Source organism: Protopterus annectens, chromosome 8.part0 (assembly GCF_019279795.1).
Source record: "Protopterus annectens isolate FY-2018-M chromosome 8.part0, PAN1.0, whole genome shotgun sequence".
In the NCBI taxonomy this organism is placed as follows: Eukaryota; Metazoa; Chordata; order Ceratodontiformes; family Protopteridae; genus Protopterus; species Protopterus annectens.
The window spans coordinates 508,063,335-508,135,423 of NC_056741.1; the positions used below are offsets into that span (position 1 = coordinate 508,063,335).

The 72,089-nt window shown below is 37.9% G+C and overlaps 1 protein-coding gene across 1 annotated transcript; it reads left to right on the forward strand.

Annotated features, from left to right (window-relative positions):
- Positions 1-23,418: 23,418 nt before the first annotated feature.
- Positions 23,419-50,809, forward strand: LOC122808294 (melatonin receptor type 1C-like). Its single transcript, XM_044079259.1, has 3 exons — positions 23,419-23,479; positions 46,893-47,081; positions 50,031-50,809. Exons 1-3 carry the CDS (start codon positions 23,419-23,421, stop codon positions 50,807-50,809), a joined length of 1,029 nt encoding a protein of 342 aa, XP_043935194.1.
- The last annotated feature ends 21,280 nt before the right edge of the window (positions 50,810-72,089 follow it).

The window sequence follows — 72,089 nt, forward strand, 5'->3', positions numbered from 1 at the left end:
AAGACAATATTGGCCAAAAAGAAATAGAACAATTCCTGAAGTAAGACAGCTTGTGTCACTGAATTAAAAAATCAACTCAGGCACCAAGTTAAATCCACCTAAGCCATGTTTGAAGTGAAGATAGCTACTCAAGATCATGATGATTACATGGCCTATTCTGGACATGATTGAAATCTCAGGAGCTCTATGCACCAGACTTATTGCTGATGATATTACCTTCACTGACCTTGACGATTTGTCTAACCCATCGGCTCATAATTTAAACTCAAACTTTACCCCACTGCCCCTCCAGTCTAACCAACAAGAAATACCTGAAACTGATGCACCCCCAGCTGTCACACATATCAAGTCAGAAAAGCACTTTCAAAAGCTAACAATACTGCATCTGTGAGTACTGATGATATCCCTGGCTGCATCCCAAATAGCATGAAATATGATTTATCTATGTTCCCTAACAACACTCTATGACCTCAGACTCAACAAAAACTTTGCAGAAAATGATTGGAAAACAACAACAGTCATCACTCTGTACACTGGAGGACCTTCCACTGATGCAGGCAATTACAGTCCCATAAGTCTGATGACCAGCCACTTATGTAAAGCCATGGAAACTATTAGCACAGACTTAATCAATAAGGACATAGAGAAACTCCAAACACTGTATTCATTGCAATTCAGATTCATCAAATACAGGTCATGCTTACTCATTCTGCTGAATTTGTTTGAAAGAATAATCAAGGCAATGGATGAAGGTAAAACAGTGCATGTTACCCACTTTAATCTGACCAAGGCCTTTGCCACAATCCTCCAGTTGGTCATAGCAAAAAATTAAACAAATTAGAAATGATCCCCTACATCACCAATTTTGGATCACCAGCAACCTCATGTATAGAATACAAGAGATCAAAATATGGGGAGCTACCTCCATAAAAATACATCTCACCAGTGGAATCCTCCAGGACTTGGTGCTGAGACCTGTCCTCTTTTACATCTACCTTTTTAGAAGTCAAAGCATATAAAGGCTCTAAGTTAGTGGATGACTGCAAGTTGGTTGTAGTCATACAATCTCTAAAAGACTTAGCCATTTTGCAGGAAAGATTGTCCCAAAGAAATAACTGGTACCAGAATGATGAACTAAAGCTAAATGCCAAAAAAAACATTACAGTATTCTTTGCTATGTCACCTCCTTTAAGGAATGACCATATTGAAAATATACACACCCCCCCAAAAGGTGAACCAGCTATTTGGGATGTGGGAACTTATGTGGACAGCAACCTACATTCTGACCAACATGTGTCCGCTATGGAGAGGATGTCCTTCTATATTGGGCAGCATATAAAAAGGAGTGTATAATGTGTAATATTAATCTAGTCCATGAAAAGGTAAAGGTAATTGAAATGCCATAGGGGATGGATAATTTCACTATAATTAAAAATGTTCTACAAGTGCAGATTGCCTATTACAAACCTATGAACATATAAACCTATAAAGGATGGCATGCATCTCTTGTTCAAGGGCTTCTGTATACTTGCTAAAGTTTTTATTGCCTCAAAGTACCTATTTTATGCTAAGCTTAGTTAAAGAACATTGTGATGCAGCGAATGTATGAATTTTGGATCAAATTAAGAAAACCATACTCAGGGCTAAAAGTCCATTCATCAGGCTGCCTGGTCTTGAGGAAGTCCTGTAATTGGAAGGCATCTGTATATGTGTAATCATTGAAACTTATATATATGCTCAAAGAGCCCTCTCTTTCTCTCTCTGCCTCTCTCTCCATACTTTGGTTTAGTTTCTACTTGCCTTCAGACTCAATACTGTGGTGTTTTAACTATATTTGTAGGAGACTAAATCACATCCAGGCGGATTACAAGGAATCCATAAACTGAATGTATTAAACTCCAAATCACATCAAACAAAATTAGCTGTCAGCTTATCACCTGTTACATGACCCCTTCCCTGACCATGGAAGTTCAGTTAAAGTTATTAAATGTCACTGATGAGCTTCACATAGACAAGAACTTATCATTCTTTAAGACTTGGAGCGCCTACATCACCCATGTAGGAAATTCTCAATTTTTAGATCTAATAAATAAAAGTACACACTGAGCACGATTGCTACTAGCCAAACTAGAAGACAAAATATTGTTGATGTGGTACTTATAGTATCATTGTGCACAAATCACCAGTAATTTCATCTCTGACTGAGTCACAACACAAGCTAGTAGCATTTTCATTCAAACTATTTAAACCCCCTGAAACCAATATATCAGAATTTATTGACTTAAGCAGAAAAATCTTCTCATCTTCTATGATGAAGTCTCAAAATTCACTTAAACCAACATTGTTCCTAGTATCACACCAGCAGATTGACTCACCAAGCAATTTTTATACCTATATAAATAAATGTACAATTATCTGCAGACCATATAATGGGAAATTTCAAAGCAAATCATTAAGTTGTCCCACTGACACAAATTAAATCTGCATTAAAAGGATGGGACTCATTAGATTATACAGCCCATCTAATTATCCCCAAGTCAAGGAAAGTGCTATGAATTTGATTAATAATTTAAAAAAAGGCAATTGGATCTATTAAAGCAGCCTGAGAACTCAAGTTAGCATCTTATGCCAAGGGCAATTACAATTCTCTCTCTTTAGTTATGTGAATCAACACTCAACAATGCATAAAATTAATTTCAAATAATAAATCCTACTCAGGCTTATAGATGTTGTCAATATTCTAGCAAAAAAGTTAGTGCAAATTGCACTCATGAGCCCTATAAACTGCATAGCTCTCAACCCCCCCATAATCACTAAAGAACATGAGCTGAACATGCTGTCCAAGGCTAACAGCACTTCCTCCATGGGACCAGATAACATACATGGTTGCTTGAAAAATAGTACTAGACACACCTTGGTGGGACCCTGCCTAAGCTGTTTAACTTGAGGCTAGTTACAGGCTCAGTTTTGGAAGTACTGCTGATGCCACTCCATAAAAGCAGCCCTGCGGACAAACCCAGAAACTGTACACCTATCAGCCTGACAAGTCTTATTTATAAAACCATGGAACACAATAAAAAAGACTTGATTAACACCAACATTAAAAATCTGATAAGCCCAGATCTATAGCAATTTAGTAGGCCACGGTGGTACGACAGTAGTGTTGTTACCTCACAGCAAGAGGTTCTCCCGTTCGATTTTCGGCTTGGCTTGGGAGTGCCTTCTTTGTGGAGTCTGCATGTCCTCCCCGCGGTTGGGTAGCATTTGAAAGACATGCGTAAATGGGTGTGCCTTTGTTGAACATTGGGCATCGAGCTGACACCTCGGCCTTTCGGAAAAATCTACTGCCAATCATTAGCAGACCGGAGTTCCGCTGTGGCGACCCCTTACCGGGAAAAAGCCGAAAGACAAACAACAACAAAGTATAAATTCTGTTTAATGAACCTGATTCATTTCTTTGCGAAGGTAACACAAGCTGTTGACAGCTTGCCTTGATCTGGCCAAGGCATTTTATCTCATACTCCTTGATAACATAATTAATAAAGTAAGTGCTTTACAAATAGATCCCCATGTGGTAAGATGGGTAGGAAATGAACTAAAAGATGAAACTCACATGGTGTGTGCAGCAAGTTCAGGGACAGAGAACATGAAACTGACCAGTTGTGTTCCCCAAGGCTCAGTGCTGGGACTGCATTTGTTCTTTACTTATGTGACTTACAGATTAACACACAAGACCTGTGGATAACCATGTCTGGAAATTACTGCAAAATAGGAGCCATTGTGAAATCCCCCCTCAGACACAAAGCCTACAGCAGGGACTTCCACTTATAATTGCATGGTAAATTGAAAATAGGCTTAAATTAAATGTAGCAAAAATGCGGTATTGTCACATTTGGAAGATTAACCTCCCCCTCAGCATATATCACTGACAATACTCTATTTGAAAATGAATACTTATTTAAAGGTCTGTGAATCTGAGTTGATAATTCCTCCTTCTTTGACAGCCATATAGCAACAGCATTACGAAATCCTTTAACTTGTTACTGCTGATCACAATGGGAATATCATCAAGATTTAAAGAGGGCATTGACCTCTTGTATTCAGCACTGTTCGGACCAATTATAGAGCACAATGGCCCTTTTGAGATGGACATCACCAGACATACCAAGCATCTGACCCCAGAGGTTCCCATCGATGAGGATAATGTGTTTAAAATACATAAGTTGTCTGAAAAAACTTGAAGCACTGGCCTCTTTTCTGTGTCTTATACAGATTTTGTGGAGAATTATGCCTTGTCTTGCCTTCTGAGCTATCAAGGACTCAATAGTCTAGGATATCTTGTACCTTTGCAAAGGAAACAATCCAGAAAATACAAGAACAAGGGATCTAAACCTGATTCACTAGATTAGTACAACAAGATGGAGATACAGATTCTTTCCTCAGTATAACTCGCACCTCTGTAAAAGATTCACCTGTAGAGAAACTAGTGAGATATACTGTCTTCCATCTAACAGTCTAGGGGGGTCATTGGTTATGCATAATGGTCACAGGACACAATAGTTTTGAACTTCCTGTGATTCTTATGAATGAAGAAGTATTATAACAGACTCAGAGGAATAGGGCAGAACAGTCAGTTGAATAATGTTGGTGAAGGGATGGCAACATTATATGAACACATTTCTGAAGCACAGTCCCAAAGGTGTTCAGCACCAATGTTTGAGCAGAGTGTTAGGTATTGCAGAGAATAAAATTATAACTACTGTGACTAAGTATTAGATTTATGGAACTTATGCGCATCTACATGATATTACTAGTATAAGCTGATATGTCAAACAAATGCAATAAATTACTTCTTGGCATTAACAATTCCCTGCAAGTTGTGAGCACAAGTGATTGGATGCCGAGTATTGAATACACGGCATTAATGACATTTTGCAAAAACATATTTCATTATTTGAAGGCTTAGACTGCCAAAAAGGTGAAGTTTATATAAATGCTTTCACTATTCCATTACTAGTAATTTATGCTACAACAAGAGCTCCAGTTGCACTCAAAGCTGGTACTGAACCAGAATTGAAATAAAGGAAACTATTACAATCATAGTCAAACAAAGTGAATAATTATATGGGAGTATATCATGGTGCCAATTGTGAAGCATAGCAAGTTAAGGACTTGAACACCTGATTAGATGGACCAGCACATTGCCCACTTCAGACCATTGAACAGGCTGCAGGAAACTGCAGCAATGTAAAATACAAAGGTCTTTTGTGTGCTTTATGAATTTCTAGGGTGACATGTGAAAATGAATTGACAGTGTATGCACATGCGCATGTGCAATTACACACATACACAAACACAAACACACACACGCACAGACTGTTTTTGTGCTCCCCTTTGTAATATGTTCTGACCCTTCTCCATATGAACAGAAGTCAGTCGATAACTCATATCATTTAGCAGTGATAAACACTAATGCATTTATAATGAAGTTCATCTTTACGAGATCAATACTAAAATCATCAACCGCAAAAGTTTAATGAAAAAAAAAATAGATTGACTCCCTAATGCACATGCACACAGGCAAAACCTCAGACAATACTAAAGAAAACTACTGTTTTTTGCAGAGGCAAATACCGCTGCACAGCTCATGTGGAGAGCTGTGCACACACATCCCCTGCTAAATATGCATGCTAACTCCGAGATCACACAATCCCTGGGGAAGGGCCATATTCCCCTACACTGGAGGTTGTCGATTTTTGCATACCTCTCAACCATTTGTTTTGCTTCCCAAAGCATGTCCACACATACACACACACACACACACACACACACACACACACACACACAGTGAATAATATTTACTTAGTAAATGTGTGAGTTACCTTAAACTGTGTGTTGGACAAATGGGATCATAGAATCATAGGAAGTTACTAGGCTATTGGCCCTGAGGCCCTTACAAGCCTAGCCAAGAATCTAGCCCATGTTCCAACACGTCACCACACTATCCCACTGTCCAGTAGGGACACAGGTGGTCACCTGCTTGAAGAGATAGAAGCATAACAAAGGTAGGCTGAAAGGAGCAGCCACCCCAAGCCAAGCTTTGTGAATGTGGTTGGAATGTGCAGTTCCTACATTCTTTTTTCTGTACCAGCATTTCTGAATGTCAGTACAGAAATGTAATTTAGGGCTTCAACATTTCATTAATTGTAAGGTATGCTGCAGCAAGCTGCCTTCCTGTTTTTTTTTTTCTTTCCTACTGGAGAGCTGATGGGAGTGTGGCAGCAATTTAAGGACTGGCTATGGCTATGGAGAGGGCAGTGGTGGTTTAATTGTACCTTGGCTCTAGACTGATTTTAAATAATGGGTTCCCTGCATGCATTTCAAGGACCGTGCATAAATGCAGATATCCCTTTGGAGTTATCTTCATAGTTGCTTTAATTTATATTTCTTGTATAGTACAGCAAAATTTATTATAGTGCATTTAACTTTGGTTTTGAATGTTTTTTCGAGTGAGAAGTGAAACAAAATGTATTAACCAATAATGTCAAAAGTACCTATTTATGACCATTTCAACCACAAAATGCCACTCAAATTGTTGTCATTATAATCCACCAATATCTGTTATTGATCAGCGATTTATGCGACTCCCCACTTTTCATCATTCTTGAGAAGCTAATTCTTTGTTTTCTGTAAGTACTGCTCAGTTTGTTCTAACTTCAGAATATCTGCCTATATACTTTATCCATAAATCATCAGGATCTACTTATTAGTTTCCCATCTAGTGCTTGGCAATGCCCAGTATAGACACAAACACCTTGAGTGATATTTTTCCTGTAAAAGCATGATTGAAATTTCACCAGTATCTAGTTGCATACAGTACAACTAGTTTGCATTGAAAAGCATTACCCCCACAGTTGCAAACCAGATACTCCTAACCTATTATTATATTCTCACTCCAACTGTCTAATCAATAAAATAGGGTCTTTTGCAATGGATATGAACTTTCTCACTATCTCCATTACCAGCTTGGTGGATATGAGTATCTTGAGGCAATGCAGAAATTGCCTGAAGTTTACAGACAATCAGTTAATTCTCAAACAAACTGATATGATATGTGAGAGATGTATTTATACAATATCATTGGAGAAAAGGCTCTTATATAAAAGTACTCCTAATGGCAATAATGTTGTCAGTAATAGACACACTGCACCCATCACACACAATTCAAAGCAGACATATGGACCCAAATATGCTGAGACACTAAAATGCATAATGTGACAGATCCTATCCCCTGATAAGCAACTACCCATGAGCCCAAAAACCTCCTAGATGAAGTACACATAACTAAATACCCTCAGCAGCTCAGAATGAACTCTTTCAAACCAAAATCCATATAAACACATACAGCCACATCTCATGGAGCCTCTACTTCTAAGCCCATAAGGCAAGCCACCCTACAATCTAACATTCTACTCATTGGAGACTGCATTGTGTGACACATTAATGTCTCTCTCACCAAGATTAGTAAGGAGAAAGTCACGGTCAGTTGCTTATCAGGGGGTTAGGATCTGCCACATTATGCACATGCTGAGGTCACTGGACCAGAAGTTTCAAGTATGACTCAGTCATAGTCCATGTGGGTGTAAATGAACTGAGATGTATGAGATGTACCTGCCTAGATGATATGAAGAGAGACTTCATGGAGCTTTCAGAATATGTGCCCCAGGGTGTTATGAGCCTAGCACTGAGCACCATTTTACCTTCTCTAAGGATGATGTCACAATATGAACAAAAGATGACTGACTTTAACAATTGGCTTAGTTTCTGATGTCATTCTAAGGGGGTGCAATAATTGTCTGCATGGAAGGAGATAGTCAATAAACCACTCTGCTTTGCCAGGGATGGTCTGCACCTCTCCCCCCTAAGCTATCGAATATTAGCTAAAATATTGTCTTCTCTTATAGTGCTTTTTTTAGGCAATGTCAAACTGAAAGAACTTCTGACATAGCAAATCAAAGCCAAGAAAATCTAAAGGTATTTACTGCTTAATGCCAGGAGCCTAAACATAAAACTCCACTCCCTAGAAGCTTTCTTCAACCTAGAGAATGCTGATGTCTGTGTGGTCATTGAGACATGGTTTAAAGCTGCAGACAGCACACCGACAGTGCAAGGTTATAATGCCTTCCACACATTTAGACCAGCTACTACACAGACAGGGACTAAAGGTGGAGGTGTCTTGATTTACATCAAAAATAAATATAGCTCAAGGCTGGTCAAACAGGACAATGCACTTGAGCTGCTCCATGTTCAAATCATCATAGGCAAAATCCAATACCACTTTCTTGCAAGCTATAGGTCCCCCTCTATGACCCAAGAAACCCATATCATGTATTTACACTTACTGGAAACACTTACCATGCAACTTTAATTGCCCCACTACTAACTGTGAATCCTATGCAATACCAAACATACAGGCACAGAGATTCCTGCATTTTGTAAACACAAACTCCCTTGACCAGATTGTCAATACATCAACCAGGAGTGCAACCATACTGGATCTGGTCCTAACTAACTTGGGAGAGTGCTGCACATCCCCTAGTGTAATGTCTTCCCTGATAAGGTCAGACCACAGAATGGTCTCCTTTGTAGTAGCAATAAAACTTGAACCCCCCGACTAACCATGGAATATACAGGAACTAGTTTAAAGCTAACTTCCTGCTATAAAGTGCTTAATGTCCTTAATGTTCTCTCTATGGCCAAGAACACTGCATCAATGGGCCGAGACAATATCCCAGGATGCCTTCTAACTAGTATGAAATATAATCTATCAGGCCCTTTGGAATTGCTATTTAACTCTAGCCTCAAATCAGGTTTTGTGCCTCATGAATGGAGAACAGCAACAGTCATTCCTCAGCATAAAGGTGGGCCATCTACAGACAGTGGAAACTACAGACTCATAAGTCTTAGTAGTCTCATATGGAAAGCCATAGAAATGATTAATAATGATATAATAGACCTCCAGACACCAAACCCAACGCAATTTGGCTTTGTCAAGGGCAGGGCATGCCTATTCAACCTAGTCGATTTCTTTGAGAAGGTCACCGAAGCAATGGATGAGGGCATAATGGTTCACACTGCCTACCTTGACCTGGCCAAGACATTTGGCACAATACCCTACTTGGGCATTGTTGACAAATTCAAGAGGTTATGTACAAACCCTTAAGGTCACCAAGTGGATAGCCAAATGGCTCACAGACAGGACTCAGGAAATTAGAACTGGGGAGTCCACCTTTACAAAGAGATCTGTCACAAGTGTAGTCCCTTAGGGATCAGTTCTGGGACTGCTTCTTTTTTGTATTTACTTTTCTGAATTCAAGGCCAATTTCAAGGCCAGTTTCAACTGCCTCTGGCTGACTAAATGTGCAGATGCTTGCAAATTAGGAACTGTCATAGAATCACACTCTGACACAAATATTCTCCAAGAAGGGCTGACACAGACAAACAACTGGTGTCAGAACCTTGGACTAAAACTAAATGCCAAGAAATGCATAATAGTATTCTTTGGGATGTCATCCATCCAACTATCATATTCACAACACACACATTAGAGTTGATCCAGTATTCAGGGACTTAGGGACACACATAGACAGTAATTGAGCCTTTGACCATTACGTGTCTACAGTAGTGAGGAAATCATTCTGTGTTGCACAACTTATAAACAAAGGTATGGCATCTAGGTTCAAAGAAGTCATTGTTCCACTGTATTTGGCATTGACCAGACATATCACTGAGTGATATAAATAGAACCTGGAGGAGAGACAGGTATGTATCCCAGAGAAAACCCTGTCTCTAGAATAGGCTCCCGGTCCATGTGAATCAGAGTTCCTCCCTAACTCAATTTAAGTATAACTTGGACATTTGGATGGGGAATAGGAAATTCATCCCTGCTTTGGCACCTATGACTTTAATGGACATAGCAGCCTGTAACTGATTAATCTCCCAGACCCCTGCTTGTAAATGTTTAATTTCAGAAGCCTCTGCTTACATTTATCAAGGGTAGAAGAACTTGTCAGAGATTTGGGATGTGTGACTAAGCTTAAAAAAGGCCCTTGTGGTCATTAGCCTAGTAAACACCTATGAACCTATGAACATTGTTCCTGCAAAGACTTACTAATGACTTTTTAACTTTATTCTTTTAGCAGGTTCAGTCATTCTTATCAACTGACATCCCTTAAACTCAGTTATTGTAGTTACATTGCTGAATGAAAGCTTTTAAATATGTGCATCATTATTAATAATAATAATAATAATAATAATAATAATAATAACAATAACAAAAATAATGACCAAAATAACATATTCAAATTTGTTTCACACAGACACACAGCAGCCATAATAAAGTATTCCACTTTAATTCACACACAATGTGCTCTAGTCCAGCAAAGCCATATTAAAGACTGTTTAAAAATGATAACAGCATAATGTACTGTCATCCACAGTAGCCCCCATATCCACAGCAGTTATAACAATCGTTTACACCCTCTCTTGTTATGTAGAAATAAATTGCATACATTTTATTGGTATTTTTTAATGAACTACATGGAAATGCATATAAAGACCACTAGCATTACTCATAAGACCCTGCCATATATAGCACAGTTTAAATAGAAAAGTATTTAGGATTCAGGTATAAGAAATATTAACTGCCTGATAACATATGGTAAGTCAAAACGCACAATCCGTAGAAGTAAAAGTCATCTGAATAATTGCACACTTAAGAGAACTATTAGGCTCACTAATAAAATGTTGTCACTTGTAATGCTGTGTGGTGACATGTCCACCCCACCCCCACCCCCCCAAAAATATTTAAAATGCAGGAGAAGAGTGAATATCTAAAACTGAGCTTCTCCTTAAAACTTATTTGCAGGGGGCAAGCTCCTCTGCACCCCTGATATGGGGACAAATGCCACACACCCAAAACTTAAATATACTAACACTGAGATTGCTATACCTCAGAGAAGAGAGAATATTTCCAGAAATGGCCATATCGGATTTAGAATATGTTAGTTCATTTTTTTCCACCATTCAGTCTCATCATTATGGGAGTCACTAAAGTGGGTCCCAACATTTCAAATGGTTTTTAAACTATTACTAATTCAGATGTTGCTGTTGGCAGAATTTTTCATTTCATTGTTTCATGTACAAAGGCAGTGCCTGCAGCCTTTGAAGAGACAATGGCCTATGTGTCATTAACACATTGGTGGGCTGATGATACTGTCATAACTGTTCGTGAACTAGATCAGCCATGCAAAAGGGAATTTCTGTCAAAAACAAACCACAAGTTCATGGTCTGTTATTAGTCATGCAGTCTGGGAGACAATATTCAATTATCCCAAATCACTGACTGGTAAAGTAACTTGCTCAGGCTCACACAAAAGGTAAACAAAGTTGGAAAGATTCAAACTCTGCATCCATGGCACAGGAAGCATATCATTAAAAGTCAAAGATTAATCCTCTGTTCTAACTGCCAGCCAGGATAACAGTTTTAAACTAAATGCAGAAATCCTTTACAATGTGATGTTGCAGAGCAAACCGAACCACCGTAGTATGCAACACTGACTGAAAAATGTATGCTGAAGATCAGATGGTTCTGATCATCACTCCGAATAATGCAGTCTATATGACCTGACAAAACTCTATCCCACTACACAGTTGCTGGTGACTACATAACTAAAATGCAGCATCATATATAGACCATATAACACAATACAGACATATCAATGAATACATTCATTTTTTAGTACAAAGAATAAGACAAGACAATTAAAGACACTATAGATGCTGCAGCAATTTTTTGTTCAAGAAACCATGAGGCATACAAAAATCAGAAATATTAGTGCATACAGCATTCTTTTTTTTTTTTTTGGTGGGGGGGCTTACATGCTTGTGGAGCACATGTAGCTCATTTTTATCTCCCTATGTCTTCCCTGCTATCAAGAATATTTTTTTCCTCTGACATAACTCAGTACAGGTCTGACTTTTTTTAATTTCTCCAAATCTTTTGGGTTTCTAATACTATGGACCGCATTCCTAAGCCAAAGTATGATTAAAGTTCATGAAATTAGTATTGTTTCAATCTTTGATGTCAGCCAAAAGTGCTCTTCGCAGCACTCGTAATGTGCCCAGTAATTACTCCTTCTGTAATTCGTATGGATTGGTAACATATCTAAATATGATTGTAAATTCTTTTTATAAGACCCGTTGCTCAAACTGCTATTGGAACTGCCTGGGTATCTTTCTTCCACATCTCGTTTCTGCCTGCAGATCCTGACATTTTATGACTTTGTGTCTCTCTCTGTACACAAGACACTGTAGTCACTGGGTGAAGCAATTTCAATGTCAATGCTACTTTTGACTTCTTTTCTTGGACCACTATATCCGGTTTTCTAGCATGCATACAGGTCTGACCTATATGAATGTCTGAATGCCTCCAGAGTCAAGAGAGAAGGATTGTGGTCAAATGGGATCCTCTGCATGATAATGAATTAGACACTCACCAGCCATACCAGAATCCTCGTATATGACTGTCTGTCCTCAGTCACCATAAAACACTGTTCAGATCTGTCACCATCCTATTTTCTTCTTTACTTTTAGAATCATCACAGAGATTTGGATTTCATTTAAAATTTGCAGTTTAAAACTTTAAACTAAAAACACTGACAGACATTTTCGAAAAAAAAACATTGCCACATTTAAAACAGACTTAGCATGAGAAGCAATAAACTTCTCTTACCCTGAAACTCACATTTAGACAGAAATCATCTGGCAACCTATTCATCTACAAAAGATGTTTCTGAATTCATAACCAAATAGCATTTAATGAAGCACTAATTAGCAGCTATGGTAGGTTCAAGAATTTAAGACCAATGTGTAATGCATTTGCTAACAGCCTGGGACAGCCCACTGAACACGTGTCCTTTTAAAGGGGAACCCAGGAGTTCTGTCTAGTGAAGTAACTTGTTCTGAGTCACATAAAAGACACACAAACATTAAGGGAATCAAACCCTTTACTATAGGAAGCAGCTCATTAACAGCTTATAGCCTTATTAATCTTAACTGAGTGCTACACAAACTGCTGCATCCCAAGCCCTGTGCATTTCATACCTGTGAAAGTACAACAAAAAAAAGCTAAACAAAAATGTATTCATAGTAAAACTACTACCTTTAAACTCACAGACTTCATGCCATCCAGTTTAATCACAGGTAATAAATGATGCACTGTCAACATTCAACAAAACAAGGAAATCATGGATCATAGCTCATACGATAATGCTCCTACTTGCTACAACTAATTTTATTCCTTCATATTATAACTATTTTGGTTCACAGGTAGTTACTAGGTTTGCAATCCAGGAGACCACTGCCTAACCCAAATTTCCAGTTACCCCAAAGAAGTGTCTGGTTAATACAGCTTTGTCAAGGTCAGGTCATGCCTACTGAGTCTGGTGGATTTCTTTGAGAAAGACACTAGGGTCATGGATGACAGTAAAACAGTATATACTGCCTACCTTCACCTGGCAAAGGCATTTGACACAATTCCCCATTTAGGTTTTTATAAATAAAGTCACAAAACTGTGCATAAATCCCTACATTACCAGATGGATAGAAAGTTTGCTCACAGACAGGATGAATGTGGTTAACATGGGTGAAGTCACATCTAGCAAGAGGTCAACTATTAGTGGTGTGCCATAGGGCACAGTACTTGGACCACTCCTGTTCAGAGTATACTTCCCTGAAGTCAAGGATAAGACAGAAAGCTTCTGGATAAGCAAGCTTATTGATAACTGCAAGCTGGGAGCAAGCAATGATTCCCCCAACAATGTACATATCCTTCAAGGGAGGGGTCTAGATCAGACTAGTGATTAGTGCCATAACTATGGCCTAAAACTAAATGTGAAAAAATGTATTATCATACCCTTTGGGAAGTCAAATGCCACTGCAAATTGTAACATCATTAGCACACCCCTAAGCGTAGACTCAGAGGTAAGACATCTAGGTAAACAGATAGATAGTAACTTGAATTTTGACCATTATGTGCCCACAGTGGTGAGGAAGTCCATTTATGTAGTACAACTTATAAGTAAAGGCATGGCATCCAGACCCAAGGAAATTATAGCTCTACTGTACTCAGCCCTCATTAGACCAATAACTGAGTACAATGCACCATTTGGCATGTACTTGACTAAGCCCTTACAGCAGCTGGAGTGACATTGGAGGTTTCGCATAAAGAAAATACATGGTGTAAGTGACATGAACTATGTAGATAGACTAAAAGTCCTATCCCTTAAGTCTGTCTCCTACTGACTATTAAGGAGTGGCCTATACCCGACGTACAAGACACTTAAAATCCAGCTCTAATGGAGCAACTACACATCTGCAAGTTAAATAGCACAAATGTTACCCAATCAAGGCATCTAAACTTAGTCAGTGTCTAAAATAAAACATGCTGGAGAGACAGGCATGTGTCTCAGAGATTACCCCTTCTTTGGAACAGGCTTCCAATTTACATTAAGCAGAGCCCTTCCCTGGCCATCTTCAAATGCATTTCAGATCAGTGGATGGGGAATCTAAAATTCACACCTGGGGCAGTGCCTATGTCCCTTATAGACAAGGGCAGTCTGTAAAAGACTCAATGCAGAGGCACAGATTTATGCCACCCTCTTGTCCCTAGTAGCTATATGTTGGGTAAAATTGAGTTATGTTTGCTAGGATTGTAAGGGCCCATAAGTCATTAAACTAGTAATCTCATATTAATCTGTTGAACTATAAGCGACTTGCTTAAGGTCACACAGCAGGAAGATCAGGGCTGGGAGTATCAAATACTGTGCCACAAGTCATGGCTTTAACCCTCTGTGCCAACTCCCAGACTAAAATAAAAATGGAGGGGAGGGATTCAAGCCCCGCATTATTGACAAAATAAACAGCATCATTAACCTACCATGTAAATTCATAACTTATGAGTGGAATAGTGAAATGCAGGAACCAAGTATTTATATAGACAACCACAGATGTTACCATCAATTACAGCTTGCTTGGGGTCACACAATAGGCAGATGGAGATGAAAGGTTCAAACCCTGTACTTTTGACTACAAGAAGCAGTACCTTAATATCACACAGGCATAAGTACTAGACAACTGCAGGTCACTTAAAGTGCTAAAAGAACAATAAGTGTTACATGGATATTGCATTTTCTGAACAAGAAAAACTATGAAACTGTAATTGCTATCGTTCCTCATTGATTTACTAGAAAAAGAAGTTAATGAGGGACAGGGCATAAATACGATAACATCATAGGTATCCAGTAAATGGAAAGACACATAAGTGCAGACTTTTATAACTCATTTAAGAAATTAACAAAGCAACATGTTTTTTGTCAACATGTGTTTTGTAAACCACATAATCAATTAAACTCTAATGGCTGGCATTACTGACATACTGTTAAACTTAATGACTATGAATTTAAGTTATTTATTAAAATGATGAAGGCATATGTGAATGTGTGGCAGTTGGTGAAGATGACTGAGGCTCTAAGCTCTAAATGAACAATGTCCCCTAGTCAGGGGTGCAAGGTTTGAATCTTTTGAACTCCATTAGCCTGCTACAAGCCTAGGAACAAGTTACTTAACCAGACAGTGCTCCTGATGCAAAATAAAATCTGTTTTGGAATCTAATGACTGGTATTGATTTTGCAACTCTGGAAAATTACCATCTGGGGAAAATGGGAAAAATTAATTGACAATGCCATATGGGAAGTCAGATTGGACACACACATGAAAAATGCATGGGCTTCTGCTTGTAAATGTGTAGGCACTGGCGTGAGCATGCACACACATACACACACACACACACACACACACACACACACACACACACACACACACACACACACACACACACACACACACACTCCATGTTTATCTTCATCTTACAGGAAAAGCTGAAAATTGTCTATTCTCCAGCACAGTAAAACAAGCATTTCAGATAACTGTTCCACAGCAGCTCATTCATTCAAAGCAGTAACTGCAGTGCTCTTTCAAAACAGCAACCAAGCAGCAATAATATCTCCGGCACAGTAAAGCTAAAGCTCACTGTTCCATTCTGTAACACTCAAAGCACAGCAGAAGTTGTACTGGTACTTTGTGCACTGGGAAGGTTGGGGTAGAAGCTGTACTTGTACATGTTGGAAGAGACAGACATTTTTTTTCAAAGTTTTATCCTGCAGGTCTTGCTAGAGACACAAATGAGATTTTAAAAATCCAATGAATATGTTGGCTGGCTCTAATCCCCGCTGAATATGTAGGCCCTTAACAGCTACCTGTTTATCCCAAATAAAATGTTCTATTGGGAGAGGGGATTCAAAGAGATGCCTGCAGCCTACCAAATTAAAGACTTTTCACTGCAAAGGAGAAATCTTGGAGCTTTTCTTCCTGGGGTTCAACAGAAAATGGGCACCTACCCAGTCAGACTTTCACGGTAATCAAATGTCATGAATACATTTCTGTGCATGAGAAATGTTCTTCTTAGTACCTAGGGAATTTTGTGGAGAAGAAACTGTTACATCTCAGTCTGGAGGCACTATCTTTATAAAAACAGAAATAACTGCTTAGAGAAGACTTGGGCTTCTCAGAACAGAGGAAGAAGTACCTAGAAGTGGCATTTCCCTTGTGGCACAAAATGGCCATTGTATGGAAAAGGCACTTATTTGCCTTTATTTTTTTAAGGAAGAATCATTATGGGAAAAGGGACACCTGCTATTTGCCATGTGAAGACCAGAAACAGAAAACTCTAAGACATTTGCCATTGGCTAATTAATACAGTTTCTTTTCATTTGGTTTTGCTTGATTAATGTCAACTTCAGGAAAATAAGACGTCTGCTTCCACTGTGTTTTGTGTCTTACACTGGTGAATTACTCAGGTGAACAACATTATGCGGGGCAAGGGAAAATGGCCATTGTAGAAGGAGAGAGACAAATGAGTAGAGTGGGTCAAACCATGCATAATCTGAGTTAAAGAATGCAATGCTCTACATGGGTGAATAAAGACAAAGAAGGAAAACTACACAAAGTGTCAGTCCTGAAATCTTTTAGAAAACTTTGGATGAAACTGGCATTGAAGAACCAAAATGCTGCCAGCTTAGCTAGCTGGAATTTTGTAAATAATTATATGTCACTTGAACATATTAATTTGATTAATATAAAAATGTGAACCTGCCAGCCCAGCTATCTGGCATTTTGTAAATAATCATATGCCATTTGTGAATATTCATATGCTCCATATGCTTGCCTTACAAATGTAAGAAATATATGTTATATGTATATTAAACTACTGGTGCAGAAGTGTGTGTTGAACTGCATGTTATGTACTGAGCTTCAAAAATGTAACCACAGTGTACCCTGCTGGAAAAGAGCAGAAATGTGTATAAACTATATACCTGTGCAGATGTGTGTTTTAATGGTAGAAGTTGGAACATACAGAGTTAACTTGCAAAACCTCAAGAAAATAAGTGGAAATTGTTTTATAATTTTTTTATTTCTGTTTCAGCTAAGAGCAGACACAATGTCTAGAGTTGGATGTTTTCCTATTGTTTTGAAACAGAAATAATTACTAGGTTTCAAATGTAAATGTGCTTAACTGCTTTATAACTTCCAGTTCTAGGCAAACAGCTGAGAGATATGTACCTCTGACACAGAGGTCATAAATTCTAAGTTTCTGTTAGCTTGAGAACTGAAGGCAGGTGACAAAGAGTAATGTCATCCCAGCTAACCCAGCAGTAATATGTAATATTAGTTTAAGAATTATCTCAGACAGTGAGTCTGTGCATTTTGTATTTGTCTTTGGACCTAGAAACATCCCACTCATCAGCAGTTCTGCCTGCATCTTGCTAATAGTAAGTAACTAGGGAAAAGTGATTTTTCTTAGATATAGATAGGAATATAGTAAAGATTAGTATAGATGTTTTCTGTATTTATTTCAGACTGTCCTGCACTGTTGTTTTAAAATATTACCTGTGATTCTAAACTCTGTAGTCACTGTGTTGAGTTATTGAATATTGTCTTGTTCTTTTATTATTTATTATTAAATATATTTAAACCATTTAATTGTGACTGGTTTGTTTAGAGATATTTAAGCTCTTAGTGTACTTGCATATGTATTTGGTGACTCTGTATAGGCTACTCCTAAATATCCTTCAAGTCTCAGTCACACTTACCATTTGGATAATAGTAACATTACACAGTAAGACTTGGCACCCTTTGGTAAGGGCCTTAAAGTAGCTGATAAGGGGTTCTGGTGACAATGCTAACTACCTAATGTTCTGGACAGAAGTGGGCATAACTAGTAAACCTGTGCCAGCCCTTCCAAGTTGTGTGTTTGTGTATAAATCAAATCTCAAAGTGTGTGTGTCAGCTACATGGGCAGGGACACGAAGTACTGGTTGGACAAAGAGAGTACTGGGAGGACATGGCTTTGAATCCTGGCTAAGGACTCAGCTCTATAGCTGTGCCAGTGGGGAGTTTTATGGGGGATCTGGAGAAAGGGGGAGAAACCAGCCCCAGACTGACTGTCATCTCTGTGTGCTCTTAAGGAAAATTGTTCTTTACTGTGAGTGTACTTGTCATCCACCCAATGTGCACATCTCTCACTGGTGCTAGTGGTGAGGATTGAGGTTCCTTGATTACTGGCACTAGCCATATTATGGAAGTATACTTAAGGATAGACAGGACTAAAGCTAAAATTTTAGCAAGGCTTTATTGGCAAGTGTAATAAAAGATATTACAAATTTCTGTGCACCATATCCAAAATATCAAGAGTACAATATATCCTAGGTACAGAAGACATATGATGCCCAAACCTACAACTGAGACTGCATACAAGTGCACAACCATGCATCAAGTCCATTAATTGAGTCTAGTACTGGCTGTCATTACATTCTATTAATTTTTGACTATGGAATGACATTTTCTGAATAAATACCACTATGAAAATTAAAATATCCAAAATATCCAAAGAGCTAGTGTTATGCTTCTCCAAGTTAGGGACAATCAAAAAAATTCTTACAAACCAGGGGACCCCATTTATGTCCATTGCGATGCATCAGGCTTGCCAGTATTTTTAAGTAAAACAGTTAAAAACTTCAGTTCATCACCCACAAACCTGTGGGATAATGAAATGCTTTAAGAAAACTCTAATGTCAGTAATAAAGAAGGCAGTAGAATAAGATGCTAAGAATTGGTGCATGCCATTTTCTTACTCCCCGTTTTCTGAAAAACGTACCTCAAGCTTCAAAATTATTTCCCTAATTTGAATTACTGTGTAAGATCCTCCCTGAGGTTTGATGGCCATAGCTAAGGAGATATGGGAGAAAAAGAAATGCCCATGTAAATTTTCAAATAGCATGTTACACAGACTTACGTGATAACTTGAAAACTGTTATGCCAGTAGTGAAGGAAAGTATACAAAGGCATAATAAATGCAACAGATTGCATATAATAAAAATGTCAGATTCAGAGAGATCAAAGCATGTGACAGAATACTAGTGTCAGTCGTCTTATGATAAGGAAGCTGAGGTGATAGAAAAGATGTTAAAAGTGAACTATAAAATATGACAACAGGATATATCAGAGCAGATGTATCACATATCTAAGTTATAACCTAGGAGAGAAGTTGAAGCTTTTGGAATCAGTCTGGAGTCTGGGATCTGATATGGATACAACAGAAAATTGCCAGTGAATGTTTTCCCTGCTGTTCAAGTGGGCAGGCCTTTCTCAACTCAGAAATGAGAAGTGATCAAATTTTTAATGAGAAAAAAAAATAGAACTACGTAAAAGAACAAACGCAATTCAGCATAATATTGTAATTATGACATAGAAGAAGGTAACTCAAAACCATAGATGATAGTTTTGTCACAAAGAAGGGCGATACATGAGAAAATTGAAAAGGTGTCTAAATTAGGAGTCACTGAAAACTTGCAAAATGAATGAATCAGCCTGATTGCCTCGGTTCCTAAATGAGACATGCCTGTAAAATGTTGCAATACCTCCAAGAGAACATTTAATATATATATGGATTCATATCACTTCACTGAAAGACCATTTCACTGAAACCCATTTCAATAAGACCAAATCACCTAAAGTTCATTTCATCTAAAACTCATTTCACTGACAAGTAGTACTCTAAGACAAGTCAAAGGTGTATGTACTTTTCCCCATTGTAGTGCTATCCTGGTGTTAGTCTATATAGTTGGGGGCTGGGGGCATAGCCTCCCTTTTAATTTGGTTTTCTGTTGCCTGGTTTTGTTTTACATTATTTGGTAAAACCGAACTAGGTTGGGGGGGCTACGCCCCCTACATACCCCTAAGTATATATATTAACACAAGGATCACACTACAGTGGGGAAAAGGAGATAGACCTTTGACTTGCCTTAGAGTACTACTTGTCAGTGACATGAGTTTTAGGTGAAAGGAATTTTAGGTGAAATGAAGTTTAGGCGATTTGGTCTCAGTGAAATGAGTGTCAGTGAATGGTCTTTCAGTGAAGTGATACAAATCCATATATATATATATATATATATATATATATATATATATATATATATATATAAATATTTCTAGAAAATAACATAGCGTTTCTCTGGTACATAGTGCATAACTTGTCTGAGGAGCCACCGCTAACCTCTGGGGTGGCTGGGCATATGAAAAATTGTTTTACAGTGCACACTGAAAGAAAATTTTTGAGATAGTTACAGAAATGTGATAGTTATGCAAATATGCATATTGCATTACTAAACAAGTTTAAATATCTGCAAATCAGTGACAAGCAGACCAGAGATTATTTACAATGTTTGCATCATTTGTTCATGTTTTCATTTGATGCCATGGAGTAACATATAAACATATTATGTTTTATGTTATTAATATACTAATTAACTTATGACCACTATTCATAATATGTCTAGAAAATAACACAGATTTTCTTTGGTACAGAGTATATCACATGTCTGAGGAGCCATCCTTACCCAAATACATACTTCATTTTATAATACAGACACATGCACTTCCCTTTATAAATATGCATGCACACAGTTTCATTTATAAATACACACACACTTTCATGAGGGACAAAGTAAAGAATAATGAGGAATTAAAAAAAAACAGAAGATACCTGATGGACAATTTATTTGAAAGAGTTTTTAGAATAGCAGGTTTCACACTAGCATGTGGTTTATTAAGCATACCAATTCCGCAACTCAGATGTGTTTCAGTATTTTGTGAATGTGATCATGCAAACATTTTACAAATTGCACAATATAAAAAAGGATATTCTGATGGACTACTTATTTAGATGAGTTGGTAGAATAGTAAGTTTTGCACTAGCAAGTATTTTACTAATGATATCAGTTTTGCTACTGCTAGAAATCACTCATTTTACAAGCTACACAATAAAAATATAAAGGAAAATCATGGAAATAGAGGTATTAACACTCTACTACACTCACACACACACACATGTACACATAGCATAGCATAGCTTAAGTATAAAACTCTGCCATCTGGATTACTGACCACAATCGTCAGCAATTTATCAGAAATTCTCTTTGAGCCATGCCTCCGCTATAAGCAAGAAAGCGCAACTAGCGGAATGAAAGAGGAATCTGAATAAATGGCAAGTCCGCTAGAACCACAGCGCAGCTGTCTGTTCAGCTGATTGGCGATTCAGCGATGTAAGCAGACATCAGTGTTTTCAGATTTGGACTGCTGTATAAAAAGTGGCTGCAACAGTCGTATAGCATATGCAAACAATAATGCCTGACAGGGATGGAAGGGTGTTAATTACACAATAACACACACCCTGGAAGGCATTATTGAATTTAGAGAATGGGCTTTTTGTAACATTGTTGTGTTTTACTGTTATTTTTTTAAATACAATTGTTTTTTATGCATTTTTGATGTAAAATAATTCCTTCGCCTAATGTTTCAAACTTGCTTTATTATATGTTATTGGTGTTGGAGGAAGCATTTTACATCCAAAATATAGCACTTTAAAAATATCCAGCTATTTTTTTTTTGGTTCCTTTCTCCTAAAACTTTGTCTGTTGCCATTTATTAGAGACTGATATCTGTAAATAATGGCATAAATTTGAAGACTTTTTTTTTGTACAGAAAATTCATTCTAATTTATATCTTGTTATTTAAGAAACTTTTATAAGAACAATAATTAAAATCTGTTCCTATTTTTGAGACTTTGTTGTCCCTTTATTTTATTTGTCCATATTTCTTTAGCCGAGAGTTTGAAAGGTCTCTTTACTACTATTGCCTGTGGTCAGTCTCTCTCATTCCGGCACACATACACACATCTCAGCTTCAGAAAATGCAAGCTGACACAAATACTATTGTTGAAGTAATGTTCTGATATTATAACAGGATCATGTAAAGATATATTGTTATTTTGAGCCTCTGTCCCCCATTTATTTTATACTTATCCAGATATGTTGAGGAAAGAGGTCAAGAGGTATGCAGACCTCTTAACTGCTGCTGTTACCAGGGATAGCTCTCACTCTTCCCTCTCTACCTATCTCTCTCTCTCTCTCTCACAGACACACACACACACACACACACAGTCTCTTCTGCTTTCATGCACACTTGACAAACATACACACACACTTTGTTATTAAGTTTTTTCTTTCTTATTTTACACTCGCTAAACAGCAAATGAGCTGCTTAGCGAGTGTAAAGTAATTGCTCGATCGATCTCACTGTTGACTCTCTCTCTCATGCACATTCTCTTCTGCTTTCACATGCACACACATAAACACAGGATCTTCTGCTTTCATGCACGCATTCACTCACACACGGAGACAGAAATGTAAACACAGTCATATACATACATACACACATACACACACACATTTTTTCTGTTTTTTTACACTCATTAAAAAGCAAAAGCACTGCTTAGCGAGTGTAAAATAATGGATTGATTGATTTCACTTTCACTCACATGCGCACATACACTTACACACAAACAAACATTGACACACATACACACTTTTTTTTTTATTTTCCTTATTTTTTTTTTTTTGTATTTTACACTGCTTAGTGAGAGTGAAATAATGGAAGCCGTTAGTTTTTTTCTGTCTGAGCTGCATGGCGGCTTGATACGCACCTGTGAAATGGCAGACTCGTTTTTTCAGTAGGTATAACATCTTTATTAATACCCTGCTGGAGAGCATTCTTTCTCCAATAAGGATGCGATTTATGGATAGCCCATTCTCTAATGCTTACTAACAATAAGATGAAAACTGTGCACTTTCTGCATATAGCACCCACAAGAGAACAGCTGGAGCAACCAGCTAACCTTGCACAATGACATCACCAACTAGCCGAGGAGAAAACTTGCCAGGATATAGAAATAAGTGGCTGCAAAGTAAGTGGTTCATTTAAAGTCACTAAATGGTGTTTTTTTTCTCTCTGAGGAGCATAACATTTTTTTTTCATTGCTGTATACATACAAAAGCATGTCATCTTGTGCTTTTATATAATTTTGAGTTAGTTTAATTACTTCAATTTAGGTATTTTTTGTAAGAAGGACCAACATGGGCTGTGGACATCCTACACAAGTCAGGAAAAAATGCTTACGAAGAAAGACAAATACAGCACTACAGTTGTATGTGACTTATTAGCATTTGCATTTCATTTGTTTTTTTCTGAATACTATAGATAACCTATATTAAACTGAAACATCTCCCTCAGTGTGTTCTGTATGTTATTAATCTGATACATATATTATTTATTTATTTTATTTTACATTTGTTGACCGGGCTAGTCCAGCTGGATAAATGTCCATTTTCAGTGGAGGCCCGGGGAGAAAAGCTCCATTGGTTAAAACAAGATTAGAGAATACAAATACACATAAAACAAAAGCAATAAGCATAAAGGATAAGAAGATTTTAGTATAGGTAATACACATCTAAGAGTAAAAAATATCCATAACAAGAAAATATTCAAGTAAATGGTTAACGACTTTCAATAAGAAATTTGATAGTATCTAGTCATACAGTGTATCAATACATTGTTTTGAAAAAATGGTAGACATTATAAAATGTTTTTTTTAATACAACATATATGAGATCAGTAATATCTAGAAAGATATTATGTCAGAGGAAGTCAGTCAGGATATCATAGCAGAGAAGGAAGAATTGTGGTAGAGGAAATGAAGAAGGTAGGTTAGTCAGGGTTGGTACAAGAGCAAAGCCAGAATTTATTAAGATGTGTTTGCAGTTGTTTCTTAAAGAGTGGAAGAGTGGCCAAAGAGGAGATATTTGATGGAAGGTTGTTCCATATTTTGCCAACTGAGTTGGAAAAAAGGCAATTACCTGCAGAATTAATAGTTTTGGTATTATTAACTAGTAGTTTGTCTGAAGAACGTAGTTGTTTCAGGTTGTTGTAGGGAGTTAAGAGATTACTGAGTACTGGTGTTTTAGATGGTTGATACAGAATTTTGTGAGCTATTAAGAGTTGTTGATAAATGAGCTTGTTTGGAAGTTCAAGCCAGTCTAGTTGTTTTAAGTTTAGACAGTGGTGAGTTCTAAATTGAGATCCTGTGGCAAATCGAGCAATATTATGGTAAGATGTAGTAAGTTTCTTAAGGTTACTTTTAGAGAGAGATTAGTGAAAATAGGGGAAGCATATAGAAGGGTAGAGATAAGGTGTGATTGGGCTAAGGTGGTCCGGGCTTCAGGTGTAAGGAAGGGTTTAATTCTGTACAGGGGTCCAATCTTTTTATTAACTGCTTTTATAGTGTTGTTGATGTGACAATCATAGTTAAGATTATTCTCAATAGTAACACCTAGAAGTTTTGTTGAAGAATCAGGAGAAATTTGAATATTATCAGTGGAAGTAATAGAGAAGTTTATAGAAGTAGATTTACGGGTAGGTGAAAATAGTAACAATTTGGTTTTCTTAGGGTTAAGGAGTAGACAGCGGTCAGAGAACCACTGTTCAACAGTTGAAAAGGCTTTCTGTGTAAGAGACTGGAGTTCAGTTTGAGAGGAAGCAGTGCAAATTATAGTGGAATCATCTGCATATTGTATGCAGGTAGTGTTAGGGATAGCTGATTGGAGGTCATTAATAAAGATAGAAAATAGAAGTTGGCCTAGGATAGACCCTTGAGGTACTCCTAAAGAGATAGGAAGGAGAGCAGATAGCGAATTTTTCCAGAGTACTGCCTGGTGACGGTTTTCTAGATAAGAAGTAAACCAAGTTAAGGAAGAGGGATCCAGTGCAAGAGATTTTAGTGTGTGCAGAAGAAGTTTATGATTAACCATGTCAAAGGCTTTTGATAGGTTTATGAATAGAGAAGATGTAAGTTTATTATTGTTATGGTTATAGTTGATGGTGTTGGTAAAGGAGAGTAATGCTGTGGTAGTACTGTGGGAAGGTCTAAATCCATGTTGAGTGATAGCAAGTAGGTTATTATGGAGGAGATGGTTAAGTAGTTGTTTGTGGATACATTTTTCCATAATTTTGGCTAAGGGAGATAGAAGTGCTATGGGTCGAAAGTTAGAGAAGTCATTAGACTTGCCTCCTTTGTGTAGGGGAATGATGTGGGATATCTTCCAGATTGCAGGGAAAATACCTTCTTTTATAGATCTATTTATTAGGATAGAGACTGGTAAGCAATTGCTTTTGCTGCTATTTTCAGGAATTCTGCAGGAAGCTTGTCTGCAGATGTGGTGGTAGGTTTAAGTTTTTGGATTAGAGATTGGATATAGGAGGTAGATACAGGTTGTAGGTGAAGGGGAGGAAGAGTGTTTTTTAAAGTAGGTGAGAGTAGTTTAGAAGTGTCAGGAGATAGGTGGTTTGCTAGAGTTTGTATGGAATTGGTGAAGAAAGAATTAAAGTCATTGGCTATTTGTGTGGGATTGTCAGGGTCAGAATCTTGAGGGTTGGGTGTAATTGCTTGGCCTGGGGTTAGAAGATTATTAATACTGTTCCAAAATTTTTTAGGTTCCTTTTTGGTGGTTTTCTGTAGTTGAAAGTAATAGTTCGTTTTATCTGTCAGAATGGCTTTTTTGGTACTGTTTCTAAGCTCTCTAAAGTTTTGGTGATCAGTTTGGTTTTTAGTAGATCGCCATTTATCCCAAGATTTATTTCTGAGGATGATTTTTTGCTTAGTATTCTTGGTTAGCCAGGGCACTGTTTTAGTTTTGGTTCTAATGGTACGACTTGAGGCGTGTTGATCTAGGATAGATAGGAATGATGAAGCATTCCACTGCTTCATTCAGTGAGAGATGTTTTAGTGGGGCCCAATTACATTGTGAAAGTTCAGCTTGAAACTGAACAGGGTTAAATTGTTTTTTTGAATGTAGAGTTCTGAAAGTGGTAGGTAAGGTTAGGTTAGTTTTGCATATAATGATATAGGTTAGAGAGTGATCACTAAGGTCATCAGGAAGGGTGCCTGATTGGTAGGTTTGCAAGGGAGTATTAGTAAGAATCCAGTCTAAGGTGGTTTCCGTATTGCTTGTTTTATTGGTTCTGGTGGGACTATTTATGAGTTGTTTAAAGCCATAAAGATTGATATGGGAAGTGGGGTTAGCACTGTTACAGGAATGCCAATCTATGTTAAAGTCTCCTAAGACTAATGTTTCTTGAGGGAGTGTGGTAGAGAGTTGGTTAAGGATATGTTCAAGGGTGTTGATATTATTTCCAGGAGGGAGATATGCACAAATGAGGTTTATGGATTTAGTAGTATTGACTCGAAGTTTAGAGCTAATTACTTCAGCATTATCGTCTTGAGTAAGAGTCAGGTCTAAAGGAATAATTTGGAGTTTTGTTTTATACAGAATAGCTACCTCTCCTCCCTTTCTGGTAGTGCGATCTAGTCTAATAATGTTATAACCAGGTGGGGTAATTTCAATGGCGTTAATTGAAGTCTTCAGCTAAGTTTCCATTAGGCATAAAATATCAAATTACTGGGTTTCTAAAAGGGCATGGAGTTGACTAATTTTATTACAAATACTACGTATATTGAGATGGGCAATGGAAAGTGAGTTGGAGGGTTTAGAGAATGAGAGATATAAAGGTTTGGTTTGGATTTGTTGTGTTTTGGTTTTATTATGATGTGGGCCTGGATTGGGGTGAATATCTCCATCTAGTAGTAAGTGGAGGAGTGTGAAATGTTTTTGTTGGGTAAGTTTATAGAGAGAGTCAAATGTTTTCTTGGATTTATTTTTTTTAACTTGTAGTGTACTAGTCTATGGTATTTGGCTAGTAGGTAGATGGGTTGTGAGGATGGGTGTAAGAAGGCTGTGGATAAAGATGTTGCAGGTGTAGAGGTGTATTTTGAGGGAAGTGAAAGAGAAACATTCAGGGAGTATTCATAGGAGGTTAGGATGTAAGTAGTTACAAGAGAAGATAATAGTAAAAGGGAGATAAGTATTTTCAGTTGTGGATGGATGGTTGATACGGGCATCTTGGATTGAATGGAGGTTTACAGAGAAGTGAGATATTGTTTGAAGGTGTGGTGTAGGGTAGTAGTACACTGGGAAGGTAGGGGAGAAGGTAGGTCTATGATGTAGTAGGTATAGTGTTAAGATAGGGAAGGAGGTAGTTTTGTTAAATTGGCGGGTGTGGTTTTGACAAAGAGGGTTGGTTAGTTTGAGATGTTAGGGATCTGATTGGAGTGGATTGGAAAGGGGTGTGCCTACATGTGAGATAAATGTAGGGCCCCTGGGGGTGGGTGGGAATTGGGGTTAGGGTAGGGGAGTGGAGTGAGCCCGAAGGGAGAATGGAGTGGGAAGAGCCAAAGAAGAAGAGATTCAGGTGAAACAATCAGTATATAATTGCATACATATATTATGTGAGTGTGTGTATGTATATTTGTATGTGTATGTGTATTTGTGGCATTGTTGGAAGAGGGTACAGAAAAATATATTGTTTTGAACAGGAATACTTGTTTTCCTGTACACACATGTTGGGTTGCTTATTGAGAATTAAACAATAACCAACTCAGTGTTATCTACAAGATAAAAGCAATAAGATGGATTATATATGAAAATCATTATTTAAGAAGTAAAACTCAGAACTACAGATTTGTAGAATCCAGCAATAAAAAACACTCATTGTCATTATCAGTTAATATTTGTCAAGTAATTCAGTATAATTAGTAGGACATAAAAAACATAAGTATAAATGCAGATGTGCACGCACATACATACAGGCACATGCACACATGCAGAGACACGCTCATACATACACTGGCTGGGATTCAATGACAAGCAAACTATAGTTCAGCACTATTAATGACTTATAACATGGGTATGGACCATTCTAAAACAAATCCAGTACATGGTGGCTTATTTGTGAGACACCTCACACCACAAATTCATTGAACATTAACATTCTGCAGGTACCTAACATGTATCTACAAATAAATTGTTTTCATTCTAGTCATTTTAGCTAACAGCCTATTTCAGTTTGCTGTTGCCTATAGAGACAATATTTAAAAAATCAATCAGTCCCTTTATTTTTATTTAACTTCCTTAGCATGCTGATTAAACAATGTTCCTCTGTTTTTTTTTCCTATCACATATACAGTAAACTCTCAGTTAATGGAACTCAAGCAACTGGCAAAAAAAATAAAAAATTGAACTACAGTACAATTTTCATGTGTTGCACTTTCTGTACCCCCCCCCCCCCCGCAGACAAATACCTTATGTTTTTAGAGTTTTAGAGTTTTAAAAAGGAAGACAGAAATAAATTTCCTCTCTCCCCAACCTGACAACAAGGCAAAACAAACAAACAAATAGTATAGGATATAGTATTAGTCAGGCCTATTTTTAATAGTAACACTCAAGCAACCAGAAACTACAGTTATCTGGCATCTACCAAGCCCCATGGGTGCCAGTTAACTGAGAGTTTACTGTATGTTTCTGGAGTATTTTACGTCCGTTCTGCTGAAGCCTCAGTAGCCCCCTTCTTTATTTTCCTCTGCTCATCTTCTTTTCTATTTCCATATCCCTCCTTCTCTGTTACTTCTCATTTCTGTGAATCATGTAGCGACAACCCATGAATAAAACACTATTTGCCCAATTCCCACACCATAGATTTGAAATAAAAATGTGTATGTATATATATATATATATATATATATATATATATATATATATATATATGTATATTTAAGTAAGAGTGCCTCTTACTAATGAGTTCTTGATCTCAGTAATATGATTATCTTACTCTATAATGTATCCTTGCCATACCCACTGCATACCCTGGTCAAGTTATCTCTGAAGGTGACACAGGTGCAAGTCACTTATAGGTTCCTATTTAACAAGGCTAGCTACCCTTGCAGGCTACTTTAAGCCTAGTCAGTTTCCCTTTTTGTGCTTGAAATAACCTATCCCATGTGTTTGTAGATTGGTCTTACCCATCCCATGGTCAATAATTATACATTACCCCTAATGAAAATACCTGGGATCATAACATAGATAATCTGAGGGGACCCATGCATGGGATAAAACATTTAAGAGCTGTATCTGTCCATTAGAAGTACAGAGAGCCATCCTGGGTTAGACTTTATTCCCCATCCACAGATCTAAGCTGTGCTTGAATACAGACAGGGATCAACTTTTTTTTTATGTGGATGGGGAGGCTGTTCCACAGCAAAAGTATCCTCTTCGAGAAAAAAATGACTCTCCAAAGGGTCTGTATTATATCCTCGAATGCTTAAAAAAGCGAGCGCTGATTGATCGAACTTATTTTCGCAAAACTGCAAAATATCGAAGCAGCAGAAACTCGAATTTTTTCCTAGGGAAAGAATTCGGTTGTCCGTTTCTGTTACTTTTGGTATTTTCAATGTTATGGTGGAAAGTTACCGGTCGGATTCAGGTAAGTGTGCGATTGTGTGGATGTGAGTGTTAGGGTGATTTAGGTGAGTTAGGGTTAGGGCTTGGGTTAGGTGTGTGTGCGATTGAGTGGACATGAGGGTTAGGGCGGATTTAAGTGAGTTAGGGTTAGGGAGCGGGTGAGGTGAGTGTGCATTAGTGACGGACCTTAGGGTTAAGGTTTGGGTTAAGGTAAGTGGGTAGTTAGTGGTGTGTGCATAGTTTAGTGTAGGGTTAGGTATCAGATTTTAGGTGTATGTGTGTGGATTTCTGTTTGTTTGGTGTGCTTGTGTTGTGTGTATGTGTTTTGGATCAGCGATTTCTTTCCCTGAGAAAAAAATCGCTGAGCTGACAGTTCGAGATTGTAAGCTTTCGCTTAAATTAGGTCGATCAATCAGCGTTCGCTTTTTTAAGAGTTCGATGATATAATATAGACCCTCTCCAAACCATTCAGTTGATGATGCAGAAGAGATTTAGATCCCTAGACATACTGTTTTTATGCCATTTGACTTGCTGATGTACAGTAAATCAATCAGTAATGGGTTGGAGGATGTCTTTTATGCTAGACATAGGTCACCTCTTAGCAGATTGTAGGATACCAGGTATAGTTACAGAGCTTTAAATTAGTCCATGTAGGACATGATGTTTAGGCCTTATATCCTTTTAGGAAGGTATCTCTGTGGATGTTTGAGTTGTTTCATGTGTCTAGACAGATACATGACAAAGAAGGCATTATATTCAATGACTGGTATTATGAGGACTCAGTAAAGGGGATAGCGACATCCATAGATCTAGACAAAATTCTTTTGTTTATAAGTTGTGCAAAACAGAAGGACTTTTCTACAACAATAGACACACACATTAATCAAAAGTTAGGTCACTGTCCACTTAAGATCCCAAATCCCACACAACTGGGTCAGCTCTTAGGGGTGTATTGTCACTGTGGTAGTTTTCTGGGGTAGATGACTTACAAAAGGATACAATAGTACATTTTATGGCATTCAGTGTCAATCCATGATTTTGGCACCGGTTATTTATTTAGGAAAATTACTGCTCCTAGTTTGCAGATATCTGAAAACATAGTCACCCAGAGCCCTCTGGTATTGGACTTTTCTTCATAAAAGTAGATACCAAATGGGAGAGGTCCCAGTACAGAACCCTGGGGGACTCCACTGGTGACTGATCTCTATGTGGAGGTAACTTCCCCTATTTTGATTATCTGCATCCTATGTGTGAACCAATTGGCAATCCAGCAGGTGACATAGGAGTTTATTACCAGTTTATTTAGCTTTTCTACCGTGCCTGTGTGGGGAAATGTGTCAAAAGTTTTGTCCAAGTCAAGGTTTGGGGTGTGTAACATTTTGCCTTCATCCATTGCTTTGTTGACCTTTTAAAAAAATCCACCAGATTGAGTAAACAATACCTACCCTCGACAAATCCAGACTGTGATGGGTTCCATGTTTGGAGGTTCCCTATGTCCTGACTGTTTAATTCCATGACATGCCTTTCCATGGTTTTGCATACGAGGCTGGTCAGAATGGGCAAGCCTATATTAAAAGAAAAAATATATAATACAACATGCAGATTCAGTCTTTTAGACTGTTTAATCTTTCCAGTAAAACTGCATTGCTCAGTCGCATGCAATACATTACTAGCTGTGCAAATGGCACATTTGACAGTTTTGTAGAAAGTTCTCTTCTGAACAAGTGTTTGTGAACTGCCCTGGTTGGGCCCTTCCAGCACTTGAATGAAATGAACTTATCAGTAGAGACATGATGCACAGTTATTATGGATGGATGAATAATTAAAAGCATATTTATTTGAAATTAGAATCATTATTGAGTAACACCCATGTTACATATTTCAGCTGACAATCTTTATCAAACCCTGGAAGAAAAGACCACAATGACATCTGCAATTGGAGATTCACTAAAATAATTATGAACAGTGAAATATGAAATTGGTTAGGAGGGCTCATAAAAGCAAATTCTGTTTTTTGGGTACTACAGTGTGTTATAAATGCAGTAAAAACTGGCACAGACATAAATCCATTCTGATATGAAATTTCAGCTATATTAATTGAATCTGTCTTCCTCCTACTGAGAGGTAGCATGTCTACTGAGAATATTGGTGTTTTTTTCTCTCAAAAAAGTTTAATTAGCACAAATCAGTTTCTGCACATTGCAAGCAAACTGTAGTGAACAAAATTTAGGAATATACTGATAAAAATAAGAACATGAAAGGAGGATTTGCGACATATTTATGAAACTGCACCACATTTTCAATATACACTTAGTTTTCCTCTTTACACCATGTTGAGGTATATATTGAGGATTAAACAATAATCAACTCAAGGTGCTATATACAAGGCGAAATCAACAAGATAGATTACATATGAAAATCATTATTTGAAAGGTAAATCTCAGAACAACTGCTTTGTAGAACTCAGCAATAAAACCACTCAGTGTCTTTAACAGTCAACCTTTGTCAAGTAATTCCATGAAGGAAATACTTTACAACAAAATCTGTGTTGGTTGTATGTCCCTAAATTCAAACTATACAGCTTTTCTAAATAACCCTTTAGTGGGTAATACTATAATACTAACTAGTGTGATGATTTTTGTAAAAGTTATGGATGTTCTTTGAAATGTCCTGGTTGTTGCATCCATTTTAAGTGCCTTTTTTGTCATTGCAAAACAGATAAACCATCCAACATAACAAAATCTACTCAAGACAACCTAAAGGTGTAACTACTCAATGCTAGGAATCTCAACAAGAAACCATACTCCATGGAAGCTATCCTCACTCTGGAGATTGCTGACATCTGTGCAGTAACTGAAACATGATTCAAAGCCAATGAAAGAACTCCAGCAGTGCATGGCTATAATGCCTATCATACATTCCAACCACCCACTGAACATGAAAGAGCTAAAGCTGGAGATATAACTATCTATATAAAGAATAAATACACCTCAAGGCTGGTCAAACAATATGACATGCTTGAGCTTCTGCATGCCCCCTAACCACGGGAAAATCCATTACCATTCTTGCTAGCTACAGTTCCCTGATCAAGAACCAGGAAACCCACATATCATACCTGAAGTTACTAGACTGTTGTGGTGATGTTGTTATCACTGGGAATCATTCAACATCCAGCCCAATACCATAAGCATGGGAGATTTTATCTACCCCTGCATTAATTCGGAGGCATACATGACCACTAACATGCAGGCTGAAAGATTTCTTGACTTTGTGAATTCAAATGTCCTGGAGCAGACTAGGGGAACACATTTCCCAGATCTGCTACTCTCAAGTATGGAAGAGAGCTGCACCCCCCCCCCCTGCAGTGTGATGTTCTTAGTGGTAAGATCAGATCAAAAAGTGGTCTCCCTTGAAATAAAGGTAAAACTAGTGGCCCCCACCTAATCCAGAAAAGATTAAAAACTTTTCTAAGATAAATTACCTTGTATGAATAGACGGCATAGCTAGTTTCCAAGCTCCCCAAAATAAAGAAAACACAAAAATCTATGCAGAGGCATACACAAAAGCCCTGTGCAACTATTAAACAAATGCATAGAAACTGCAGTACCAGGGCAAAATAAACTCAAGTCAAACTGCAAAAACAAGCCACCCTACTGGACCCCTGATATTAATAGGTTGTTCAATGAGAGAAAGAAAATCCTTTCGAGAAGTAAGAGGGAATGTGCACAACAGTGCAAAACGTTCATCATTAGTCTAAACAAGTGAATCAGGGAACTAGTCAAGTCTCTGAAAGTAGACTTTGAGGTAAAAATAACCTCCAAAGCTAAGGATCACACCATATGGCATTTTTCAGTTATGTCTGCAGTCTTAAGGGCAGCACCCAACAATGTGCAGAATTAGTGGCAGATGTAATCACCTACACTCAGCCAGAAGATATAACAAATCTGTTGGCTGACAAATTCAACTAAAATTTCACCTTCCCATCACCTCCAGTTCTCCCCCAAGAAATACCCTCCACTACTACACCGCTAATTATTACCAAAGAAGAGGTTGCCACTGTGATCTCTAAAGCAAAAAACATGGCATCAGTGGAGCCTGATGATATACCAGGTTGGCTCTTAAGCAGCTTAAAATCAGGAATTATCAAGATCATTACGATCTCTGATTACATATGTCTGTATAGAAAGACAGCTGCATATGCATATCTGTCTCTCCCTGTCCCTCTCACGTTTGATTAGTGTCTCTATCAGTATGTTGCACACACACACATGACACACACACACACACACACACACACGCACGCACGCACACACACACACACACACACACACACACACACACACACGCACACACACACACACACACACACGCACACACACACACACACACACACACACACACACACACACACACACACGATAATATAGGTATAAATAGCTATATAAAGTACAGTGATACATAGACTGCAGACATACATCTACAGAACACATTTACATTACTGACACACAACTACATTTAAGGAGACAGCCCTGGTATACAGATTGAGATAGATATGGGTGAGGATGTACAAATGTTCCCACATACCCCTGACTGCTGGAGTTATCTGCACATGCACATCACAACAGCCATCCAATGTCACCTGACCAAGGCCGCAACAGTACATAATCCACTCACCCACAAACCCCTGAGCCTGCAGACAGACAAAGGTACATAAGTGGTGTAATGTACAATGGTTGCAATGCACTCATAGGACAAGCCATATTGTCCCTGCCCACATGTCTTCCTATCAAACTGCAAACAGCCGCATATGGCCAGACTGGTAGGTGTACACATATAGCAAGAATATGCCCAGGTATCCCATCCCAAGGACACTAGATAGAATAACAGTACCAATCAGTACCACTCTCCAGACCACACATGCTGTCTAACACAAGGCCACTTAGTGTACTCCACAAGTACTGTGCCTGCATCAACATATGCAACAGACATAACCTGTGGAGTGTGTGATAGGTACTGTGAGCTGTATAGTGTAATACTAGTTAGGTAGGAGTTCTAATCTCACATTCTTCAAGTGTGTGTGTGTGTGTGTGTGTGTGTGTGTGTGTGTGTGTGTGTGTGTTTGTGTGTATCAATATATCCCATCACAGCACTATGGACATGCTCATATGTGCTGCCTCTGTGCAATGGTATGAATTTTTGGCCCTGTGACTGGCTGCTGGCCTCTAAATTCCCTACTCTACAGGTCTTGCTGCTGTCATCCCTTTAAAGTGCACTGGCTGAAAATGTAGTAGCAAATAAAGAGTGTGGCACATGTGATAAGTACTGCAAGCTATAATGAGTAATACTGCATAGGTAGGGGTTATAATCTGACAACATCAAAGTGTGTGTGTGTTGTGTGTATATGTGTGTGTGTGTGTGTGTGTGTGTGTGTGTGTGTGTGTGTGTGTGTGTGTGTGTGTGTGTGTGTGTGTGTGTGTGAATATGTCCCCTGACAGCACTAGAGACATGTCCATGTGTCTTACCCCTGGGCATTGGTTATAGATTTTATGGCCTTGTGGCTAGACACTGGCCCTAAATTGCCCTCCAATACATAAGCATAATTGATGTGAGCTACCATCTACAGTTGTACGTGTAGACTATCCAGGTGACATGTACCAAGGATAGCAGAGTGTGTCACAGGGTATAAAAGCATGTTGATGCTGACTAGCCCCATTATCCCTGATATAATGTTCTACACATATGCAGCTAGGGAGACATGCATATGTACTGGCATACCTTGTTGACATCATACCTCTGCTGTGCTGCCTTGCCATCCTGTCTCACTGTACTTCTGCCATGTGTCCATAGTTGCGCCACTGAGACTCCTGGGACAAAAACATGCACAGCTCTGTGACACACCTGTCATGCTGTAACACTAATGCCAGTGTACCATCAGGCAACAAAGATACACAACGTTCGATATGTACTCCTGACACATGTCAACATACAGTACCTGTCGTGTCCCACAACGACTGCCATGGCATAACACTTCTGCACTACACAAAAACATGTAATATTATATGGTCACCCTGAGCATCAGACACATATGTGGGTCCCCTCATCAATGGCATGAATAGCAGGGATGTGGCTCAGGTATCATCACATGCACAGAGTGTGGTGTGGTGGTGCCAAAGGCTTAGGATGTGCCAAACAGTTGACAGCATATGTGTGAGTCAGGAAGGGGTGCTATTGATATGGGACATGGAATGGTGCTGCGTGTTTCTGTAGGTGACCTGCATGTGACAGTGGTGTTGCATTGTCTGAGCGTACACAGTCAAGCTCAGTACTAGCCCTTCACATGCATATGGTGGACAGCTGTGGACTGTACATGATAGAGTGGACAGTTCACCGTCTCCAGTCATGAACATGGGAACTGTGTAGCATGGGCAGCACCATGCCCAAGGTCAGATACAATGCTAGCAACTGATGGTGACTGCTATCTGCTGGGTCTGTGTCCCCAAGGAACCTCTCAGGACCATGTGCCATTGGCTGGCCACTTTGTGGTGTGACAGCACACTTCCCTCTGTAGAACTGGAGGTGCTGCCACTATGGGAACATGAGTGCACACAGCCATGTGGACTCCCAGCAGATGGTGTTGCTGGCCTACATCCATGTGTCCGACACCCAACCCCAACCACATGTTCCAGCACAGACAATGTGTGCTCAAAGACAGACACTCTTTGAGCCCACCATCTGTCCACTACATCAGTGAAATGTTCCATGTCATCACCAATGCAGTAGAGGCAGTCATGGATGTCAGACTGTGCTGCATCCATAACCCAAAGCATCTGTCTAGTGTTGCATTCAGCTCATGCCTGTGCCTCCATGACAGCCCAAAACATGTGGTGAGTGACCAGTGATATGACACCTGCAACAAGAAGTGGATGGGCAGCAATCCTCCTTCGAGCACCCCTGACAATCTTCCTATTTGGGACCTTTCCAGCTGTCTAGCTATGGCCAATGTCTACACTCACTGACACCATAGTTTGCACAATGTCCTGTACTATGTCACCACCCTATGACTGTCCAATAACTGTGGGCTCTGGTGACTGGGTATGTGTGGGCATACTGACTGTGTGCAGGGTAAATGGGGGCAGAAGAGGGCTGTCAATCTCTGGGACACATTCAGTTACCGACAACCCCACCTGTGCCTCACTGTGGCCACCATCATCATCAGAGTCTGATGAGACACTGACATCAGGTTGTGAGGAGGACAGACTCCAATCCCCCATTCACATGTGAGAAGCAAGACAAAAGCAATACATTACCACCTGCACTATTATTTATGGTAATACACAAAGACTCATACAGATGAGGATCCACAGCTGCATCACATGCCCCACATCTTCTCATCTCTGATCCCATGCACAACACATTCACCCCCAACAACATACACAGACAACCCAGGCCCTGTATAATATGCACATCAGCTACATCCAGGTAACATTGCCATTTCAATACACCTGTGAGGTATGCACAGTGTGTATGACAGAAATACACATTAAACCCAGTACAGCTATTTTGACAATGCTATGTTTGTTGTAGTACCACTGCCTCCAGCACGTACCTTCTCCTTATTGTGTCTGAATGGGCATCTTGGAGTAATTGCCTCATGTACAGCAGGCTGCATACTTGCTCATAACTACAAGTGCAAACATGTTAACATTTGTACAAATACACACCTGTTATTCCCTAGGCTATGCACTTTAGTTAACTGCTCAAAAATGGAGCATACAATTATTCTACTCTATCTAAGTAGAACATTTGTGCAAATAGCAAAATGGCAGCCCTTAACATTCATAAGGTATATCTGCTCAGGTAAAACAGCAGTATGACACTTACCATGTACAGGACCATGAACTCTGGCCACACCTGATGTAACTGTGAAAAGGTGAGGGAGAGGTATTGTTAGCAACACCAAATGTTGCAGGGTTTCAAGGTAATATGTGTGTATATCCACATGTACAGTAGCTAATGTGATACTGGATATCTTTCTGCCATTCTGAGTATGTGTACACAACTGTGGTGAAAAGCCAACCTCCCCACCAATACAGATAAACCTGACACCATGTACTCATCTGTAGAGACTGTCACAATGACTGCAAATGTATTATACTGGTGAACAGAGTCAGCTTGCCTGGATGCTCCTCTGATGTGGAAGCTGTGGCACTCACTTCCAGGATGTATGGCATGGTGGTTGGCTGGGAGCTGTGGGTTAATCCTAGGTTCACAAGGAATTCCTCTGTGGCTGAGAGTGGTTGTTGTGTTGCAAGCCCTCCACTGGTGGCATCATGATCCCTGCCCTTTGACATGTGGCATTGACCATGTCTGTGGCCTGGTGTCGAACTTGCTCGTAGGTCCTGTCCTGTTGGCCAATATCATTAACAGCCCTCACAAGGTTGGTCCAAAATGTTGCCCACTATTCTTGATTGTGGCAACCCCTTGACAGCAGGATGTGATAGTTGAGTCTAATGGCATCCACTATAGCATATTTTTTGCAGATGAAAATGGAGGATGTCTCTGTCTATACATCACACCCTCAGGACAATGACAGGGGAATACATTACAGGACCAGACACTTGGATGTCCATGATGTATAGACCCTGCACAACGAAAATGGGCTGCACTACCCTCCAGTCCCTCACACGTCATACCCCACAGTTTGTAAACACACTACATGTGTGGCTGTCACCAAGACAATAACAATACTGGTTATGTTCCTGTGTGCCATGATAGAGTCTGCTGTATGTTTCTACACCCATCACTGCAGTCTACTGTGGTGTGTCCCCTACAGGCAAAGACCCACTTCTATGTTATGCAGCCACTGTCAGACAAATAGCTGTGTACTATTACAACAACTATATGGGCACAATCCGGCAACACCAGTGTGTCACAATGACAGACAACAATGCAAACCTGCTGTAGTATACCTTCCCTGTAGGCATTATCCCTCTCCACTACACCAATGTTTCTGGAATGTGAATGTGTGCCTCATAGATGTGGCCCTTTTGACACACACATGTGGATGTCTAATAAATGGTTGTCCAATCATTGACAGTTGTTGTTAGACTATAGAAAATCTGGCTGTCACATGCCAGACCCCTCAGAAAGCACTTATGCTACAATAATATAATTTACTCTAGTCTTTCTCATACTTTGTATGGTGAATATGTATACTTTGTGGCTGAGTTTGGGCCTGTATCCCCCCCAACTAATTATGACTATGACCTGAACTGCTGCTGTAAGTGGTTGACAAGTATGTAAGCCATAGCTCTCATGCAATGAGGTATGAATGTCAACAAAACACTGAACCAGCCAAAGTATGTTAGGGACAGTCAGGGATACCTTTACAATGTCAGGGCTATTCTGTGTGACATTGACAGACTGAGAGGATGTGAATTACAGTACATTGTTTGATATTATAGCTGTATACACTCTTACTGTCAATATGCCTAACTCATAATCCACTAGCTTTCCTACAACAGACGACCATTGTAGGAGGGAGTAAAAGGGGCAGAGCTGTGATTTCATTCAAAGCAGGGACAGTTGAGTGGCCTGCCTGTAGCTGTTAGACAGCAGAGTATCACCATGTCAATACTATAGATGTACTACTGGCCTACTGTTGTAATCCCTATTCCCCATACCTCCATCCTCCCATCTGTATCCCATTATATGGGGATATGTACTACATACCTGGTAGAGTGAAGTAATCCTATTTTGACCAGAACCTCTGCAAAAACCTTGCAAAACCATTGACTGTCTGAGTAAGGCAACATAAAGACCCATTCCCCATAAGCAGTTGATAGCCTTTTGTAGGAAATGCTCATTAACAGGTGACTGCCCGTCCACCAATCTGTGACTTGCTAATTGCATCCAAAACAGCTGGGTTGCACTTTCATTAGTCAATGACAAAGCACCACAATGCAATATTTAAGGGCTTCATGTAGGCCTTGGCCCTTTTCTTAGTCTTTGATATGGACATTAGTGAGGTGTGGAGACTACAGCATCACAGAGGGTAGGTACACATACTGTCCACTGTTGAGATTTATTAGGTATGTCTACAGTTTTGCAAGATATGTTTGACCATTGCCACATGACATTGTGATTATCTGGCAGTTCAGTGATAAACATTGTGAGTTGTGGTCAGTAAGGAGAGAGAGACGTGTGAGTGTCAGACATCCTACCCATCAGAATATGCAAGCTGCTGCAATAGCTGCTATTCTATCAGCTCACTATCTTTGTAGGGGCAAACTGTGAAACATGTCCACATCTCTGGACCTTTGCCCCCCCCCACCCTTTATGTATGGTTTTGTCTGGATTCCTTGTTCTAGGGAACTGTGAGGTATGGTAGTTATGTAGCTGTTAGCTTAACATACAGCTGCATATGTTCTAGGCTGCCCAGGACACATAGGGGAAAGTATGAACACCTTGGAGGAGAGCAAGCTGTACATGTAACTGAGGCAGCAGTGTCAGCTCTGCCATTACAACACAGCCAGGGTAAGAGTACCCTTTACAATCCAGTTGAGCCATGTGTTTAGGGTACATCTGTTATGTAACAGTGCCAATCACAGAGTAGTAGGTGATATATAGTTAGGCTATATGAATATGTGCAGTGTGTCCCTACCTATATGCCTTTGACTTGCAAATATAGGTAGCAGTTAATTCAGTAGCAACAATCTGTGTGGGTTAAAATTGCATGACACAGTCATTACTTGCTGTGCTCTCAACAATGTGATTGAAGTGCAACACACTGCATTTGAACCCAGGACTTTGGGTGCAAAATGTACTGCAGGCAAGGCATTTCACAGGCTGAGCTACTGTGTCAGTGCTGCAGCAGGTGTATTTGCAAGATATATATGCATACTTACAGTCTATGACACACATTGTCTGGATCCATCATTATGTGCATGGCTGTCAAAGGCAGTTGTTCTGCAGCAGGATCCAGTTTGTACCGTACTTTGCCATTGCTGACTTAGCAGGTGTGTTTAAAGATGTTGCTGATAAAAGGGTACAAGTACCTTTTATCCTAAGCCTCATATACATCCATTATTATTTATTTGGTTGTCGACTGGTGTACTTTTTGCATAAGAGGCCTAGGGACACTCCCATTTTTCCCAGTAAATGTACCTGTAGTCTGTCAGTGGTAATCAACATAGTTTGCTGGAAAATATATGTTTTAATTAAGAGCTGAGTGGCCTAGAGGGCTAATGCACTATTCTGTAGTTGACAGGGGCCCTGATTTATAACTTGGCAGTGGTGAATGTTTTGCAAATGTGCCTAACATTATGAGAAATATATAAGATCATGAAGGTACATTAAAGCAAATTTAAGCAGGTTGTGCAGTGCGCCGCTTAGCTCTGTGCAAACCTGGGCTTAAAATTTAAAAAGAAAAGAAAAACGGGGTGATGGGACAGTGATGAAATGGAGGCAAGCAGGGGGAAAAACATACTGAAAGACAGGTAGGGATGTGCAGGAGAGGTGTAAGAAAGGACCATAGCTTTCCATTTCTTGTACAGCAACAGCTGTCCATTTGTACAGATTCTGTACATGAATTTGGACCCTCAAACCACAGAGGGAGGGGTGATAACAACATAAATGCATTGTCAAGTCAATTGGACCTACTAAGTTGGGTCCAGTGGACACATGTGTAAAATACAGAGTTATGTAAGGTGACAATATTTGCTTTGTGGGACAGGTGTCCATTTTTTTAAGGAAAGAATGGAATGTTGGGGAAGGGATGTAGGTACATGTGTGGAGGTACATTGGGTAGGAGAGGTTGCATTTGCAAACAGGCAAGACAGACAAAACAGCATACAGGGGTGGTGTGTGACACATGAGAGGGGTAAACACCTTGGATGGGGGAGGGTGTCATAGAATCAGAGATGCATGTGCCCCCAGACAGGAGCAGTGTGACTAATCTCACCACCCATAGGCAGTCAACACTGCTCCTTCCCTGCCCCAAAGATGGCTGTGCTGGAGGCTGGGCAGCAGGGCCACCAGGTCCCACCAGATTGTCAAGTCTGCCCTCAATCCAGTGCAAGCTTTGTTCATAGCTCCTATGCACAATCCTGCACACCATGGCCAGTAGTTGATCTTGGATAACTACTGCCCCTCCGCCACTGCTGCCAGGGGGGATGGGCCCATCCCATGCAGCGGTTCCACCCAAGCGTTGTGCAGGGCCAGCAGGGGAGGCACTACCAGCCTGGGTCCCAGACGGGCTGGCAACCAATGCCATGGCCAGCTGAGGTAGGGTAGGCAGATCAGCAGGAACTGGCCAACCTTGTTGTGCTATGGTGATATAGGTATAGCAATGTGTATAGGATAGTTATGAACGAAACATATTGTTAGTTATAACAGCATGCCAGAACACTGGAAACAACCCATTAACATATAAATGCATGTTATATGGAACACAACAATAAATAACATAACAGTCAGTATATTAACAGCATGCCAGTAACAGTTATGGCATAAGGCCAACAACATAGGTAATTCATCAAGATATGTTAATATGCAAGCACTGTAATACATAGCAATAATAAAACACACATCCCAAAATAAAGTTTAGATAACAACATATGTTAATAGTAAACTATAACCAATGAATAACAATAATCAATTTAATACCGGTATAGGCTATATAGTTTACGACAGCACTGCTATATATGCTACAGGTCTGTCCCTCCTTTATGTATAACGGTGCCCTATAGTTGCTCTAGCATGTACATACCTCTCAAGCCATCCACATGGGACAGTATGGGCCAAGCAGTAACACCTGCAGGTACACAACTACTGAGAACACTTACACATCAGGTGGAACTATATAACTACCAAGGTGTACTGATGTAGTATGACTGTTATATTGACATAATCATGCCGATGATACATCTGTGACAATGGATTATGTAACAGTAATTATAGACTGAGACAGCATGACACTTGGGAGACTTGTATGTGTACAATACAGAGACTAAACAACTATCGTGCCTTTCTTGGGAGGCATGGGGATTGAACTCCAGCACATTTTCACAGACACTCCATGCATACAGCCATACCAAGATTACACATTTTGTTTTATTTTATTATATTACTATTGTACATTTTGCCTTTATTTTATGATGTCTTATCACATTCCTGGTGAATGCTGTTAACAGTCTGTTACATCTGAACACAAATTATTTACTCATAAAAAGAGCTATTTCACCCTTGTACCTATATTTCCTGTGGAGAGAACATCTGTCATCAATATGTAACTGATTCAGTAATATTTATTATTACATGGCACTGGACTTGAACCCTGGTCTGTGTGTGGCAAAATGTACTTCAGACAGAGCTTTTAACAAACTGAGATATCAACCACTGCTGATTACTGACTGACTGATAGTTGCCTGGAGTTCATCTAGAAACAAAATATGACCTGATAATAGTACTACAGCTGTATACTAGACTGCAGTGACAGTTCAACACACATGCATGAGATTCATGCATGACAGAGATACTAGGTAAACTATACATTACTACAAAGACTGCAGGTGTTCACAGTATACTGGTAATGGGTGAAAATATCTGGAAGTCTACAAATCATATCAGATTTTTGGGTTGGCTACCTCACCCATATACAGTTGCAGATAATATATTTGCAGTCTGCAGCTATTACACTGTCATATTTGCCTGCAGTACCATACCTCAGAGCATGAATGCATAAAGCTGAAATGCAGTGGTTAACACAAGACAATTCTGAATATACTTGGGTGTTAATGCTATTGCTTCAGATGTTATTGCATAACAGGGGTCACAATGCATTTCTTGTAAAACAGCTCTGAATCTACATTAATTGTACAATACTCTTTATTAGCTATACCTTGAGGCAGATAGTGATATTCTTTTGTGTTTTTATTTCAGTGCAGTTGTCATAATTGATTTAATGCAAAACAGCTCTAATTAAACACATATTGCACAACACAGCTTTATTAGGGGTACCTTCATGCAGATACTGGTATAGTTTTGAGTCTTTATTGCACAACAGTTGATGTAATGCAGGTGTTGCAATGCAGCTGCAATTCCACAAATATTGCAGTAGAAACTTCATTTCTTTTAAATTAACAGAGTTAATGCTTTATTCTTCCCTATTTATTGCATTATACTTGGCAGTAGGCACTTATTGCAGTACAAACCTATGTCCACATTCATTACAATGCACAAATCATTAGTTTATGTACCTGTTGACAGTTAATGCTTTACTCTTTCTTGCTTATTTTACTATAGATTGCAAATTAATTTGTACTCACCACAGTCACGGTGCAACCTGGCCAAGTGCTCAGCATGTGCCTGTAGGTTGCAAGCTCTCTCCTCTGCAGTTGTAGGGAGAGAAGCACACCATTATGCATACCTATCTATCAAACATCCAGATTAGGTATTGGTAAAACAATGCTAACAGTGCTTACATACTTGTGGGGCATTCCCAGCCTGAGCTTTCCAAACCCAGGTGTCCAAATGTCCCCCTTCCAAAGCTTTAGGTCATCATAGAGGTGACAGACCTGCTCATCTGTGTGACAGATACCTGTAGCACTGTTGAGATCATGTGCCAGCTGGTGCCAGGTCTTCACCTTGCACTCTGAGTCCTGGAACTGCCCCATGCACCTGCCGGTCTTCATGGTCTTTCACCAGGAGTTAAGCCATGACCCTGGACTCCAGAATGCCCCACCGAGTCTATATTATATTGTCGACAGCTCAGAATGTTGACTCTGCATTGTTCAACACTAAAATGTTAAACTACGAAAATAGAGAACAGCCATATAACCGATTTCTTTCCAACAGAAAGAAATCAGTTGGCCAAACACCAATGGCACACATAAACAAATATATTTAAGTGGGAGGCTTTGCCTCCACACCCCTCAACATGGGGTGCTGTGCCCACCACACCCCCCTAACTAAATATTCTAATGCTGTGACCACACTACACTCAGGGAAAGGGAAGGTGTCAGACAACGGGCAACCAATTTCTTTCTGTTGGAAAGAAATCAGGTATTTGGCCATTCACTATTTTTGTAGTTTGACATTTTGGTATTGAACAATCCAGAGTCAACATTCTGATCTGTCAACAATAAGCTATAGACCCACCCCACCGCTGCACCTAAAAGCATAAATCCTCTCCAAAACCTGCCGTAGTTCCTGCACAGTTCAAACTTCAACTGGTTATGTTGTATTTCTTCCTGTTAAGCTTAATGTAGCCTGTTTTCCCACCCTTACATGCCAATGGGCAATCTTTAAATGTGGCAAGTCATTTGCCACTGGGCAAACCAGCCCAGCTAAGCTGAGCATTACTTAAACTTGCAATGTTTAGCAGTGCACAAACCAGCTAAACACAGCCAAGCAATGCCAAGCAGTGCATAAACAGAGAATGTTTAAACAGTGCTTAGCAGGTCTGAGCAGGTCTTAGCAGAGCTTAGCTGAGTGCAGCAGATCAGGATTGAAAAATAATCGTAATAATTTAGTCTTTGGAAAATAAATGCTCAATTTCCCTTTCATGTACTCACACCCTGGATCTACTGCATATAAGGCCATATCTATAACAACTTGGCTATGGGGATATGTGGAATGCTGCTTTACTTTTACATATACCTCTGAGCTAACTTTAAGCACTGCTAAACACCGCTCCATGTCACTCAAACCCACTTAGCTATGCTTAAACTTGACCTTTGCCTCACAATATTTTTAGATGTCTGGCACATGTCACTTGCTGTGCACTGCAGAAACTTGAAAAAAAAATTAACAAAATTAAATACATTGGTATAATGCACTTGGATAGTGCAGGGAGTGTGTTAGTCATATGTGAACACAGTTAGTCACACACTCCCTACACTGATTCATGTTATCATGGTTGATAATTATTTATCATCTCTAATGAGAATAACTGAGATCATATCATAGATAGTTTGAGGGGGGGGCCATGCATGAGTGATCTGAAGGAGCCTGTCACCAGATAAGCAACTCACTGTCATTCTTTCCTTGCTCAGCCTGGTAAACTAACAGTCATTCTTTCTTTGCTGAGCCTGATAACAGGCACATTTGTATGACTTACAATGGAGTCACCTATAATAAGATTGTATCTTTAGACTGTTTTAAAGTGTGCAATTTTATTACATTGCTCAGCATCATATAATACATAACTAGGTGTGCTCGGTTTGCAAATGTCTCATTAATTTGTGAGTTTTGCATAATGTGAACCACTCAAGGCAAACCTTTACAGTATTTGAATCAACATAAACTGCCCAATGCAGATCTAATGTATAGTTTCCACTATCTGATATAAAATACAAAATCATATTATCTCAGTGATTAAAATGCCCCATATCTCAACTGATAATATATATCAATTGTTAATGTGCAAAGTATAATGACATCTGAACCAGTGATTTATTTGGGTAATTATGAATAATGAAGCACACTGTTATTCAGGAAGACTCATGAAAACAACTTTTATTCTACAGGGAAATCATTATGTTATAAATGCACTGCAAATTGGCACAGACTTAAATCAGTACTCATTTGCAGTTAAAATACTTTCATGTATAATGTACGTTTCCCAACTAAATAGTAGCATGTTTGTTGAGAATATAGCTGAACATTTTATTAGAGAAACAGAATTTTCATTAACAGTTTTTTGTACATTTTGCGAAACTACAGATAAGAATATTTACTAGAATAAAGGCATTGCAACAGATTGCAAAATCTGCAATGCAATTTCCATATACATTTAGTTTTCTTGTATATACCTGCTGGGACACATATTAGAGACCAATAAATCAAACAGAAAGAATACATAGAGAATATTGCTTAAAATGTAAAACTCAGAGCTACAAGTGGGACAAGCCTGTAAAGAAAACACTAATTTTTAACACTGAACATTTGCAAGTAATTCTATGACGGAAGTACCTGACAATGATACCTGTGTTGGCTGTATGCCCTCACATTTCAATTCTACATCTTTTCTAAATAACACTTCGATGGGTCTAACAATTTTTCTTACTACTGTGATGATCTTCATAACAGTTATGGATGTTCTAGGAAATGCCATGGTGATTGCATCCATCTTAAAGAACAAGAAATTAAGAAATGCTGGTAAGTAATATAGAATACCTGTTTTTATACTGGACCCGAGCATAAGAGTGCACTTATTAAAAGCTGTTTATGATCACAATACCTGAAGGAGAATGATACTGTTAATTTAAAAGATAGGAGCTCTGAAGCTGGGCCTGAAAAGCATCCTACCTTCTTTACTATATTATATTCCAATGACTTCACAGTTTTTCTGTAATATATTTCTTACTAGATGAGTAATTACTGAATTTTGTAAGTGGTGTAAGTGTGCATAATAGACTGTAAGTTTGCTTGAAGATTAGTCATTAACACAGTAAAAGTACATTATGTAAATAATATGCAGGTTTTCAAGCCACAAAATTAATATCACACTTTCAATACCAAGTAGCATCGTAAACATGGAAGAATATAGATATGGATTTTAAAGGGAGTGGAAACCATGTACCACAAAACAAAGCACGCAGAGAAAAGTCAGGAACAAAAATATTTTAAGTAATAGTAGGTGCTTTGAAACAACAATGCACATTGGCTTGGTGATTTATAAATCATAATTCATATAGGTAATACAATAAAAAAGACTATATTAATATTTCTTTCTGGAGTAGGTACAAGCACCTGTAGCAGCTTAATATGTACTATAAATAATGGTTCATCTCTCAGGCCTCTGCTTGTAAATGTTTTATCTCCCAAGCCCCTGCTTACACTTATCAAGGGTACCAGAACTTGTCAGAGATTTGGGATGCATATTTAGGATTAAAAAGGTCCTTGTGGTCATTAGCCTAGTAAACACCTATGAACCTATGAAACTATATAAAACTGCATAAATTTTACTAACACATATCATTAAGTTGCTTATGGCATAAATTATTAATATTGTTTTGTTCTGCTTACAGTGAAGTCTTGAAGGACTCTATAGGTTTTACAAACTCTTCAGAGAAGAAAAATATCCAGATTAGAAATAGAATATTCATATGTTTATTTCTTCTGCAGTGAATGTGATTCACATTTTAGGCCAACATTTGATTCAATCATCATTCATTTCTCTATCAGTCTTTAAGTCATATAGTGTTAATTATGATAGCTCAACTGAGCACTGGTAAATCACGTGTTACTACATGTATAACTTTGCAGTTGTAGGGCTGCAAATGTATTTCTTGACCTCATCAAATCCAGACATAGTGAAAGTTGTAAATATTGAAGAGAAGAAGTCTAAGATGACATCTTTGCTTAGTTTGAGAGAATCGTTTTGGAACAAAGTGGGAATGGAAATCAACCCAGAAGAAAACAAAAATCAGACAGCAATTGATATTGCCAAAAACAGAAGAAAGTATATAAAAATAGATCAGCTGAGAAGGAGAAAAAATGGGAAGTCCAGAAATATAGTAGCAAGTATAGATATCTTTTGGAACAACCTAACCTTATGTTAACCAAGACTTGATTCAGGAATAACTAAGAAGAGGTGAACTGAAACCAAATGATGAAAGGCTGATAGTGGCTGCTCAAGACAGTAGACTCTGTACATGCTGGTTTACAAAGTCTGTAGAACAAGTGTGGGAAACAGATAAATGTGGATTCTGTAAATCAGAACTGGAAGTAGTTATACGTTTAATTGCTGGATGTAGAACACTCAGTGCTGAGGCTCTGTACATAGAATATCACAATAATGTGGCATGATGTTTGCAATGGGGATTGTGTAAACACTATAATATAGAAATAGCTGAGTAGTATTGGAACCACATGAACCACAAAGCATTATATCACATGGGATCACCCATTACTGGCGGTTTAAAAAATAGAAGCAAGAAAAACAGATATAGTAGTTCACAAACAAAAGACAAAAGTAGCATTCATCATTCTGGGGTTATAGTGTCTTGCATACAAAAAAAGGCACAAAGTCACAGTAGTTCATGAAAAAAGTAGCACTGATCAAGGAAATTTCTACACCCAGTGATTACAGTGTGTTATGTACAAAGAGACCAAAGTGCGGTGGTGGTGCTGCGGTAGCGTTGTTGCCTCACAGTAAGATGCTGTCCAGTTCGATTCTCAGTTAGAGAGTTTTCTGCACTGATACATGTGTGAATGGGCGTACCTTCATTGAAAGTTGTGCGTCAGAGCTGGCAACTCGGCATGTAAAAATCTACTGCCAATCATTAGCGGACCAGAGTTCCGCTGTGGCGACCCCCAACCGGGAAAAGCCGAAAGACACAACAACAACATGTACAAAGAGACCAAAGTCATAAAATACCATGATTTGCAAGCAAAAATGAGATTCTTGTGGAAGAAAGATATTAAGTTCCAATAGTAGTATGAGTGACAAGGCTAATAAAAAAAAAAATTTACAATTGTATTTAAATATGCTACCAATAAATTCAAACCCATACAACTGTAGAAGGAGGCAGTTATGGGCAATTTGCAGGTCCTGAGAAAAATATTCCTGGCTAACATCAAAGTCTGAAACAATACTAATTTCATGAATTCTAATCACACCTTCAGTTAGGAAAGGGGTCCATTCCTGTCATGGTATAAGGAACCCAATACACTTGGATAAATTAATCCAAGGGGCTAATGTAGATGGAAACATTTACTGTATCATACTGTATCGTCTCAAATAAATTAGCATTCTTTATTTCTAAGATCACTTTCACTCTAAAAAAACTATGAATTTCAAAATAGGAGTTGACTGAATAATATAAAAACGGAGCAAAGAGTTAATATGCACAAAAGACTGTTACGCTACTCATGTAAGTGTATATTTTCATTACATTTCCATGAGATCAGCTGTTTTTTTCACATACATCTCGCAGCATTAAATTTGTTCATGATGTTGCAGGAACTGAACTAAAATAATGTCTAATGATTGATTTGTCTAAATTTTATTTTCATATTCTGTCTATGAATACTTTTCTTCTTTCAGGTAACTTGTTTAAATTGTATTTTCATATTTTATCTTGAATGTTTTTCTTCTTGCAGGTAATATCTTTGTGATTAGCTTGTCAGCTGGGGATCTGATAGTTGGAATATATTCATATCCTTTAGTTTCCATTGCTACATTCCATAACAAATGGATCTTGGGAGATGCTCAGTGCAAGATTTCTGCAATCATCCATAGTTTGAGCTTTTTTGTAACTGTCTACAGCATCATGGGTATTGCCATTAATCGTTACTGCTGTATCTGCCACAGTCTTAAATATGACAAGGTCTACAGCATGAGAAGAACCTGCTTTTATATTTTCCTCACATGGGCTTTCAGCATTATTTTGATTATACCGGTTATGTTCTTTGATGTTATACAATATGATGAAAGATTGCATTTCTGTGCATTAATATTTACAGTAAATCTTTCCTTAACAAGTACATATGGAGTTTTACACTTCATAATACCAGTGGTCATTGTGATTTTCTGCTACTCAAAGATCTGGATCTTGGTCATTCAAGCAAAGTATAGGGTTAGACAGGATAATAAACAGAAGCTAAAACCTGCTGAAGTACGTAACTTCCTTACCATGTTTGCAGTATTTGTTCTTTTTGCAGTTTGTTGGAGTCCATTTAGCATACCTGGTCTTGTGCTTGGCCTAAGTCCAGCAAAAGTGGATTTTGAATTTCCCCCTTGGTTGTTTGTATTTGGCTATTTTACTGCATCATTTAACAATTGCCTTAATGGAATAGTTTATGGTGTCTTAAATCAAAATTTTCGGAATGAGTACAAAAGAATTTTCCTGACACTGTGTCCCATTAACTCAATGCAGTGATACAAAAATAATCTGCAAGTATACAAAGTCTACCCTTTCAAAAGTTTTACACATTTACAGCTTTCAGCTCTTGGGCCTCTTAAGTGACGTGTTTATCTACTCAGCAGCAGACCACACCAAATAGTGCAATACTGTGGTGTACATGGTCATAGGCTATGACTGTGTCACAATGCATAGCAGAAGTCATTATAGATTTTTTTGTATTAGCAGTGTCTGAGGTAGAACAGGTAGCATGCTCACCTTCAGTACACAAGGCTGTGGGTTAGATTCCCACAACAGGTAGATGAACTGCTGTCACCAAAGTGCAGCATAAGAGAGTTCTGCACTTCTGAGTGTGTTGTCCTTCAGATGAGACATTAAACTAAGATCCCATATGTCTGAGCTGGCGGTAGTTCAGGGTGATGTAAAAGATCCCAAGGCACCCATTGAAAAGAGTAGGATGTAGTTCCCTGATGCCCTGGATAAATTTCTACTAGTAGTACAAATATCACCTCAGGTCTTCCCTGCAGAAAGACTACTAGCCTCATTGGACTAATGGTAAACAAAAGATATGCAGATCTATTCCTAAATGAGAACAGCAAACACAATAAATTTAAATACTGCAGCTCTTAAGTCCTGCCCTAATGTAGGAGACAGACAGGCCAGTAGTTAGAAATATTTGGTGAAATTAACAATGATGCCGTAAGCACAATGATATTTAAAAGTTCATTCAATTTTCTGCATGTATCCTACACATTAGCAAATGAAATGGTAGACTTTAAATCAATGCAGAGAGTGCATGTTGTCCATATATTGAAATAGTCTTCACATAGAGAAAGAGTAATATGTATTTGAAAAAGTTAAATGAGCAGTTATGGAGCGAGTGTTTAATCATTATTCCTCACCCAAGTTAGCTGACTATTAGTTTGGTCTTGCAGTTGTGTACTTAGGTAAAGGGCTAGTAGTATAAATAGACTATGAATAACTTCAAACAAATCATGCCTTTAATGAAATGTAGTAAAGGGGACTATTGCATTTCACTGAATAATCTTTTGTTGGCATAGTTTCTCCTCAGCTTCTTGTTTCATGCTGTGTTATAGTCTTTGATGTGATTTTCACTTTGGTCACTGCCTTGTGACCATTGACTTTTTATCCAGAATAAGCCGTGTGCGGGGATGTGAAATAGCCACATTTAAATATGTATTTACTTTTCAATTTGTTTTATTTTTATTATCAGTTATTATTGTTTCTAAACACTATTGTTCTGATTTTGATAACAATAAACCATGAAATTAAAGTAATTTCAACATTCAGTTAATGTATTCTATTTTTATCAGACTGTTTGTAGAAAGCTGGCCTCTGATAATAATGTGCATATTAGGGAAGGTCATATTGTTGCTTTGAATATGGAGGTGCTGTCCATGTGCAGCAAATGAGGTACATTAATTTTGTTAGTGTTGTTTACTATTGTAGTATCTGCTGTTGGAGTTTTGCATTTTGCTGTTTTATGTTTTGCTATTGTGTACTACTGTCATGCATGCCAATATGTACATTGTTTAGTGAAATTAAGCCATGATTGACATCTTGTGAGTTTTGTGGAGGTTTAGTTTCAAAGATAATAATATTTGATGAATTTAATTTTGTGTATTTAGGTTTAAAGGTCTGTATGCTGATTAGCCATAGATCCTTGTAAAGTATCTAACAAAGAAGTGTATTTACTTGTATAGAATAATCATTTTTAATTATTTTCATATTGACATTTGTATTACTTTTGGAATGATCCATTAATTAAAAGCATGGACTGAGCATGTGCTCGTGCATGCATAACAACATTTGTTTCAATATCCCGAAGCAGAGAACTCTGATTCAAAAGATGCAGAAAAGCATGATTTGTTCAACACAGAATTAAGAAATGGAACTTTCTAAAACTAAATGATGGCCTGCTTTATTCTAGAAACATTATACTGTTGTCAACAATTGTTGTATGCTTTTAGAATGAAATTTTTTTAAGACTGAGTTATTAGTCACTAATTAAATATCATGTTTATATTGACAATGAATTGTAGGAAGCATCCATGAAATAAAGGTATGGAAAGATATAACTAGTTGCATTCATGCAAACATATATTAAATGTTTGTTCTTTAATGTCTCAAAACAAGTAATATTGAAGCAGAATATACTATGAAACAAGTAACTAACACTGAAGAATTCAGGAAAAACATCTTGAATGTTAAAATACTGTGATATGTCTGAATATGAAAAAAAAATAATCTAAATAACTATATGCAATGAATTAGTTACTATATGGTCTAATATTCAACAACAGTAATACTGCAGGATGTAGAAGTTTTTTCAAAAAACGATATGTAGCCAATATTCAGTTTAGGTTATCTACACAAACAAATGATGAAGTTTGTACAGAACCAAACATCTATGAAGCTCATATGTGAAAATCTTCACTTCAGACTCACTATGCCTTACATTTAGAAACAAGACATTCTTCTTTCTTAAGTGTTGTGAGACCTTGGTGGTAGAATATATTAACAGGGAAGCATGTGGGTGCAGGAGGAATTGCTTGTACATAAATATAAAACAGAACTATTTTGATTAGTTATTAATAACATTTTGAAATAAATGAATTTATTTTTCTGGACCCTGAAGACTTTCTGCAATGGGCCTAGCAATTATTGTAGGGGATTAAGACCATGAACTCCTAATGAAATATTTCCTCTAGTCCAGAATTTGATTCACTCAGTCTCTTTTTGTCTATTTTGTGACAAAGACCAGGGCACTTATTTAGAGTTCAAGAGTGCCTCTGAAAAGATAAACATGTGTCCAATATACTTTCCTAGTTGACAAATAAAAAATAATTAAAAAATATTAAACAAAAAACACTCTGCTGTTTATTTATGCTTCAGTTGTTCTACTTAGCATAGCTCATGCAAGTGTATTTTATAGCACATTAAGTGCTTCCCTGTACACCCTTTGTTGTCTATGAATGCTCAGGAGTTTTAAATGTTAAGGAGCCTAGACAGAATATCAGGTGATATAAGATAGAACATAGGAATGATATGCAGTTAGGGATGGGGGGAGGAGTATTAAAAGAATGATAAGTAAAGGATTAATTCTCTTTGGCACTGATATTTTGTTAACAAGGCATTTTGCCAGTCACCTAGTGACCTTTATGTCAGCCCAAGTCAGATATTGGAACTTGTGGTTGAGGTAAAAACATAGGCTTTAAAATAGGGTGATAAGTTCTTCTATTAAACTGGGTGCCTTAGAGCTCTGGAACAGTGTCATACCTCTCAATTGTCCAGATTTTTTTCAGAATGTCCAGATTTTGCCTCATAGTTTTAATCAATTTCTCATAAATTTGTGTTTTTTTCTGGCAAATCATTAAAGATTGAAGTCATAAAATAATAACAAACATTTTAATTTCAGACTTCATATCCTTCAGAAAATTCATGTGAATGCAAAACCTGTTATTTTATCAAATTTCTAAGTTTGTAAGAGCAATATTTAAAAAGTGTCACTATTGTTGGGCCTTTGTCTCCCCCCCCCCCTTATTTGTGCCTTTGTCCAGATTTCTTGCTCTAAGAGGTTGAAAGGTATGAACAGTTTTAGTATGTTAAGAAAATTTGCAAGGCATTTAATGGCAGTATTGGAGCAATAAATGGGCCAGGGTTTAGTGGCTAGGCTTTTTAGTTTGGGTTTTCTTGGCAAGAGAGCTAATTTTAGGTATCATAGGCAGCTGAACTTTTAGGGGAGGGTAGTGATTTGTAGTGTGGTGAATGAGATTTCTAGGTGATGAGATTGCTAGTTGATGGCATAGTCCTATGTGTCATCTTAACTACCCCCCAACTGCAACTTTGAAGTTGAAATTTTTACAAGAACTCTTCTAGCAAACAAATAAATAATAAACATACAAATTAATTAAATAAATAAATATGCATTAGAAAAAGAAGAATGAACCCATGTGTCTAACATCCTGGTTATGAAGAATTGCTATATGAGGCAGTAGTGTTGAATACAGTGACAGCATGGCAGTTTGGCTGGCATCATGTCTCAACATTTTGATCTTCACAACATGAGTCTTTGTTGATATGGCTTGTAGGAGCAACAAGGAGCAACAAAACACGTACAGTCTCAGGCACAAGAACGGCAGCAGCAGTTGTAAAAACCAAAATCTTTTATTAGAATAAAACTGTGGATGAGCGCTTTCGCGTATTACTACGCTTCTTCAGAAAAAAAAAAAATTTGATATGGCTTGTGTGATGTGATCTCTAAGGGCAGGCATGTTCCATCTCAGCTCACCTACTGGTGGGAGAGATAAAGAACAAGGATTAACTGCAGATCTTGGGACTGCCTCATGCGGCATATATTCTGATTTACAAAAACTGCACATTAAAAAATTATAAAGAAAATAGTATTTAGGAGGGAAAACACATGCCTGGCCCTGGTATTTTCAAAAGGCGATGCCACAATGAGCCACAGATTAAGAGATGGGTATACCTCTTAGTGTCTTAGTGCAGGAATAATGGACAGAGTTCACTAATGGGGGACAGAGGTCCAAATCAGAGAGAGATTTTAAATATTTCTTTATAAGTTTAGGAAGTGGCTAAAATAACATGGGTAGCAGTAGCAAATCCTTTCTGAAGGATTAAGTCTGAAGTTCAGATGTTTGCTCTTACTAATTTCAGTCCTCAACGATTTGTCAATATGACATTACTTTTATGAGAAACAGTCCAAATATGAGATGGAGCTTAGTAGGGATATATAAATAAAACATAAAAGTGCATAAATCAATAAAACAAAATAAAAACATAAAACACATAAATTAATAAATAATATTCAATAACACATATATCTATATAAATCTCTCTTTCTCTCTTTATATATATATATATATATATATATATATATATATATATACGGTTTACCTTTGAAATGTTGAAATGCAACTTGTCAAAAGACAGTTGCACAAAAGGACATTTTCAAGTTCACAGTTAGTTGAAAAAAAAATGCATCAAATGTGCAATGAGTAAATGCACATTAACATTTGCTCATTGCAGATTCGGCATTGTGGGTGCAGAGTGCACTATAGTGGGGATTGGGAAATGAATCCCTTCCCCACTGTAGTGAGACCTCAGAGTTAGAATATTAAAGTAGGGGGCTTGCCCCCTGCATTACAGTGAGTGTTCAACATCTGAGTTCCAAACTCAGTGAATCCATTGTTCGATTTGTTGAGTTTCGAAATTCAGAGACGTTCAACACTTCGGATTCGGCTCGCCCAACTGGCTGTTCGTAAAGCCGACTTTTAATGTTTCAAAGGTAAACCTATATATACATATGTTTATAAAACAGAATTATCTCTCTCTCTTGCATAAGAAAAGGAAGCATGAGCTCAAGGTAGTTGGGGCAATCAATTCGTAGGTCATAGGGATTACTAAGGTGAAGTGGCTACATCAAATAGGGAGGTAAAGAGCTGAGACTGAGTCTCAGGAAGAGAGCAAGTCTGCAAAGAAGGGTATAATAGGGTTACAGATGGATGAAGGTGCATACAGAGAAAAGATGAAAGAATAATTTGAATTTGCACACATATATTTATGTACATAAACACACACACGCACACACACACACACACACACACACACACACACACACACACACACACACACACACACACACACACACACACACACACACACACACACACACACACACACACACACACACACACACAAACACACACACAGCAAAAGCTGTAATCACAGGGATGGGATGACTTGTATTTGTGTGTTGCATATATATCTATATCTATGTATGTATGTATGTATATGTATATATGGATCTATCTTACTACGTCGACAAGTCAAAACGCCGACAACAAAATCACCGACACCACATAACCGACATTTCACAAACACGAAACCTCACATGCCCGACACACCATAATCCCGACAAGCAACAAACAAAACAAATCCCCGGTCCAAAAAGCACACACACAACACAAGCACACCAAAATCCTTACAAACCAACACTAAACCTCACATACACAACTACCTACAACCTTAACCCAAACCCTAACCCTAAGGTCCGCCACTATCGCACACTCACCTAACCCGCGCCCTAACCCTAACTCACTTAACCCGCCCCTAACCCACAAACTATCACAGTCGCACACTTACCTAGCCCGCCCTAACCCTAACTCACTTAACCGCCCCTAACCAACAAACTACCATAGTAGCACACTTACCTAGCCGCGCTAACCCTAACTCACTTAACCCGCCCTAACCCACAAACTATCACAGTCGCACACTTACCTTACTCGCACCCTAACGTCCGTCACTACCGCATACATACACAGCCTTTTCCCATGTCGATGTTCTCAGCGTCGGGGTTTTGATCCGTCGGTCTTCTCCGTTTTCGATCTTCTGGCGTCGGTGTTCTCGCTGTCGGCGTTCTGACTTGTCGACGTAGTCAGATAGATCCATATATATATATATATATATATATATATATATATATATATATATATGTGTGTGTGTGTGTGTGTGTGTGTGTATAGATAGATATAGATATATAGATATATGTACATGTATACAAATAGGGGTAGATTTTAGCATATTGGTTGGTGGGGTTCTAAAGTAGGATTCCCCATCCAGGTGAAGGGTAAGTGAGTCAGCTTGTCAGTAGTTTTGACTGTAGTCCCAAGTTTGGGTAACACTGTGGATGTGGAGGGTGTAAGGCAACAGAAATTAATACAATGTGTGGGCAATGGTTAGGGAAAGGGGAGCCAAAGGAAAGGGGGGCATGGTTATACAGGATAAGGGGGGCAGGTGGTATTTGTTGGTACAGCAGAGAGGCAAGTTCAGGTTGGGTCAGCAGCAGCTTATAATGAAATTGGTGATGTGCTCCATACTTACCACAAATAGCATTGAGGAAAACAGAATTAGGTTATTATCATGGGTGATATTCTAGTTAAGTGGAGTACATGGAGAAAATTGTCAGTGTCAAGTTTAATTACTGATACATAGTTGACAAAGCCAGCCAATGTTATTTCCCTCACAGTTGTGATAGCTCATTTTCTCCTAGACTGAGGTTTCTTCCAGCAGGCATCTTAAAAGAACTGTCAGTCAAGTGGATACTGTCAGTGAGGAAGACAAGAGGGTGAAGCTAATGGGCAGAAACTGATAAGATTATGGAGACTGATAGACCAAAACCCTAGAAGAGATGAACTTGTAAGGAGCTAGAAGAGAGAGCAACAGCTCTGGTATAAGAGCCACAATCAACCACCTGTTAATGATCATAATGTTTACACACAGGTGAACAAGAAAGTGAATCTGACACCAATGAGTATATGTTAAGATTGTTGTAATGTTTTGGTGAGGCAGGTATAGTGAGGCTGCAGAAGTTATTGAATGGGCTAAGTCCAAGCTGGACCAAGTATTAAATGTGTTTTGTGGGGCAGGGACCAGAAGGAAGGGGCTAGATGCCTGCCTGTGTAAGGTGGTGGGAGGGGGGGGGGTCTCTTTTCCCCAGTTGCCTTTTAGACAGTTATGTTTGATCACTGATGATGAGTCAGATCAGTCTAGTCTGTCACTGACTCAGTAATGTGTGCATTTTTTCTACTGAGTAGCCACAGTGTTTTTATCACACTGCATCTCACACCTGTAGTGAAGGACAAGACTGGAAAAGGAGAGTTTATTGATGTTCTCGAACTGATTAATGCATATGAGGTCTTGACTGCTTTGTGGAAGAGGAAACCAGCTAAGTTCAGAAACAGGCTGTGCGACAACTGGGTGCTGGGTTTTGTTAACTTTATAGCAATATTTTTGGAGAAAGATCACAAGCAGGGTCTTTCCATATTGGCCTACTTTTTTACAGAGAAGGGAAGCACAGCATGCAAAGATGGAGAATGATTGTTTATGGTATGGCTGACTTTTTAGAAAATTAAAGGTAGTGGATAAGTCCCATCATTGGGAACATAGACATATACAGATATTTCACTGGAGACCATAATCAATAAGGCAGGTGGATTAGCAAAAGTAGGGCAGAAGGAAGCAGGGAATAAAACTTGGGCTTGTAGGACGTTTAATACTGGCATATACAACTGAACAGTGTGTAAGTTTTCACATATCTGTTTGTTTTTCAGGAAACTACACATTGGAGTCAGGACAATGGCTTGTAAGAAGTCAAAAGAGTGGGTCGGACAGGTGGAAGTAGTTATTAAAAGGAGAGGCAGCTTTGCAGGTACAAGGGCACTGGTGCCTATTTTGGTGGGAACTGGTAGACTGGATTTTGCATTTCCCTATCAGAATTTATAGACTGATAATTAGACTGCAACACCATCCCAAAAAAGACAAAGCTCAACAGTTAAGGGATTTTACTGAGAGGGTCCATTAAGTCAGTTTTGCAGGAATGTGATTTGCTCTGTACCAATTTGCACTCAAGCAAATGTTAAAGAGGAAATTGAGTAGGCATTCCTGGATAAGGAAGTGTGGTCAGGTTGGATATTAGGTCCACTATTTTTTCCCTTTTTTGCATTCAGACTCACTTTTATTTCTAGTCTTGAAAAAGAAGAAAAGTGAATACCTCCTCATTTACCACCACACATTTTCAGAGGGTTCCTTCATAAATGATCATATATATATATATATATATATATATATATATATATATATATATATATATATATATATAAAATATATAGGTGAATTTAGAGTAGAGTATTCATTGATTAATAAGTTATCATATATCATTTTGACCTGGCTTTGTCAAACAAGACAATGAGTCTGCTTTTCATCTATTGTCTATTAAAGGGGAGGATTTGCAATGTTAGGAGTGAGCCTGCATGGTAAGTTTCACTTTGATAAGGCTATACTCATTAGTTGCACGGTTCTTTGCTCAGACTTTGAAAAGTTTATTTCAGGATTGCAATGGTTGTGGTAGCAGAGCACTTGTGGTCATAAGGAAGTGTGCTACCATGATGATTCATTGTTGATCAGTGAAGGATTTGAGGGACTGCAACAATCTTGTGCAGAGATTTATGGATTTATGGATCAGTTTACCCAGTTAGGAGTACAATTAGTGAAGGATAAACAGAAATGCCCAGTTATGACTTTTTTTAGGTCTATCCATAGACTTATCCTCAGGAATACTTCAGTTACCTGAGGAAATGTTGGATAAATTGTGAGCTAAGATGGAAAACATTTTAGAAGAAGATAAAGTTAAGGCCAAGAACATGATGGAGTCTTTTGGGTTATTGAACTTTGGGTTATTGAACTTTGGCAGATAGGCTCAGTGCTAACTTTACCCCCCTCACCCCCTAAAAGGCCCATCTCTATACCGGAAGAATACAAAGTTCCTGTAATTAAGGCTGCACAGGTAAAAAACACACTGTCCAAAGCCAAGAACACAGCATCCATCGGACCTGACACCATCCCAGGCTATGTTTTACATGAACTACAGAATGAAATGGCACCCCACCTAAGTACCATGTTCAATCATAGCCTCACCTCAGGCTTTGTGCCCACTGAATGGTGCACAGCGACGGTTATCCCACTCCACAAACGGGGAGTCACCACGGACCCTGGGAACTACCGTCCCATTAGCCTGATGTGCCTGGTCTGCAAGGCTATGGAATGTATCATCATGGAACTTATAAACAATGACATTGGTAATCTCCAAACTCTGGACCCCACCCAGTTCAGGTTTGTAAAAGGCAGATCTTGTCTCCTAAACCAGATAAACTTCTTTGAAGAGGTCACCAAAGCCATAGATGAGGGTAAAGTGGTTCACACAGCCTATCTAGATCTCGCCAAGTCTTTTGACACCATCCTCTACTCTGGAATTATAGATAAACTCACTAAACTAGGTATAAATTCCTATGTCACAAGCTGGGTTGCCAGCTGGTTCACTGACAGAACCCACACTGTGAAAGTAGCAGACTCCAAATCCAACTTCAGACCAATGACAAGTGGAGTACCACAGGGTTCAGTCCTGGGTCCTCTCCTGTTTTGTATCTACTTCTCAGAAGTACAGGCTAACACAGAAGGTCTTTGGCTAATGAAGTTAGGGATGACTGCAAATTAGGAGCCATAATTGAAACTCCTAACAATGTGAACATACTAAAAAAGGGTCTCACTGAGACAGATGCCTGCTATCAAAGCCATGGCCTCAAGGTCAATGCCAAAAAGTACATTATCATCCCTTTTGGTAAAAACTATGTACCCATGAACTACCACATAGGCGGTAGTCTACTTAACACCGAAAGTGTGATAAGAGACCTTGGGACACAGGTGGACAGTAGTCTCTCCTTTGATAATCACATCACCACAGTAGTCAGGAAATCCTTCTATGTGGCACACCTCATCACAAAAGGTTTCTCATCCATGAAAAAAGAGGTCATTGTTGCTCTCTACTCGTCACTCATTAGACCCATTATAGAGTACAACACCCTTTTTGGTATGTACCTCACAAGACATCTGCAACAATTAGAAATGCCACAGAAATACCTTACAAAGAGGAATACTGGCCTCAAACAGATGTCCTACACAAACTGTCTCAAAAAACTCCAGCTTTACTCCATCGCATATCGCCTTTTCAGAGGTGATCTCTGCCTAACATACAAAGCTATGTCAAACCCAGAGCTGCTGGACATGCTCCACTTAAAGAAATCCCAATCCCTCCGAGCTACACTCTCTAGGGACCTAAACCTTGTTACCACAATAAACGGAACATGCTGGAGGGATAGATTCCTGTTCCAGAGACTTCCCATACTCTGGAACAAACTACCTATCTATATCAAACAAAGCTCCTCATTAGCACTATTCAAGAAAAATCTTGATGATGGGATGGGAGAAAGGAAATTCACCCCAGGAATTACTTCTGGGGCTCTGCTCAACAGGGACACAAGAAAATAATTTTCTTGGGTGACAAAAGGCAGGGTACCTTTTTGGCTAGGCTTATATAGGCCCTAGGGCCAATAGCCTAGTACCTACCTATGAAGCTATGAACTTATAATGTTTGGTGCAGGTAGGCCAATTAGCAAGTCACTCGAGAATTTGTTAAGGGATAACAGTGCTAACTCTACCCCCCTCACCCCCTAAAGGGCCCATCTCTATACCGGAAGAATACAAAGTTCCTGTAATTAAGGCTGCACAGGTAAAAAACACACTGTCCAAAGCCAAGAACACAGCATCCATCGGACCTGACACCATCCCAGGCTATGTTTTACATGAACTACAGAATGAAATGGCACCCCACCTAAGTACCATGTTCAATCATAGCCTCACCTCAGGCTTTGTGCCCACTGAATGGTGCACAGCGACGGTTATCCCACTCCACAAACGGGGAGTCACCACGGACCCTGGGAACTACCGTCCCATTAGCCTGATGTGCCTGGTCTGCAAGGCTATGGAATGTATCATCATGGAACTTATAAACAATGACATTGGTAATCTCCAAACTCTGGACCCCACCCAGTTCAGGTTTGTAAAAGGCAGATCTTGTCTCCTAAACCAGATAAACTTCTTTGAAGAGGTCACCAAAGCCATAGATGAGGGTAAAGTGGTTCACACAGCCTATCTAGATCTCGCCAAGTCTTTTGACACCATCCTCTACTCTGGAATTATAGATAAACTCACTAAACTAGGTATAAATTCCTATGTCACAAGCTGGGTTGCCAGCTGGTTCACTGACAGAACCCACACTGTGAAAGTAGCAGACTCCAAATCCAACTTCAGACCAATGACAAGTGGAGTACCACAGGGTTCAGTCCTGGGTCCTCTCCTGTTTTGTATCTACTTCTCAGAAGTACAGGCTAACACAGAAGGTCTTTGGCTAATGAAGTTAGGGATGACTGCAAATTAGGAGCCATAATTGAAACTCCTAACGATGTGAACATACTAAAAAAGGGTCTCACTGAGACAGATGCCTGCTATCAAAGCCATGGCCTCAAGCTCAATGCCAAAAAGTACATTATCATCCCTTTTGGTAAAAACTATGTACCCATGAACTACCACATAGGCGGTAGTCTACTTAACACCGAAAGTGTGATAAGAGACCTTGGGACACAGGTGGACAGTAGTCTCTCCTTTGATAATCACATCACCACAGTAGTCAGGAAATCCTTCTATGTGGCACACCTCATCACAAAAGGTTTCTCATCCATGAAAAAAGAGGTCATTGTTGCTCTCTACTCATCACTCATTAGACCCATTATAGAGTACAACACCCTTTTTGGTATGTACCTCACAAGACATCTACAACAATTAGAAATGCCACAGAAATACCTTACAAAGAGGAATACTGGCCTCAAACAGATGTCCTACACAGACTGTCTCAAAAAACTCCAGCTTTACTCCATCGCATATCGCCTTTTCAGAGGTGATCTCTGCCTAACATACAAAGCTATGTCAAACCCAGAGCTGCTTGACATGCTCCACTTAAAGAAATCCCAATCCCTCCGAGCTACACTCTCTAGGGACCTAAACCTTGTCACCACAATAAACAGAACATGCTGGAGGGATAGATTCCTGTTCCAGAGACTTCCCATACTCTGGAACAAACTACATATCAAACAAAGCTCCTCATTAGCAGTATTCAAGAAAAATCTTGATGATGGGATGGGAGATAGGAAATTCACCCCAGGAATTACTTCTGGGGCTCTGCTCAACAGGGACACAAGAAAATAATTTTCTTGGGTGACAAAAGGCAGGGTACCTTTTTGGCTAGGCTTATATAGGCCCTAGGGCCAATAGCCTAGTACCTACCTATGAAGCTATGAACTTATAATGTTTGGTGCAGGTAGGCCAATTAGCAAGTCACTCGAGAATGTGTTAAGGGATAGGAAAAAAACATACACAGAGTCAGAGTGACTAAGAGAGTTAAATATGATCTAATGATATATTATCTGGTTTTGGAGTATTTCAATGATGGGCTATTTAACAGGATGACTGGATTTATTCACATGACATACAGTTATATATTGAGATGGCAGGAAGCCTAGGAATGGTGCTTATATATAAGAGTGAGTGGATTTCAACAGCTTGGCTTCTCCCTTGAAATAGAGAGTGGATATTGTGTTTTAAGAGTTGATACCTACTTACGTGGCAATGGTGGTTTGGCATAAAGAATTTTGTAATAACAGACAATGATTCACTAGTTTCAATTTTGATGAAAAAAATCTGAAAAATCTAATACAGTTCAAATGTTAATGAGGGATCTAGTCTCACATTCAGTTGGAACTCCTTTCTTATTCTCTACCAACCATGTCCCAAGCAAATTGAACATTTTCACTGATAGTTTAGTTCATTTTCAACTTTGAAAATTTGGGTTTTAAGTCTGAGATGCACAAGCATTACCAGCAAATGTACAGAAGGAGGAATGGAATATTGGCATGCTATAGTATGCTTCCTCTATTTACACCAATCTCTCTAAAGGTAACCTGAAAAAACTAACTACATCCTATCATAATATAGCCCGTTTTGCCACAGCATCCCAGTACAGAACTCACCACTGTAATAACTTAAAACAATTACAATGGTTAGAACTACCTAACAAGCTTATCTATCAACAACTCTTAATTACACATAACATTCTTTATCAACCAACAAAAACACCAGCTCTCAGTAACCTCCTTACTCCCTACAAAAACTTGAAACAGTTGCGATCTGCCGAAAAGATACAAGTCACCACAACTAGAATTACAAATTCAGCAGGTAACTGTCTATTTTCAAACTCCATAGGAAAATATGGAATAACCTCCCCACACATTACCTCACTAGACTCCTTTCAACTTTTCAAAAAACAACTTCTATTACATCTTAACAACTTCTGGCTCTGCTCCTGTACCAATCCAGACTAAATGACTTCTTCGCTCTTCAGCCATACCTCCCTACGTAAAAATCACTATCTTTCCCTGCTATTTCAAATGACTAAATTACTGTACTGTTCTAAAAAAAAAAAAAATATGAATATATAGCTTAGGCTATTTGTTTTTTACCTGTTTTTTTTTTGCTGTATTTTCTACTACACTAAAATGTATGCATTGTTGCTTAAATGTTTAACCTTGTTTTAATTGTGGAGCTTTTCTCCCCGGGCCTCCACTGAAAATGGAAATTATCCAGCTGGACTAGCCCGGTCAACAAATGTAAAATAAATAAATAAATAAAAAATATAGTGTGGTGGTTAATTCAGGAGTCATGCATCAAGTCTACCAGGATATTATATAGTTTAATAATAATTTCATTTGGTACTTTAGTAGGTGAATTACCAGTGTGGGAAGAGCATTTTTTCAGAGATTGGTGGAACAAAATGTGGGGAGAGTAAATCTGGGAAACTCAGTACATTTAGTCTGGGTTCACTTATCGGCACTGAGTGCAGCTACTAATTAAATAAAGTAAGTGGATCATATGAAACATTTAACTGTGAGAATATTGAAAGGCTAGAAGAGAGTGGAAGGTCTTGCAGATGATGGGAAGTCACCTATTGGTACGCAATTGCTGAGAGCTGTACTGAAAGATTTGCATTTTTTGTCATCTACCTTTGAGTTGAATGCAGTGTTAGTTATTTTATCAGTCTTTTTTCTATGAAGGTACATTTAGATTTAATGAGTTGAGGACTCATACATGGTCAAATTTGTACATTACCGATGAGGCAGTCTTGCTTTAGTTAAGTCCAAGACTGATCAAGTTGGTCTTGGAGGGGCAATGGGGCACTTTTATTTGACTTTTTTTACCAAGCAATGTGTGTGTGTGTGTGTGTGTGTGTGTGTGTGTGTGTGTGTGTGTGTGTGTGTGTGTGTGTGCATGCACGTGTGTGCGTGTGTGTGTGTGTCTGTGTGTATATGTGTGTGTTTATAAAAAGATCTGTTCAGCCTAGTCATTTAGATACTGCTTTGAAAAAAAACTGCTTTGAGGTATCAAGATACTGTGGAGGGTAAGTATTCCTTTAAGTCATTTTGGATTTAGAGGACTTCAGATTGTCAACAGATGGTAAGTAAGTTTTGTGTATTAATAGGAAAGGCAGATGGATGTCTAAAGTATTTAAGAATTATATTTGCTAGATATGGCTAAGGTGGTTCATTTTAGTCATACTTGGTAATGCTATTTAGGTGGCATTGTTATTATAGTGGTTTAGTTGATTGCAGATATCATTGTGTTTTATGTTTTACAGTTTACAGGAAAATACTGACATTTGGTCATTCTTACATATTCTGGGCTGCTAAAGAGTTGTTTTAAGACCTTGATGAAGCTTTCTGTTATGAGTAAATTCCAATATAATTTGTTTGTTTGATCTGGAAATAATGCAATAGTCACATTGCAACCCTGGTTTGGTCATTGTGTGCAGGCAGGATTCTTGGACAATCTGTGTTATTGTTAATTAGGGAAGCATATATAATTTAATTTTATGATTGCATCACTAGGTTTGATTTCTTTTATGTATTTGTTAACTGGGAAACTGATTGGGTACAATAGTTACTTTTCAGGAGTAACCCAAGAACACGCTCTGGTCAAGTGACTTGCTCAGAGTCATATAGCCGGAAATGATAGGTGAATATAATTAAACCCTGCACCTTAGACTATAGAAAGCAATTCAATAACAGCTAAAAGTTTTAATCCTCACAAATTTCAACAATGCTTGTTCAGATATTTTCAGCAGTTCTTCAGATTTGGCAGTTTTATCAAGAGATTTTAGCTTCATTATGATTTTTCTTTAAATTTTTGTATGTGGTTTTAAAACAATAAGGAAACAAATCAATCATAAAACAAACAAATGACTATTTACATAGGCCCACAGCTGATCAATACATCAAAGTTATACATCAACAATTAATAGTTGTCAAGCAAGCCTTTAAGTTTAAGCTAAGATTAATATGAATGTGTAATATTAGAAGTTCTCATCTTTATAGCATTTTTGCCATATTAATAAATTCAGTACTAGAGGGAGTAACTTTACTTTTCCAATTTTTAGTAATTACTTTTCTGGCTACAGAACAAAGAAGAGGGACTTGGATTTTTGGGATTATCTCAGGAATCATATCAATAAACAAACCTAAAGATTTAGAAGTTTTATAGCTATCTGTCTATATGGCTTGAATAAAGTTGTTAATTTCTTTCCAAAATGGGGAGATGACTTCACATTCATTTACCATACATGTACAGTAAAATATTATTCCAGAATCACATCTCCAGTATTTAATTCTATTTGATATATACATAATTGTAATTTTGTTAGGAGTGGTAAAAGCTCTATGTAAAGATTTTCAAGTGAAAAGTTTCCAGTATAATGAAGATGTAGTTTTATCTATAGATTTTAATATAATTTATTGTATTCTTCAGAGAAGTCTTCATTATTAATTTTTGAGTTGTAATTCCAATAGGAATTGTCTAAATATGTGAAATCTAACTTAAGACGTTTATAACTTTGTGACAAATATGATTTTTATTATCAATTGCATCATTATTGATATTTATTAAGACTCTCAATAATTTGGTTAAATATCTTATTTAACTCTGTGGTCATGAAGCCTCTAAATATTTATAAATTTAACCAATTCTCAGAATCTTGATTGCATTTGAACCTTACATTTTCAATACTATACATATATATATATATATATATATATATATATATATATATATATATATGGGTTCACTTTATAACATCGAAATACTAAAATGTCGAATTGCAGTATCTCGAAGCTATAGAGTCGAATGTTAAAAATAGCGAATGTTCATAATCGCGAATTTGATGTATGTCGAAAATATGTCGAATTTGCGGTTATGAAGTTGCGCTTTGTAATGTCCGGGTTTGTGTTTTGTTGGTGCGCGGTGCCGTGTTTGGATGTAGGTGTTATGTCAGGTAAGTGAGTGTTTTGCAAGGGTTTTGAGTGGGAGTTAGAGTGTGCGTGAGGGATTGGAGAATGTGTGTGTGTGAGTGAGCTTTTGTGTTGTGTTTGTGCGATCTCGGAGTTAGTATATATAAGTAGGGGGGGTGTGGGAGGCACAGCCCCCCACATGTGTGGGAGTTGTGTATGTGTGTTGTTTTTTTGTTTATGTTGTGATGTCGGTGTTGTGTTGTATGTTTAGTGTAGTGTGTGCGGTGTTTTCGGTTATGTGGTTTTGCGGTTTTTGTTTGTCGGTGTTTTGTGGATTCGGTTTTATAGTCTCGAGATACTGAAATTTGATATTTCAGCATTTTGAGGTTATAAAGTGAATCCATATATATAAATATATATATATATATATATATATATATATATATATATATATATATATATATAAGTACCATTTAAAACATGATGCCAATAAATTTAATTATTTTGTTGTTTCAATACTAAAATTTTGTTGAAGTTATGAGTTTCTAAGTAGTCATTTGCATATGCAATTGGAAACATAGACAATATCAAGTCGTTAATACAATGGTTAGAATATGTGACCTCTTGGAAAGAGGAAATGACGTTATTTAAACAGGGAATTTAAGAAGAGGCTGTCATACCATTTACGCAAAAATATTTTAATAATCAGATAAAACTATTAGTTACTACTTATTTATGACAGGTTGTGATATATTTATTATTTGCTTATACTATTTTTTGATGTATTTGTTTCCATTTTGAATCATAAGATACATTTATCCACAGTGCTTTAACTTTTACAATTGCTGAAGTAGCATACAAATTAATATAAGATAATCTTATTCCACCATTATCCCAACCTTTTCTGTGTCAATCAAAGAACTCTCTTGGTTTAATAGGATGGCAAAAAATTTAAGTAGAATATTAATAATCTTCCTCATCAAATACTTTTGGTGGAGATAGTACTAAAGATTGTAAGACAAACAATATTTTAGGGAGAATTATCATCTAATAAGTATTAATCATTCTACCATGTTAAATAAGAATTTTCTCCAATTGGTGACTAAACTTAACATTTTATCAACAACCTATTGAAAGTTTGTTTGCATCATTTTTTTTTACTATTAGACATGATGATTACACCAATGTTTTTCATTTGATTGCTATTCCAATTAAAGTTAGAATATGTCTGTATGATTTTAAAAACAAATATTAATAATGTACTTGTTTTATGATTACATTTTAAAAAAAAGAGGGATTCTTAAACAACTGAGAAACAGTAATGATTTATTCAGAATGTTCAAAGAGTCCAATAATTCTTCACAAACAAGGGTAGGTCAAGATGGGTTTTTTATTTACATTATATATAAGCCAAACAAAGCAACATATAATGCAAACATAGACATTTCTATTCCCCTACTTGAACTCAATGAATACTTATCTAGTTCATTTTTCATTGATTTTACTTATAATAATTTAAGTAATTAATTAACTAATTCAACAAGGTACCAGTCATCAGAGTTCAGACTCAAATGTAACAAATTAACATATATAATAGCAGTAACAGTAGAGTGTTTTGAAAAAAAATGCTGTCATGGAGACTAATGCCTTCTTCAGTTAAAGTATGAATTAGAAATGTCATGAATATTTTGGTTAAATAATAGTAGCAAGCTCTTAGTACAAATGTCATCTTTATTCTGTCTAAATATAGTTAATATCAATTATGGCCGGTATCACAGCTACGAATGCTGTTTGATCAATCCTAATATGGTGTGCGTGGATGCAGCTGTGTCTGGCAGCTAGTACAAATGTCATTATTATTCTGTCTAAACATAATTAATATCAATTATGGCAGGTATTGTAGCTTTGAGTGCTGTTTGATTAAGCCTGACATGGTGTATCTGGATGCATCGGTGTCTGGCAGCTGTTATATGTTGCTGTTTTTATCTCCAGGAAGCTGTGGGTTGTGGCTTGTGATTGAGGGTTACTGATGCTTGTGTATTAGGAAGAGGCATTTGGTGTTTTATCCTGGATCCAGGGGAAGGGGGTGGATAGAAGTGTGATTTGGAATATTTTGGCAAAGAATGGTTTGTACGTCTGCTGAGTGAGAGGTGGGAGGGCTGGAGGAGTATGTTGTCTCTTCCTGTTGCATCTTGTTGGGAGTTTTTTTTTTCTGGTTTCTTTTCCTGGCTGATGCCTCGCTGAAAGGGAGCGAATTTAGGCTTGAAGTTGCAGTGAAGTGAAGCTTTGCTTCAGGTGCATTGCGAGCCTCTGTTATATGCATTAACAGAAACAGATGCTCCCAGGTTGCTATGGTAATGGAGACAGAGTGACGCTAATCCTTAATGGCTCTGAGCAGCCACAAGATGATTCTCAGCAATAACAATTTTGGTTTAAAAAAATATATATATATATATATATATATATATATATATATATATATATATATATATATAATAAAAGGGCTGTTTTAAACCACATGTACATATATTGATGGTCTCCCAACACTTTGTTTAGCTCATTAAGTTGATTCTTGATAAAAGGGAAATAAAACACACACACAGTAGTTATGTAGTGTATCATTTTGGTAAATCTGGACATGGGATGTGCAGTCGTCATATGGGTGGAGCAGTCTGCTGAATTTAGATATTAAAGACAGGATTTAATAACATGGGCTTGTGTATAATAACACTACTGTCTTAACTTGTCATAAATGACATACACTACATTGAACATCAAGGGGAAGCATGATGCTTTTCTTATATAAGTAAATATGCATAACAAGTCATGTAATTGCTTTAACTTGAATTGTAGTTTTTGTAACCCATCTTGACCATATATAATACTTAAGCGGTTACCAAGGTAACTAATGTTTTATACATGACATTAAACTGACAAAATTGTTCAAGAGAAACAATAGAAGCCTAAACATGAAATGTCACAGAATGTAATAATCATATTCTGAACAAATAGTATTAAATTGACAATAGACTGTTTAACAACATGGACATGAGTATAATACCACTACTGTTTTAACTTTTCATAAATGACATACACTATATTGAACATCAAGGGAAAGCATGATGATTTTCTCATTTAAGTAAATGTGCATAACAAGTCATGTAATTGCTTTAACTTGAATTGTAGTTTTTGTAACCCACCTTGACCATATATAATACTTAAACTGTTCCCAGGGTAGCTAATGTTTTATACATGACATCAAACTGACAAAGTTGTTCAGGGGAAACAATAGAAGCCTTAACCAGGAATGTCACAGAATGTAACAATCACATTCTGAACAAATAGTATTAAATTGACAATAATCACCGAGTTTAACTTTTGCTGATTATACAAAATAGAATGTTGCCATTTAAATCTAAAAACTTTCAGTATATGCCATAAAATGGCAATTTATGAATATGAAAAGGGAACTTACAATCATTAATCATAATAACTGAATTTGTTGTTTTTAACCATCAGTTCACTCATTTCATAATAAGAAATGACAGATATGAAGATCTTTATGTGTAGGAAATGAAGGAAGAGGGATGCACTGATAATTAAAATGTGCTAATTTCATCAATGTTTACATAAAACAAACGTAATGCTTTACGTAAGTTAGCCAAAAACTAAGCGATTACTTAAATGCTGGCAAACAATGAAATATAACTTCTGATATATCCAGTAAAATACATTGTATTATAAACATTAGGTATAAATATTATTACCATCTATTTATATTAAGTATTACATTTTGAAAAACTTTATCAAGAAGGGTGAATATGTTAAATAACTGTGTGCTATAATCTTTTACTGATGTTTTTTTATATGATACATCCTACTTTACTATGATTTAATTGCTTGTCATCTATCTTCCATGTAAATAATTGCTTATACAATAAGTAGACATTTAATTTGTATTAGAATTCTATCTGTTCAAAATAATATGAATATTGCTTATTCCTATTACAAATGTTCTCCATATGATAATTCAATTTATGGATCTCAGATGTTCTGGATTGTCAAGGTATGAGTGATAATCTTATGGACTTACGTTTATCTATCAGATTAGGAATGATTTTCATTCCATGGCTAGTGCGGATTTTAGTTTTGTTAACATTTATTAATTTAAATTTGTTATTTCACAAAAACATTTTTATTATTCCTGACCAAAACACTACTTTATTGGTAAACACTCAAAGTATAAAACTGATTATTTCCTTTAAATGCTGAAACATATACTTTATAGTTATCAGACGAAAATGTTTAATAGTCACAATAAAACAAAAAATACATAGTCTAAATAACCTAATATGGATTTTAATTTATTATCTTTAAATAGCAATGGCTTAAACAATCCTAGCAAGAGAACAAATCTACTGAAATATTTAAAATTGAACAAAGCACAAATTGTCTTCCTTCAAGAAACTCATATT

Coding starts and splice junctions, on each gene's coding strand:
- LOC122808294 (XM_044079259.1), top strand. CDS start 23,419: ATGACATCACCAACTAGCCGAGGAGAAAACTTGCCAGGATATAGAAAT. Junction 23,480..46,892: donor TAGAAATAAGTGGCTGCAAA/GTAAGTGGTTCA, acceptor CTATGACGGAAG/TACCTGACAATGATACCTGT. Junction 47,082..50,030: donor CAAGAAATTAAGAAATGCTG/GTAAGTAATATA, acceptor TTCTTCTTGCAG/GTAATATCTTTGTGATTAGC.